This window comes from Phodopus roborovskii, unplaced genomic scaffold (genome assembly GCF_943737965.1).
Source record: "Phodopus roborovskii unplaced genomic scaffold, PHOROB, whole genome shotgun sequence".
Classification (NCBI taxonomy): Eukaryota; Metazoa; Chordata; class Mammalia; order Rodentia; family Cricetidae; genus Phodopus; species Phodopus roborovskii.
In genome coordinates this window covers 36,781,812-36,852,619 of record NW_026126480.1, presented here as the reverse complement: position 1 = coordinate 36,852,619, position 70,808 = coordinate 36,781,812, and the positions used below count along the sequence as shown (strand labels likewise).

General features: G+C 47.7%; 1 protein-coding gene across 2 annotated transcripts; it reads left to right on the top strand.

Moving 5' to 3' along the window:
- Positions 1–10,916: 10,916 nt before the first annotated feature.
- Positions 10,917–53,558, top strand: Rgs10 (regulator of G protein signaling 10). Of its 2 annotated transcripts, none has more exons than XM_051193120.1 (5): positions 10,917–11,071; positions 26,155–26,273; positions 27,911–27,997; positions 40,028–40,171; positions 53,122–53,558. In XM_051193120.1, exons 1-5 carry the CDS (start codon positions 11,023–11,025, stop codon positions 53,272–53,274), a joined length of 552 nt encoding a protein of 183 aa, XP_051049077.1. In that variant the 5' UTR covers positions 10,917–11,022; the 3' UTR covers positions 53,275–53,558. The 2 variants fall into 2 exon arrangements, with proteins under 2 accessions (XP_051049077.1, XP_051049078.1); XM_051193121.1 differs by lacking the exon at positions 10,917–11,071 and adding an exon at positions 18,570–18,655.
- The last annotated feature ends 17,250 nt before the right edge of the window (positions 53,559–70,808 follow it).

Here is a 70,808-nt window from a genome sequence, read left to right as displayed (position 1 = left end):
CACCTACACAACTCACTGAACAAAGAGAGATCAAGCTTGTGCCTCCATAGAGCCTTTACCCATATGTGCTAGCATCTTTGGTACCAAAGGAGACATTTATACACCAACCCAGCCACAAAACCTTTGATCTACAATGTGTCTTGTCTATAAGATATGCTGATACAATAGTGGCACAAAGCTTGTGGGAGTAACCAAGCAATATCTGACTTGGCTCAAGACCCACTCCGCAAGATGGAATCTGTAACCAATGCTTCTTCAGTGATCAAGAACTTGAGATCAGAGAGCTCAGCGACTTAGGGTAAAACCAAATACTACTGTTCTAAAAACAAACAAACAAACAAGCAGGGATAAAAGGATTCCTAATGACATTCTGTTATACGCATACATCTGGCCATCATCAGAGAAGCTTACTCCTGCAGCAGATGGGAACATATACAGAGACCCACAGTCAGACATTATACAGAGAATGAGGGACCTTGGAACTCTCTGCCCTGAAAGGGTTGTCTCCATCAAATCCCTTGCCATAGGGCTGGGAGAATCCTGTGAAAGAAGAGGTAGAAAGAATGTAAGAGCTAGAGGGGAAGGAAGACACCAAGAAAACAAGCCCTCTAACCAACGTGATGAAAATTCATATGCGCTCACAGAGACTGGGGCAGCATGCACAGGGCCTGCACCGGTCTACAGCAGGTCCTCTGTGTGTATACTATGGCTTCCATAATTTCTTGTGCCTTCTCCTGGGCTCTTTTCCTTCTGTTTATTTTGTCCAAATACAATGTATTAGTCTTGCGTTGTTTTATTTTTATTATCCCCTAAAAGCCTGTTTGTTTTCCAATGAGACACAGAAAGGAAGTAGATCCAGATGGGAGGGGAGGGGGGAGGGGGAGGAACTGGAAGGAGTAGAGGGAGGGGAAACCGTAATCAGGATATATTATATGAGAAAAAAAAAAAAACAAAAACAAAATACAAAAACTATTTTCAATTAAAAAAAAAAAAAAAAAAGACAGCTCAAAATAGTTTCAGGAAGTCCCTGAAACTGACCAGAATCCACTAGGGCCCTCTAAATGTGCATGTATTGCATTCCCCTGGAAAAGTCCATCACACACAATGTCCAAATGAGGAATGTGCTTGTATCTGAAAGCCATCATCTGTGGTTCTCATAAACCCATTTCCAGAACTTGGCAACACACCAATACATTGGCCCAGCTCCTCCCCAGTCCCCAACTGTTATCTCACACCTCATTCTATTCATTGTCACCAAAGAGCTTTTGGCCAATTCCAAAAACCAGTGAGAGCCATAAAATGCCTTACCCAAAACACTCATAGGCCTGACACACACCCAAGGAGAAGTTTTCCAGAGGCTCAAGCACCATGTTGCCCAGACGACCATGAGGGGCTGTGTGGCGGCAAAGGCACTCGAAGGTGGTTATATGAGGACAGTGTTTGAATCCACATTCCCACAGTGCCAAGCACCAAAGACCAGCCACTAGCATCACCAAAGTCGCTAGCAAACTCTTCCCTCTTGTGTGGACTAAGTAAGTGCAATCATCAGAATTTTAAAAATTAACTTTTATTTTTAGTAAAATGACATACGCATATTATAAGAGTATGAAAAAACAGACTCCATCCCTTCCTTTTCCATCTTGGGGACTTTCTCTTCAAGGCTTGCAGCCTTTGCTTTCTGGCCATTTCTTGTGATTTACTCAGTAGTTCCCAACAGAAAACAACAACTCACTCTCTTCCAGAATCTATCAGTAGCCAACATTTGCAGGGAGGGGAGGGGAGGAGGTTAGTTGACTAGTACTCCATTACATCTATACACCAGGATTTTTCCTTCCAGTCAACTGTTGATGGACATTTGGTCTTTCCAATTAGTGCTATTTCAAATTTAGCAGCTGTGGACATTTTGTATTCAGGTCTTAAATACACTTCCATTTGAATTTTTTGTTATATTTTTTTATTTTGTGAGTTGAGTGTGTGTATGTGTACCCATGCACATATGGCGCAATGTGTAGAGGTCTAAGGATAACTTTCAGGAGTTATCTCCTACTACCATATGGGTCCCAGGGACTGAACTCAGGTCATTAGGCTTGGCAGCAAGTACCTTTACATGCTGAGCCATCTTGCTGGCCATATGTTTCCATTTTTCTATAGAATGTTTGAATTAAACAACAGACATATGTTTAACAGCCTTAAAAAAAAAAACAAAACAACCCCCCCAAAAAAACATCTCATGTACCCCAGACTGGCTGCAAATTGACTGTAGCTGAGGATGACTTTAAACTTCTGATACGACAACCATGCACTTGGTTCACGTGGTGCTGGGGACTGGACCTGAAGCAAACACTGCCAAATGTGCTGCACCCCATCCCTTAGTGTTTCAAGCCAGATTATTGTTATATAGCTCGGCTGGTCTGGAACTCTTGCCCCTCCAGCCTCTGCCTGCCCATTGACCCAAGCCCAGAGCCTCTGTGCTTTAATATTTCCCCAAATAATTTCTGTCCTTTAGGTGGCTGGGAGAGGGAGACCTGCTCACTCAGCCTTCTCTGCTGTCCCTGATGCTAACCTTTGCCTGCTCTGTCTTTCTGCTTCCTGAGGTCTGAGCTTCCAGGAAGGAGCTCTCTGAGCTCTGTTCCTGGGGCACACTTCCTGCATTCAGGTCCCTCCTCCTGTTAATGGCAACTTTGCTCCTCTGCCCACTCTCAATGGCTGTGATCTCTCATGTACTCAGCTTTTAACTCTTCTGCCATTTCAAGTGGCCTTCAGGAGGAAGGAGAGCTTCACACCTTCCTTTGATTCACCAACCTAATGTTGACTGTTTCCTACATCAGACACCTTAGCAAGTGCTGGGACAGCAGTGAACAAAACAGAGCCCATGTTCAAGGGAGAATGTAATATGAGGAGTTAGAGGGAGGGGCCAGCAAAGAAGGGACCTGCTTTAACACAGGCAGCAGGGATGGAGAAAAAGAAGGCGTGGAGGGATTTGCTTGCTTGCTTGTTTAGAGACAGGGTCTCATGTAGCCCAGGCCGACCTCAAACTTAGCATGTAGCCAAGGATGACCTTGAACTTCTGATCCTCCTGCCTCCACCTTTCAGGCACCAGGATTACCGACATACATCAAAAAGCCTAGTTTATGCAGCACTAGGGATTGACCCCAAGACTTCACGCACCCTAGGCAAGGAAGGAGTCTACCCACTCACCTGTATTCTCAGTCCTGGCTCTGCCATCTTAAGCATGATTTGTGGGGACTAGGATGAGAAGGTGAGAGAGAGACAGAACCTGTGGAAGCTTTCCTGAGCGATACTTACACCCGGGAAGAGTGTTCTAGATACAGAGCAGGAGCTGGTCACAGGCAGGGTACAGGTGAACTCACCACGAGGTGCTCACAGGTCTCTGTGTGACCCAGGACTTCCTCTCAGGGTGACATAAAACAGTGTCAGACAGAGGGTTGGTGTGAAGACTTCCCTGGGTTGAGCAGTCCCTGTGCAGATCACAGTGAAGAGGAAGCATGCTGGGAGGAAGTGTCCCATTTGTGCAGAAGTGGTAGCTTACATGGAAGAGCAAGAAGTGTCCAATTCTGGACCTTAAAGGACTACTGGGAACAGACACAAGATGGGAATGACGCCTGGCACATACGTGCGAGTGGCTGCTGAGGTACTGTTACCTTCGACTGGCAGAGAGCAGGAGTGGGAAGGGAACATTTGTTCTAGAAACATCGCATTTGACATGTCTTACTAGACTGCCCAAGGAGGAGTTGAGGAAGTGTCAGGGGTGTGGGGGAGTGGAAGACGCAGGTGTGAGCACCCTGGATCTGGAAGGCACCCTTGATATGAACTCTGGGTAAGCACGGCGTGTCAGTGTAGGCTCCCCACAGATCACAGATGTCTCTATGGTGTGGGAGGCCATTGTGCGGGGAGGCTGCCCACATGTAGGTCTGGGAGGATAGGAAAGCTCTGTCTAATTTTTCTGTAAACCTAAACAAAATGAAGTTGAGTTTTTTTTTTTTGTATGTTTCTTTCTTTCTTTCTTTCTTTCTTTCTTTCTTTCTTTTTTAGAGAAAATGCTATTGAGAGTCATGAAACTTGATGGAAAAGGAAAGAGAATAAGTGGGCAGGAACTAGCTCCAAAGGCCAGGCCCGTGGTTCACCATCACCAGAGGGGGGATGGGTGACTGAGGTGCAGCAAGTGAGGTGAGGGCAAGGAACAATGGGGGCCATGGGAAGCAGGGCCCCATCAGGCCATGGAATGAGACAGTCAGAGGGCTGCCTGTCAACCTTCCTGGGTAGTAGAGATAGATAACAGATGAGTGAGGGCTAAGGGATTAGGAGGAGAGGGACCAGGCACAGAGAGAGAGAGGGTCAGTTCACTTGAGGTGTTTTGGAGCCTGTCCTGGAACTTGATCTGTAGACCAGGCTGGCCTCGAACTCACAGAGATCTGCCTGCCTCTGCCTCCTGAGTGCTGGGTTTAAAGGCATGCACCACCAATGCCCATCAAAGTGAGGAATTTTTAAAAATTATTTTGAAGACGTGTTTTCCTATATAGTGCAGGCTGGCCGTGAACTCATGATCCTTTTGCCTTTGTATCATCATTGGTAGGATTACAGACACATAATGCTACCACATTAGGGAGAGAAGTTTATTATTTATTTAATGAAAAATATTTAATTGGGGGAATAGGAAGTTGGTTCGGTGGTTAAGAGTACATATTACCCTTGAAAAGGATCTAAGTTCAGTTTCCAGAACCCACATTGAATAGCTCACAACTGGCTATAACTCTAGCTCTAGGGAATTCAACGCCCTCTTCTGGCCCCCTTGGCACCTGCACGCATGTGCACACTCCTACAGAAGGTGTGCACACTCCTACAGAAGGCACGCACACACACACATAGAGCTGAAATTTGTGCCCTGTGAGCCCCAGGTTCTGTCTTCCCCATAGCCCCGATCCCTGACAACCACCATTCTCTACAAATGCAGCTGCCTTCGCTCCCTCCTGTTGAGTGGACAGACCCAGCATTTATCTTTCTATGTCTGGCCTATGTCACTTAATACAATGTCCTTCACATTTGCCCAGTGTGTCGGGAACAGCAGTATCTCCTTTCCTTCTTGGAACTGTTTTGATTTTGAGAAAGGAGAAATACAAGCCTGGCTACAAGCTGATAGAATTAATTTTATTTTATTATTATTATTATTTTTTCTTCAGACAGTATCTCACTGTAGCCTGGCCTAATTTGGAACTCACTTTGTAGTCCAGGTTGGCCTCAAACTCTTGGCAACTCTCCTCTAGAGCCTCTCTACTGCTGGGATTATAGACATGAGCTGACATGACACCACACCCTGCTAATCTGCCTGATCCTCCCATGGGAAACTGAGTTTTAAGAAAGAAAGAAAAAAAAACCCAGTGCTGCAAAAATGACAACCCAGAAGAGGAGGATGGGGGCATGAGCAAAGTATAGTGATATATATGTACAAAACTATCATAAGGGAACCACTAAATTATGTAATTTCTATGTAATACATTACACTCACTAATAAGCAAACTATTATAAAAACAAAGCCTTACGTATTTGCATCATTAAATCCAAATGGAGTTTTAAGACAGCTCCTGACTTCTGATTTCTGGCTCTCTGGTTTAAAAGTGTGTTTCAGCACTAGGGAGGCAGAGGCAGATGGATCCCTGTTCAAGACCAGCCTGGTCTACAGAGTGAGTCCAGGATAGCCAGGGCTACACAGAGAAACCCTGTCTCAAAAAAAAAAAACCCAAAAAAACAAAACAACAACAAAAACGGTGTGTAAACTGCAGCCATTTTGCAAAACATGAATAATTATATCACAATATAATGTATATTTTTATAATTATAATATAATAATGAAAATATAAGTCACCCCAGAGCCTATTATCTAAGACAAATTCTAGTAACAGTTAGTGTGGTTAACTGCTAGCTTTGTATACATAAATATTGAACTCATCCATTCAAAAAGCTGAGAGCTGACTCTACCAACTGAGCTAGTCCCAGCCAGGCTTATCACACTTTAATTTATTAATCAAGATGCATAAATTAATGTAAACATTTATGTTAATAATTAAATCGATATTTTAATTAATCACTAAATTAATAATTTGATTGGATCCACTCATTTATTTATTTATTTTTTCACTCATTTATTTTTATGTTTATGGTCATTTATGTGCCATGGCATGCATGTGGAGACCTGACTTGACCACTGAGGTAGATCCCCATCAGGGCTTATCAAAGTTTTGTTCTATTTATTTATTTGTATTTAGTTATGCATGTGCGTGGTCATGCACGTGGAGGTCAGAGAACAACTTGCATGCATCAGTTCTTGCCTTCAGTATGTGGATCTTGGAATCCTATTTTTTTTTTTTTTTTTTTGTAAAAGTTTTGTTAAAAGTTTGCTCACACAATGCCTTTGGTCTTTCTTTGTGGTTGGTTTTTGTTTGTTTGTTTGTTCCTGTTTGTTTGTTTGTCTTGGCAGGGTCTCAGATTCACCATGTGGTCAGCAGTGACTGATTTTCTGATGTCCTGCTCCCACCCCCTGAGTGCTATTACCATCCCCAGGTTCTGCACTGCTGGCATGGAACCCAGGCTTCCTGTGCTAGGCAAGTGCCCTACCAACGTAGTCACAGTCCTGCTAGCACGTGGTCTTTTACAACTGTTAAATAGTCTATCACAGGAATGTGTTATAGCTTGGTCATCTTCTGAGTGGGCATTTTTAACTACCATAAATAACACCGAAAAGAACCATGTGATGATACATGTAGTAATTGCATTGATTATCCTTTTTATATTTTTTTTGGCAGAAATGACTGGTTGTCAAATTATTCACTGGCTCCATGGATGTAAACACTTCAAAGACTTCTATACATAATGCCAAATGTCTGACTCCCAGACCAACTGAGTATTTGTAAGGACTTGCTCCCCGCTCACATCTTGCAAGAATTACTATCAGTAATTATACCTTGTACACATCTCACTGTTACTACCACGTCAACTTCCTATAATTAAAAAAAATTCAGAGCTGAGGTCTAGCTCAGTGGCAAAGTGCTTGCCTAGCATGTGTAAGGCTCCAGGTTTTAGCCCCAGCACCACAAATAAGCAAGGCAAACACTCCCCAAAACATTTCAACTGTGTGTAGGTTGAAGTTTACTATTTATGGAAACGCCTTGCGGTGGGAGTAAGAGTAATTTGGATTCCAGTGATTTCTTTGTGCGCCTACATGTGCTAGGCACCACGCCAGGTGCTTTTTCTGTTTATTACTGCTGCACCACACCTTCAGAGTGTAGGTGTTATCCTGTCCCATGAGGCTGTGCTATGCTGAGGACAGAGGGCTGGCCAGTTTGCATGGTCAAGATAGGTACCAGGCCATTGACTTGGAGCCCAGCATTGACCTATCTGCAGATTTAGACCTACCTCAAAGGGCTTAAGATTAATATATATGTATATATATATATATATATATATACATATATACATATATATATGCATGCAGTATTTGTTATATATTACATGCGATATATGTATATATAATATGTACATGTATATGGGTGTCCATATATCCTATATATAATGTGATTATATATATATATATATATATATATATATATATATGTATGTGAGTGTGTCATAAGATGGAGACTAACATTCACAGCTTACCAGTTTTTGTTTTTTTTTTGAGACAGGGTTTCATGTAGTGTAGGCTGGCTTTAAATTCACTATGTAGTCAAGGATGATCTTAAATTTCTGATCCTCCTCCTCCTCCTGAGTGCTAGTGTTACAAGTGTACACCATCATGCCCTGTTCTATTTAGTGCTGGAGATCAAACCCACAACTTGGTGCTTGCCTAGCAACTGAACGACATCACCAACCACACATGTATGTATACCACATGCATGCCAGTTGGATCCTCTGGAACTGGTATTACAGATGGTTGTGAGTTATTACGTGAGTCCTGTGAATTGACTCCAGGTCCTCTGCAAGAGCAACAAGTACTCTAATCACTGAGCCATCTCTCCAGACCCCACATTTATTTATTTTAGTCTGTATAAGTGTATAAGAGTGTGCATACTGGGCTGGGTGTGATGGCATGTGCCTTTAATCACAGCACTAGGGAGGCAGAGGCAGGAGGATCTCTGTGAATTCAAGGCCAGCCTGGTCTACTTAGTGAGTTCCAGGACCGCCAGGGTTACATAGAGAGACCCTGCTTCAACAAAACAAAGCAACACAAAATGAGGGTACATGCCATGGTGTGGCTGTGGACATCAGAGGACACCTAGCAGGAGTCAGTTCCCTCTCCACCATGTGCTGAGCCGTCTCGCCCATCCTCACTAAAGCCACGCTGACCTATAAAACTCTGAAATACTGACCTACCAGAAGAGCTCCAGGGAGGCTGCTTCCAGTCTGATGCTGATGTGGTAGTTGGTCCTTTATCTACAGGGAAAGCCAGCAGGGGGGAGGAATGGGATCTAACCTATTTGCCTTCTTGGTCAATCAGCTGCCATCATTTCTTTTGAAGGCTTGATTGAGAGGAGCAGCAGAGGTGCCAGACTTGGAGGAGTGATCCCTTGTGGAGGGAGAGTAACTTCAGTTAGGATGCAGACTGTGCCGGAACCCACCTGTGTGAGCACTGTGAGCCTGCTCTGACAGCTTGAGGCTTTTATCTCCCCCGTCCCCCCCTTTTTTTTTTTTTGCTTGTTTTATCATTTTTGAGAAAGGGTGTCACTATGTAGCCTTGGCTGTCCTGGAATCTCCATGTAGATTAGACTGGCCTCAAACTCCCAGAGATCCACCAGCCTCTGTCTTTGTGTCAAGTGCTGGCATCGAAGGTGTGCACCACCACAGGCCTTTTACTTTTATTCTTGGTGTTCTGTGTACTACATGTGAATGCTGGATCTTGGATCTATGCACATGAGTATTTTGTCTGCATGTATGTATGCGTACCATTTTTGAACCTGGTGCTCAAAGAAGCCAGAGGAGGACATCAGATACCCTGCAACTGGAGTTACTGATGGATGTGAGCTGTCATGTGGGTGCTGCAAGTCAAACCCTGATCCTTAAGCCCCAGAGCCATCTCTCCAGACCCAGCAATTTCACGAGTCTCACAAAAATAACAGAAAACTAAATGTTTACTAACTTGTAAGCTGTCTTTTTGGCAAGCTCACAGGGAAGAGAGACAAGTTTCTGAGCTGTTAGCCTTTCCCATTATTCCCCATTGTCTAGGAAGCTTGGAGCTTTTAGCTCAGCAGGGTCTCAGAGCATATCCTGGTCCACACCAGGCTGGTTGAGGGCATGGTGGGGTAGACCCAGCTGCTAGTGTTGGGTTTGGCTGGCTGTGTCTAACTTCTACTCCATTGTGTTAGTCTCCTTGTTTCCTGTGTTAGCTTAGGCATATTTGTGGTTAGCCTCTGAGGAAGCTTTCAGTGGAGGCCCGTAGGGAAAATTCTGCTACTCTGCTCAGAAGGCAGTGATTTTTATTGGGATGGCTAAACTCTGCACCTATCAATCAATCAATCAATCTATCTATCTATCTATCTATCTATCTATCTATCTATCTAATCTAATCTAATCTATCATCTATTGAGAGACTCTCTATGTAGCTCTGGCTGTCTTGGAACTTGCTGTGTGGACCAGCTATCCTCTAATTCAAAGAGATCTTCCTGCTTTGCCTCCGGAGTCCTGGAGCTGCGGGGATTAAAGGAATGCACCGCCATGCCTGTCTCTTTAGGTTCAACTCTATGTGACCCAAGAGCCATTTCAGTGGCTGAGAAACCTGTCCCGGATTTGAGAAAGCCCCACTTGGAAGCCAGGCTCTCTGATGGCGCTGACCTGCAAGCCTTAGCTGAAGACCTCTGCAGCCTCTAAGGTACGAACATCCTCTTTGGGTAGCACAAAGGGCCATGTTTGGAAATGATGGAGCAGGAAAGGGTAGGAAGAGAATATCCACAGAGGAGGACCAGAGCTGAGGTGGCGCTGGGACTGCGGGGTGGACAAAAATAGGAGGAAAATAGAGCAAAATGGGAAGCTCAGAATAGAAGATATAAAGGAAAGTGCCAACTAGTGAAAATCCTGCAAAAGAACGTGTGTGTGTGTGTGTGTGTGTGTGTGTGTGTGTGTGTGTGTGTGTGTGTGTGTTGGGTGGTGGTGGTGCTGGGGAATGGTTTAGAAAAATAGCAATTAGCACAGCTAAAAATAAAGACCAATTTCGAGACAAAGCCAGATCTAAAGGAGAAATATAAAACTCGCCAGAAAGACAATTCCTTGCAAACCAAATGTTCAAGAAAATAGGGCTAATGACATCCCCCTCCTCCGCTGTTTTGTGGAAGAAATGGGAAACTAGATGAGCGTGGAGCACGGCGCTGGGCAGGTGACAGGCATCAGGATAGGAGCTATGAGCCTGGCGCTGGAACCATCGGGATTCCCGTTGTTGAGCGTAAAGGTCCTCCTGAGACTGCACCCAAGTGTCGTCCAAGTTAAAAATGTACTGGCGCGCTCCGATCCGCGCTGGAACGGCAGAGGCTCGGGCAGCTTTCTCTGAGGTCTGTCTGTTCCACAGCCTCGAAGCCGGGGCACAAGGCGTGGCGTGAACCGGAGTGGGCGCCCACAGCTTGGTCCCGGCTCTGGTGACACCTCTCGGGCACCCGCGGCGTGAGCAGGCCGTGCACCCACGGAGTCGGAGTCGGATAGACCCGGGGGCGATCTGGGAGGTTAGTCGGCTTGGCAGGGACATGGAACGCCGTGCGTCTCCCAGGCCGCGAGGGGAGGGACCGGGATGAGCGCGGGAGCTGAGGGTCACCCGAGGCCACCGCGCCCTGCCCTGCGCGGGTAGCTGGGGGCTGGACTTAGTGCCCACGGGCGCGGGTGGGCAGGCAGAGGGGAGCGCAGCGGAGAGGAGGCGGCGGGCGGGGCCTGGAGGGGCGGCGTCGCGCGGGCTCCTCCTCCTCCTCTTTACCCTCTTCGGGTTCAGCAGCGGTGCCGCCCGGCTGCTCCGTCCTCCGGGCGCCCGCGGCGATGTTCACCCGCGCCGTGAGCCGACTGAGCAGGAAGCGTCCGCCGTCTGGTAAGCGGCTTTGGGCGCTGGGGCGCGGGAAGGGCCGGGTCCAGGGGTCCCTTGGCGCGGCTCCCGGTGCCGCCCGGATAGCAGCCGCGCTCCTCCCGGCTCGCTCTGTCCCAGCCGCAGCGGGAGCGCAGAGCCGGGGAGCCGCCCCGGGAGGAAGTTGGGCTTGAAGCTGGAGCCACAGCAGCTTTTTTTTCTAGAGAAGGTCTGGGAGCCACGGGAGACACAGAACAGCCCCACACTCTGAGGTAGCGTGGGAGCCAGGCTCCCCTCCTGTGTGCAGCCTCCGCCGCGGGCCGAGCGGGGAAAGATGCTCCACCGGACCTCTCATCCCCGGAGCGGCTCGGCCCCGCGGCGCCAAAAAGTGGAGTCCCAAGGTGGCTGCATACCAGGGCGGGGGAGGTACTTGTGTGACACGGCGGAGGAGTCACTTTGTCTTCCCCCCTGGACCAGCCCGACCCACACAGTTTGGGGCAACTTGGCAAGACAAAGAACCCACAGTACAGAAAAGGTGATTCGAATTCTGTCATCCTTTTTGTTCATAATAATACCTAACACTCTTTGATGGCTTATGTTGTGGCCAGGAGCTGCATCGACAACCTCCTCTTGTCTTCACCTTTAAAAAAGCCGCGTCAGAGGGGTGGGGTCCTGAAGCCAGGGTGTTGGGTGACCTGCTCCACTCTTAGTTGGTGGATCTTTCAAACCCAGGTTTGTTTGCTTGGCTTGACTCTGACTCGGAGTTCGCCGGCTTGCTTTCCTGTCGCCCAGAAGAGTCACTACGTGTCAGCCGGTTTCCTCTTTCCACCTAAACATCAACTGTGGTTAAGCGACTGCAATCAGACAGATTGAATCCCATTGCCATCACTCACCAGCTGTGCAACTTCTTTGTGAGGCAACGGGATGTGCAAAGTGTAGCTTTAAGTGCTTAATTGGAGCCTGCCCTCCACCCATCAACTCATGCAAATCATTTTATTAAATATTTAAGACGACCCTACTAACGTCAGATTTCATGGGGTTGTTTGTAAAGAGTTTGCACCGTTGCCTAATATGAATTAAAGTGTTCCATTAATGTTGTCTGTGTGGTCAGATTCCCTTGTGAGGGTTGATGGCTGACACAGTGGTCAGATTCTTGGCACTGGGGTTAAACTCCTAATTCCAACCTTGATTCTGTCATTTGGCTACACTGAATAATGAATGTCCTTGGACCTTTCTATGCCACCGAGCTGCGCTGTTGCTGGCTTAGTGTGGCTTGCAAAAGCCAATTGCTAAATATTCTGGGTGTCTGAGAACTGGTTGCTAAGTCATAGGTGGGCTGCAATTAACTGTGGTGGGACATATACATCAGATCCAGGCTCCATGAACCTCTGTACAGTGGATTTCAGAGAGCTGTGGACTTAACTACATACTTAATTTTTTTAAACTTAAAATTTTAATTTTTAAAAATTTTAGATTATGTTTGTCGTGTGTGTATGTGTGTGTATGTATGTGTGCATATGTGCGCATGCACGTGCCACAGCTTGCATGTGTGTGTATGTGCATGCCACAGCTTACATGTGTGTGTGTATGTGCATGCTACAGCTTGCATATGTGTGTGTGTGTATGTGCATGCCACAGCTTGTGTGTGTGCATGCCACAGCTTGCATGTGGAGGACAGTTGTGGAAATAATTTCTCTCCTACGGTAATCAAACTCAGGTCATCAGGCTTGGATACAAGCACCTTTACCCACCGAGCCATTTTGCTGGCCGGTAACTATGGATTTTAATTCCGATAAATATGTGCTCATGTTACTAATAGCAGGGCCAGCAGTTAAACATGAGAAGCTCCAAATGCAATTCTGGATACATGATAAAGATGGAGGAGTTACTAGCTTCCTTTTCTTTCTCTTTCTTGTTACATAGAGCAGTTGTGAATAGCCCTGCATAGGTTTCTTGTTGCTTTGAATTATATTTGGCCTGAATATAATACAAATAGAACCACTGAATCATGACAGATACATGGATTTTATATGCTTTTGCATATGACCACATTGCATTACCAAACTGAAGGGCAGTTTTAGAAACGTTAGTAGCATGTAGCCATTCCAGGGCAATAGACTTTAACTCTGATGAAGTTTGCCCTCACTGCTGGTGATAAAAAGGCCAGGAGTTAAACAGCAGGGGTCGGTGTCAGATGTCAGGAATGCAAGGAGCCCAGTTTCCTTGAAATCTGTGGGTATACAAGGTCTCCCACCCTTGTGAAAGGACATGAGCCTCTGCCGGTTTGGTCACTTATATCACTGCCCAACAGCAAGAAAAAAAAGGAGCCAAATGAGAGATGGAGGGTGAGGGCTCCTTACAGAGAGAATGGGCAGCAGGCGAGGCACCCACAGGATGGCTAAGGATTTGGGGAAGGGTAGTTTTGATTATTTTTTTCTTGTGGTACTAAGGGCACACCCAAGGCTTTACAGATGTAGGCAAGTGGTCTGCCCCATAGTGATATCCCACATGAACTTTGCTTTTAAAGAGTTGGGTTTTCTCCCCCCCTCCAAATATCCAACCAAAGCTGGATATACCCACCACAAGCCTGGACTAGGAGCTGAGGGCAAGTATGTCTCCCAGTGTATTTTGTGTGTGGCCAAAAGAGCTAAATCTTATCAAAGATGAAATCCAAGAGCTGTAAGCTCCACCCATTTCTGAGGTTGATAGCTGGAGGCCCTTTGTCTCATTTCTCTCAAATGTATCTTGCCTGGGTGGGAGGGGGGAAGTGGAAGGTTGGTAAAAGTCAAACCCCGGTTCAATCTTGGGGACCCAAGGGGAGCAGGAAGAGTCAACTGCATTTTTAGTAAGTACCCCAGTGGTTTTCATGCCAAAGTGTGAGGCGTTCTCAGAGGGTCCTGTCCCCTACCCACAACCCACACTGCTAATAACTGACAAGATCCTACCTCAGAACCGAAGTAAAAGCCATCCGTGCCCTACAGCCAGACAGCTGTGCGGCCTGTCGAAGAAGGTCTCTTTACATTGTCCTATTAAGCCCTGGACATTTCACACTTATTGCTGGGCTTACGCTTGTATTTGAAGGTGACAATCTACACAGAAATTTACCATATTTGTTTTTAACTACTTGACAGCAGAGCGTCTTGGTGTTTGGGCAAACTTGCATCTGTAGAAACTTGTGGGCTGGGCCTTGGGGCTGGGAGAGAGCAAGGCTAGCCTGCAAGCATGGAAAGGACAAGATAAGACAGCTTTTGCCCAGATGACATCAGTTCAGCCTACTTGGGTCCCACCAAGAGCAGCCGGCAGACAGAATGGGCAGGCAGGAGGTGCAATGTGGCTTCAGTAGCAGCTGGGCACCCATAATGTGTTTGTCTTCCTTTCCTCAGAACAGGAGACTTAGAGGCCCACGAAGGGTCTGGACCAGCTATTTCCTAGAGCTTTCATGGGGAACCACACACTTCTCTCCCTGGGCTGAGCGATCCCCTCGGCTCCCTCATGCTGGGTTCTAAGAACTTGTTGTTTATACTGTACTAAATATATTCTAGTCACTTCTGCTTCCCCCAGATAGCTAGCTGTCCCCTGCAGCAGCAGCCTTGGGTTGATGGGGTGGGGTGGGGGTGGGGGCTCAGGCAGGCAATAACAGCAGCCCCTTGATAAGGGCTGTCAGGAGGTGCCCACTATGGTAAACTGTCCCCACAGATTTCCGGGGACAAATGTCTCTTTGGCTTTGGCTCCCATCTGTGGAAGGCCATGCCTAGTGCCCGGGGTTGCCTCCACCCGGTCTGTCCTTGTCAACCCATTCTCCTGCCCCTCACTCTCACTCTGCCTCCCCAAGCCTGACTGGTCCTCAGCCCGGACAGTAGCCTGTCTCAGGGGAGGGGACCACTGCAAGGCTCCTCATTTCCAAAGAAGCAGACAAGTCAACCTGCCTTGGACCCTAGTCCAGGGCATCTGCACGCATATCTCAGTCAGCTCGTTAAATATACCGTGAGCAAGTACGGAGGTGCTGGCCTCTCCCCGTCTCCTTCCTTCCCATCTGGGAATTCCTGGTTTTATTTTCTCATTTCATAGTGAATCCGTGATTAAAAGTCAGAGCTTCCCCGTGCTGCATCTTTCACTCCCGGCTTCTTCAGCCACTCCTTCTGAAATAGAACCTGACCTCCTCTTGCTTGCTTCTTTGTAGTAAGTTATTTCATTCACTGCTGTGCGCCTCATTCTGTTCTGGGCTGCCGTGCATTCCAGCGATTGGCATGTGTCTGAGCAGACCCTTTCAGTGCCTATGACCCCTCGGTCAGATTATAAACAATATGCAGGAGTCCAGACGAGGGTTGGCCGGAGGTGTGGACCGGAGCCCGGAGAGAGCACGGTAGTGACATTCAACATTGTTGTTTATTCAACGTTAGGACCACGCTCCATCCCCAGAGCCCTGAGGGTGGCGTGTGTTTGTAATCCCAGCACTGCAGAGGAGTCACGTGGATCCCAGGAACTCACAGGCCTTCCAGAGCCTCCGGTTCAAAAGGCAAGGTGGACAGAGCCTGAGCACAGGCCGAGTCTTCACCTGTGCTCATGCACATGCACCAGCACACAGGAACAGACACACATGTACACCAGCACAGGCAAGAACAGACACACATGTACACCAGCATACATGTATACCAGCACATACAGGAGCAGACACACATGTACACCAGCATACATGTACATCAGCACACAAAGGAACAGATGCACATGTTCACCAGCACACACAGGAACAGACACACATGTTCACTAGCATACACAGGAACAGACACACATGTACACCAGCACATATGTACACCAGAACACGTATACACCAGCACACACAGGAACAGACACACATGTACACCAGCATACATGTCTACAAGTCCACACAGAAAGAGACACATGTGTACACCAGCATACATGTACACCAGCACACACAGGAATAGGCATACATGTACACTAAGACACATATACACCAGTACACATGTATACCAACATACACAGGAACCAGCACACATGTACACCATGACACACAGGAACAGACATACATGTACACCAGTATAGGTGTCTACAAGTACACATAGGAACTGACACACATGTACACCAGTACATGTGTACACCAGCACACACAGGAAGAGACACATGTGTATACCAGCATACTTGTACACAAGCACACATGTATACCAGCACACATATACACCAGCACACATGTATACCAACAGACATGTATATCAGCATACACAGAAACCAACAGACAAGTATACCAGTACACATGTATACCACCACACACAGGAAAGGCATACATGTACACCAGCACACATAGGAACTGACACATGTGTACACCAGCATACATGTACACCAGCACACACAGGAACAGGCACACATGTATACCAGCACACACAGGAACAGGCACACATGTACACTAGCATACATGTCTACAAGTACACACAGGAAGAGACATGTGTACACCAGCACACATGTACACCAGCACACACAGGAACTGACACACACGTGCACCAGCATGCATATATACCAGCACACACAGGGAGAGACACATGTGTACACCAGCATACATGTACACCACCATACATGTACACCAGCATACATGTATACCAACACACATGTATACCAATAGACATGTATACCATCATACACAGGAACCAACACACATGTATACCAGCGCACACAGGAACAGACACAAATGTACACCAGTACACAAGTACACCAACACACATGTATACTAGCATACACAAGAACAGGCACACATACACCAGCATACACAGGAACAGACACACATGTACACCAGCACACATAGGAACTGACACAGGAATAGGAATACATGTATACCAAGACACATATATACCAGTACACATGTATGCCAACAGACATGTATACCAGCATGCATAGGAACCAACACACATGTATACCAATACATGTGTATACCAGCACACATGTACACCAGTACACATGTAATCAGGTCACATGTATACCAGCACACACAGGAACAGACATACATGTATAATAGCACACATGTACACCAGCACACTTGAATACCAGCACACATGTATACCAGAACACACAGGAACTGTCACACATTTATACCAGCATACATGTACATTAGCACACACGTACACTAGCACACATAGGAATAGGTACACATGCACACCAACACACATTTATAACAGCACATGCAGGAATAGGCACACATGTACACCAGCACATACAGGAACAAGCACACATGTACACCAGCATACATGTACATCAGCACACACAGGAACCGACACAGATGTACAGCAGACACATGTACAGCAGCACACACAGAAACAGACACACCTGTACACCAGCACACGTGTACACCAGCACAGACAGGATCAGATACACATGTACACCAGCACACACAGGAGCAGACACACATGTACACCAGCATACATGTACACCAGCACACACAGGAACAGACACACATGTACAGCAGAACACATGTACAGCAGCACACACAGGAACAGACACACATGTACACCAGCACACAGAGGAACAGACACACATGGACACCAGTACACGTATACACCAGCACACAGAGGAACAGACACACATGTACACCAGCACACAGAGGAACAGACACACATGGACACCAGTACACGTATACACCAGCACACACAGAAACAGACACACATGTACACCAGCACACATGGAAACAGACACACAAAGAGAAGGATGTGGGCTGGGGTGTAGCTCAGTTAAGAGCATGCTTGCTTATCCAGCAGGTCCAGAGCTCTGAATTCAGTCCCCACATGCCATGGTGGATTCTAGCACCAGTGAGGTAGAAGGATCAGAAAATCATGATCACCCTTGGCTACATAGCAAGCCAAGGCCAATCAGAGCTGTGTGAAGCCCACTCTCAACACACACACACACACACACACACACACACACACACCAAAAAATAACAACACCAACAATAAACCCAACCAATCACACATGCAAGCAAATGAATGTATGGGCTAATTCATGAATGGCTGTGCTTGGGAGGCTGAGAGCAGCCAGAGCTGCACAGGAAGGCCTTGCCTGAAAACCGCCCACCCCCTCATACACACAGCTTTAGAGCATGGCTGATTCTGGCAAGCAGTTTCACAGGGGTTGGGATTAACCCGGGGCCCTGTGTGTGGTGGGTAAGTGCTCTATCACCAAGCCACACCCCTAGCCTGCAAGTCCCTTATCCTGAAGTGAGGAAGTGACTGGGAAGAAAATGTGTGGGGGAGGAAAGGTGCGTTTATGCATAAGTGTCTTGCCCAGTTCTTGGAGACAGGGGACATCAGTGACAGGGCCTGGGGCCATGGTTGTTTTTTTCAGGGCCTCTTGTGGCCTAGAAAGTGGGGATTCTTGGGAGGGTACAAACAACAGCGTGGCATCCTTATTTCCTTCCCTCTCATCAGTGCTGGCAACCGTGGCCATCTGTTGTTTAGTCCACCCAAAAGAGGATGTTGGGGATTGTTTTCTCTTTGCACTCGAGGGTGGCAGGGAGCCTTGAGCCCTGTCTTTCTCCTACAAAGCGGCTTCAGCAAAAGCCAGCAGTGGTTTGGCCTGCGTGGAACTTCTAGGTGGATTGGAGCATGGACCGTAAGGACTACCCCAACCCCTTCAGAACATGCTCTGGGCTTGCCCAGGGATGGAGCAGGGCATAGGGAGGACCGTGTTATATAGAGACAGGCGTGCTGGACACTTGCCTTTCTGTGAGCTCGCCAATCAAAGTGTCACAATGCATGTTCAGAGCTGGGCCACCCTCTGCAGCCTGTTTTCCTGTTCTCATCATACGTGCTGGTTCTAAGCAAGCTTGTTTTAAAACAAAATATCATCATCATTATTGTTATTATTGTTATTATTATTTTGCTAACTGCATTTCTTTCTCTCCAGCTTGTATGCCTGTAAGTTAGATCTCACAGGCTAGATATCGGAGTGATAAATAGGTAAAGTCATATTTAGATACAGGATTTCCATGACCTAGTTTCTGCGGAGCCTTTAGCAGATCACCGGTTAAAACAAACAGATTCTCTGCTTCTATATTGGGATGGAACTTTAAAGAAATGTATTATGCTTGATGTGGTGTAGGTGATACGAACTTTTTGAATAAGTTTTGTGGGTGTGGTCTTCCCTTGATACTTCATGCGAAGGAATGCTTTTCTTCCTTTTCTGTACCCCCCTTTTTTTTTGGTTTTAATTTTATGGGCGAGGGTCTTTCGGAGTTCACACTGGTCTGGAGACTTTGTTATGTGGCCAAGGCTGGCTTGGTCCTCCTATGTTTCAACCTTCTAGATCCTGGGTTATGGAAGAGTGCCACTACGCTGGGCTGAAAGAAAGTACTTGAAGGAAGGTGGGGTGTTATGTCTAACTACTTAGGAATGTAGGGCTGACATCGCTGCCTTTTCCTGGTTGTGAATGTCTCCTTTGTCTCCTTCAATGTGCTGTGAGTTTGTGGGTCCTTAGAGTAGACCCTGTGAGGATGTTAAGCTGCCTCTGCTATTGAGGAGGCTGGATGTTGAGAGCTGATTAAAATATTATTTCGATGGAGAAATTGTCTACTCAGGGCAGACACAGCTTACATGGCTCTCCCTACAGAGTACAAGCAGAAAGCTATGCTATGCCTCAAGTGCTCAGGTCTGTTGAGTGCTGCAGATGCCTTTTGCGTATGGATTTCTAGGGAATTCCTGTCTGGAGAAAGTCTTGATTAGCCGTGACATCATAGCTACTATAAATAATGTATTACAAAATGGATCACAAGCAACACACTCCAGCCATCTGCATGGCAGAGCTGCAAACATCTTCGGAGACAGGCTTTTACCGAAGTCAGAAACCACATGGAACAATACTGATGGAAACGAAACTGTCTGCACATTCTGTCTGTGTGCTAGATGCTTCTTCCTCAGTCTTACAGGACTCCTACCCTCCCCCACTCACCCCAACCCGCCCCCACCCGCTCCCCCATGGAACTGACCTCAAGTTTCTCAAACTTTCCTCACACTGTGATTGTCTCTCTCTCCCTCCTCTTCTTCCTTCCTTCCTTTCTTTCCTCCCTCCCTTCCTCCCTCCCTCCCTTCCTCTCTCCACTTCTCCCTCCACGCCTGCCTCTAAGATCTTACCGCAGAGCTCTAGCTGAACTCCATATAGACCAGGCTGGCTTCGAACTCAGAGATGTGCTTGCCTCTGCCTCCCAAATGCTGGAACTAAAGGTGTGTGCCACCATGCCCTGCTGTTGTCAGCCTCTTTAAACCTGCTCTTTTTTGGCCTCTCACCATAAAGATGAACAGAAGTCAAACTTAAACACAGCAATGGAGCCTTATGGGAAAGAACAGGTGTCCTGAAGCCAGGCTGTCTGCCTTTGGACCAAGATTTCCATTTCCTATCGAGGTGACCCATACAGGTCTCACATCTCAGCTTCTTCACCCATAAAATGGGATTGCTATAAATGTCACAAGAGAGTGCTTTATAAGATGCCAAAATGATTCAACCCACATGAGCGCAACCTCACACCTGGCAAACAGTTTGTAAGTGGTATTGTCATCAGCTAAAGACAAATTTACTGAAAAATTAGAGCTAGGTATACAAAAACTTGAAGATCTAAAAAGACTAGGCGTGAGTAAAAAGAGAAACAAAACAGAAAACAGTTGAACAACACTAGAACCTTTCTTCATTGCAAAAATGTAAACAGAAAAAAATGAGACAAACTAACATGACTGCAATTTGCTTCTTCTAGCTTGAGAAATCGTAAAGCTGCTAGAAAAACTCGTTTAATGTGTCTTTCCCCACCTGGGCATTCTAAGCCTGGTTTCTTGCCTAATCATCTAAAATGGAAACTGGTCCATGAAAAAGAATGAAGAGGCTGGGAGCTGGCTCAGGCAGTCAAGTGCTTGCTCCGAATTCATGGAGGCCCTGAGTGTGAACCCCAGACCCAGGTAGAAGAAACCACTTTAGTTTGTGATTGTAATCTCAGTTCTGGGGGTGGGGGCAGAGATAGGAGGATCCCCGGGACTCATGGGCAGCTTAGCCTTGCAGAACCAGCCAGTTCTGGGTAAAAGTAAGAAAGTCAGACTCAAAAACCAAGGTGGAGAGTGGCTGAGGAAAAACACCAGGGACCTCTGTACTTTACACAGCACACACACACAGCACGCACACACGCATGCACCCACGCACCCACGCACACATCCATGTGTATGAATGAGAGAGCACTTGAATGTTTTTGGACTTCAGGACAAAGTTTGGGCAGCTGTGAAATCTTGGTGTTGCTTTATTTTTTCTGTTTTTATTAGTATTAATTATTAGTATTTTGAGAAGGTCTACCCATATAGCCATGGCTGATTTGGAGCTTCCTGTGTGCTTGCTCTTGAGAAAAGCTGTTCTTTCTTTTGTGTGTTACTGGGTGAGTGGCATGTTGAATGTGAGCTGAGATAGCGCAGGGTCTCTTACTCAGTCCATATTGAAAAGTACATAAATTCTTCTAAGCAGGGGATACTGAGTCACAGGAGGGCCCTGAATTCAGGGTGACTTCTTGGGCAATGCCAGACATACGGCAGGCTGGTGATCATCTTATGGGAGCCTGGAGATGATGGCTTGCTATGATCTGGGTACAGTTTGAATCTGTCTTGAAGTGCAGTTCCCATTGTGAGGCATTAGGAAGGTGGAAAAAACATTTTCCAGATATGCTGTTGAGATCTGAGGCCTCTGGGAGCTGAATCAATGGGCCAAAATGAACCTCTTGTTTTTATAAAGTAGCCTGCCCCAGGCATGTTGTTACAGAAATGAAAAAAAAAAAAAAAAAAAAAACAGACAAAACATAAATGCCATTAAGTGAATTGTGTTTGCAGATGTTGAAGATCTTTCTGTTGTAACAGCAACAACAAAAGTCTAATCTGACTTGAGAGTCAGGCTGGCTCTGATGGTATGGATCTGTAACCCCAGATCCTCAGGAGGCTGAGGCATGATGATTGCTAAGCTCAGTATCTATCTGGGCTACATAGTGAGTTCAAGGCCAGCCTGGGCAACCTTTTCTCAGAATGAAGAAGAGGAGAGGGAGGGGGAAGAAGGGAGAAAGAGGAGAGAGAGGTGGTGGGTGGGAACATAGTTTGGTGGAAGAGCACTTGCCTAGCACGTGCTCGAGGTCCTGGAGTCAATCTCCAGTGTTGAAAAACAAACAACAAAAACCCTTAAAGTCAATCTGAAGTCTTGGAAAAGATCCAAACCAATATCCAAGGAAAGTGAAAACACATGACAGGAGCTGGGAGAAGAACCCTGTGGGAAAGTTACAGTGGCAGAGATGGACAACAGGGAAGGCTTTCTTTTAGTTACAAGAACTAAAGTCCAAAAGAGGCTCAGCAGCTAAGAGTGCATATCTATCACTCTGGGAAAGTTTGAGTTTGGTTCTTAGCATGCTGGTCCTGCAGCTCACAATCACCTGGAACTCCAGCTCTGATGCCCTCTTCTGGCCTCTTTGCACAGTGCAGTCACATGCGCCCCCCCTCCCATATATATACATACACACACACACACACACACACACACACACACACACACACACACTGAAGTTAAAACACCAGTAACCAGGGCTTTTGAGAATACCTTTCTAACAGTATTATTGTTATTTCCTGATGCAAGGGAGAGCCCTGGAGTGTACCCATAAGAGACTACCATTTTCTGTGTTCCAAAGACCCCAAAGTCCTGTGGAGGTGGTCCTGATGGGGACAGATAGATCCCAATGGTTCCATGTGGTGACTCTTTAGACACATCACCCAGGAGAAGTCATTGTCTTAGACTTTTGCTTTTAGTCCAGGAGGCAGTCTAAATAGTGGATCTGGAGTTGAACATCTTTTTGTCTATGTGTGTGCTGGTGCACATACATTCTGTGTCTGAGTGCATGTGCGTATGCATGAGCACAGCATATATGTAGAAGCCAGAGATTGATGTCACATCAATCACTTCCACCTTGTTATCTGGGGACATGGTTTCTCCCTGAACCTGGGATTCTATGATTCAGCTTGACTGCCTTGTCAGCAAGTCCCAGCAACCCTCCTCCCTAGCACTGGGCTTACATAGGTACCTGCCGTATGTGAGTGTATGTGGGTGCTAGGGTTTGACCTCAGGAACCAAAGGGGCCATTTTGGTTTTTGTTCTCCTGAAAGCTGCCACAAAAAGCTAATCCACAAATTTGCTTAGCACCAGCAGTAAAGGGGTGGTTTGCATTTCCCCAGCAGCAGAGTCAGCTTTAAATGCCTGAGTGCAGCCCACCAAATGCATTTATTTGCCAGTGAGCAGGGTGATGAAGCCCCTAGTACGGTGTGGTTGATTATTTAAAAGAGTACCAAGAATTTTGGCGTCCTTTCAGACCACGCACGGCTGAAAACATGGACGAGAATTTGTGACTGGACAAGGTAGTCCCTAGAACAGGGCACTTGTGTCCTGCTGCATATTTACTTATGAGGATTTGCTGGATCACTGGAGTAAATGGTCAAACTGTTCTTCAGGCAGAGGACGGAAGGTAAGTTTGAGGGATGCTTGGCAGAATGGGCCCTGCTTCAGGAAGTCTCTTACAATGATGATTTAAAAATCTGACACATGGGGAGAAACTGTGTCCAGGGATTGACGTTCTGTGATGGACCCATTTCTTACCCATGAGCTGGAGAGAGTCACTTCAGAAGGTCTGCAGGGTCATTTGGAAAAGTTGGGAAGCTTGCTTTAACAAGAGGAGTGGCACTGTCACAAATAACTTCTCACACTATCACAAGCATCAGCAGCACACTGTCCAAGGTTTCTGACGCTGCTTTGTAAAGGTTCCTGAGATGAAGCCCCAGGGAATTAAGAGGTTAAGGTGTGGATCTGTATGTGGTGGTCCAGACAAGCAATTCCAGCCCTGGAGAGGCCAAGGTAGACGGTTCTAAGTTCTAGGTTAACATAGGCTATGAAGTGAGACTGTCTCTCAAAAAGCCAAACAAATTCAAGCTTAAGATGTCTTGCTTTGTCTCCTAAAAGAACACCAACTGTCAACTCTTAAGTCTAGTATTCTCTTTCTCCCTCTCTGTGATGTGTGTGTGTGTACAGATATGCATCTAAGTATATGTGCATATGCGTGGAAGCCAGTGGACAACTTTTGAGTGTTCCTTAGTAGCTGTCCACTTTGTTTTTGAGACAGGGTCTCTCAGTGGCCTGGGGCTTACCAGTTTAGCTAGGCTCACACGTGGGTTCTGGTCCACATGCTTGTACAGAAGGCAATTTACCAACCAAGCCAACCCCTTGGGCCCAAGTCTAGTATATTCAGATATAAATTTTCTTAAATGATATCTCAGCTATTTTCAGTGATTAATAAGTTATAAGATTTTTTTTTCCAATCATGCTTCAAAAGTGATTTACTTGGTTGGTCTCTTATATTTTCCCCTCGAGTCAAGTCTATTTTCTTTTCTTTAAATATAACCTTGTCTCTAGTGTTGTACATACAGTCCCCTCAGTAGGTCATTCTTTTCAGAAAAGGGAAAGACTGGCAGTGTGCTGCTCTCGGAAGGATTTCCTATTTTTTGTCCCCCAATGGAGACATGATAATCCTATGTATTTGTTAGATATGGTGTGATTTAAGCGCATGTTGTATCAGGATCAGGTCAGGGTAATTGCCTTATCTGCCACTTCAGGTTCTTCTCATTGTTTGTGTCAAGAACATGAAAGACTTCCTACTGTGGTGGAGAAAGTACACACTTTGTACTTCCATCTTGAGTCCTTAATAACTGTGGAGGAATCCCTCCAATGCACACATGCATTTACCATGGCCTCGTAGCTCAAGCCGGTCAAGCTGGGTTTTGACCTATGACTCGACCGAAGCGACATGCCAGTGGTTTTTCCATGGTTCTAGAACTGGGTCAGGTCTGTAGACAGGTTTTGTGCTTTGCTTCCTCCTTCAGCCTAGTGGCCCCAGGGTGATGGCCTGACCCTCTGCCACGTTTTCTTTGCTAAAGCCTAGATGCCAAGCCTGTTAGCGTAAGACATTCCATGCAGTCACTCTATGACCCAACCAGGTAAGGAGGCTGCCTCAGAGTCAGTGATATTTCATTTGTTCATTCATAGACAGCATCTTGTGTTTCTCAAGCTGGCTTTGAACTCACTGTGTAGCCAAGGATGACTGAATTTCCGATCTCTCTACCTCCCATGTGCTAGGATCCCAGGCAGGTGCTACCTAGCATGGCTGCTTTAGTGTAGGTGAGGAAGTAATCCCAGGGTCTGTGTATGCTAGGCAAGCACTCTCCCAATGGAGCCACATCCCCAGATATATATATATATTTTTAGAGATATGACATATTAAAAAAAAAAAACTAAACTAAACTAATGCAAAGACATCCACTATGAACCAGACAATAAAACTTTAAATAAAAACTGGCTAAGTGTGATGTGAACCCACACTGGGGTCCCGATGAAAGGGAAGATGGAGACTGCTGGTGCTTTATTTACAATGTTGGCATTTGCTTGTTGTGGATTTTCTTTGTTCTGGGACTCAGGCTAGGCGAAGCATTCTAACCCGCACACATCCCTAGCCCCATTGTAGATTCTCTAAGCATTAATTCTGAAATTAAAAAAAAAAACTCACAAAAGATATTTATTTCAATGCCTGCATATCTGGACAACTCTAGGTGTGATCGTCCTGGTCCTGGTCTTGCTTTACACTCTTCTATATGCGCCACATAAAAAAGATGCTGAAGATACTGCTGTATAGGAGCTTTCAGATCCGTGGAGTCACCATAACTGCAAAAGGGGGAAGGAAAGAGTTGATGCTGAGGAGGGTCCATGGGTGGTGGATTGCAGAGGACTCAAGGGCCAGTGGACAAACTGGGACATTATAGGATGTAATAGAAATGGCAAGTCCCTCTCTGAGCTCCATTTAGTTGTTTTTGTTTTGTTATGTCTGAACAACAGAAAGAATAGTGACTTCCACCTCAGTAGACTGAGTCTATTGTGACAAGCCCTAGTACATGTTGGTTTGGTGCCGATGGTGGTGATGACCTTGCAGTGTAGATTTACAATAATATTCTCGTATGCACCATCTGCACGGGACAATCTTTGGGTAGTGACACTGTCTGATCTGTGTTTTGTAGATATCCATGACAGCGAGGGGAGCTCAAGCAGCAGCCAGCAAGGCCTCAACAGCACAGCCAAGTGGGCGGCCTCCTTGGAGAATCTTTTGGAAGACCCAGAAGGCGTGATGAGATTCAGGGTTTGCCTTCTCATTGATCACTGGAACTTATACAATAGGAAAAACTTAGATACGTGTGTGGTGGGGAGTGGAGGCACCAGGACCAGGACCATATACAACACTGTCTGCTCCAGCTAGAGACTAGGAACTGCTCATCTCTCATGACCACCTTGGGCTTCCAAAGGGACATGCAGCCTGTCTCTGGTTTTTGTATAGTTGGGGGGGTGTGTGTGATGGGGTGATGGAGAAGGATGCTCTACTAGTATGGGATCTGGAGGAAGGATTTCTAGGACGGTCAGGGATGAGCTGGGTTTCTCTGGCATGAACATTAATTCTCTCCAGTCTCAGACACTCTTGAATGCATCACTACTGGTGAAAGAGGCTAGATGGTAACTGACAAAAATGAGGAAGGGGGAAGGAATCTCCCAAAGGAGGGCTGATGATGGACAGGAAGGGCTCATGATAGACAGGAAGGGCTGATGATACACAGGAAGGGCTGATGATGGACAGGAAGGGCTGATGATAGACAGGAAGGGCTGATGATACACAGGAAGGGCTGATGATGGACAGGAAGGGCTCATGATGGACAGGAAGGGCTGATGATAGACAGGAAGGGCTGATGATACACAGGAAGGGCTGATGATGGACAGGAAGGGCTGATGATAGACAGGAAGGGCTGATGATGGACAGGAAGGGCTGATGATGGACAGGAAGGGCTGATGATGGACAGGAAGGGCTGATGATGGACAGGAAGGGCTGATGATGGACAGGAAGGGCCGATGATGGACAGGAAGGGCCGATGATGGACAGGAAGGGCCGATGATGGACAGGAAGGGCTGATGGACAGGAAGGACTGACGGACAGGAAGGACTGACAGACAGGGAAGGTTGATGGTGGACAGGGAAGGGCCGATGATGGACAGGAAGGGCTGATGATGGACAGGAAGGACTGATGGACAGGAAGGACTGATGGACAGGGAAGGGCTGATAATATCAGGAAATAAGTTTCTGCCAGTATGAATGTGGCTGCCCATTGGAGGGTCACACATGAATTCCAATCCTGATCCTTGGGAACTTGCTTTTTAAGTGATGGACCCAGGTGCTGTTGGTTCCCACGGAGCTCCTAGGCTGCGGAGTAGAACTATAAGTATCGTTTAGATGCTGGGGAGATTTGAATGTAACCGCAGAGCTGACCGAGTGCTAACTGCTCTCCAGCAGTTCCAGAAAGCACACCTCCAACTTAAAATGGTCTCCATCATTGTGATTTGGACAGGCTTAATATGTTTTCTTTTCTTTTGTTTAAAAAAAAAAAGGCCTGGCTTTGGAGGAATGCACTTTGTTTAAACAGTGTCTGGAAGGGGTTGATATATCTTCCACTTTAATTTACTTTTTGGTAATTTATTGTCAGCTTAGAAATGCGAATAGATTCCCCGCTTCATTTTTATTCTGCCTTGCAGTGTCAAAACCATTAAGGTGAAATGCGTAAGAAATTCTTGCTTCAACATTAAACATGTTCTTTGTTTTTCCGGGTGGAGTTTTTTCAAGAGATGATTAAACCAGGTTCCTCTGTCCGTTTTTGCCTTGTCATCCTCTAAAGGAAACTTGTATTTTCTCAACGTCGAACACTGTATGATTCCCTTCCCCCTTTTTTATCTATAGGAATTTTTGAAGAAGGAATTCAGTGAAGAAAATGTCTTGTTTTGGCTAGCGTGTGAAGATTTCAAGAAACTGGAGGACAAGAAGCAGGTACCTCTCTGTCTTCTGCTTTTGTGATGAGTTTTTCCTCCCATTATGTGGTCACAGCCGCCTGTTGCCTAGGTTTGGGAACTGCCCAGACTATCCTGACTCATACTAGATCTGAGGGAAATTTCAACTTCTAACTGGTACCTTGTGCTGACCAAATATTAGTAATTTTTTTTTTAAAGAGCATGTTAGCCATAGTTCAAGCAGGCCAATATTCAAAGTAGATGTAAACATTTGTCATTTATAGCTTGTCATTGTGTTAACCATTTTCTTCACAAATCAGTCACGAGGGTGCTCCCCAAGGTGACACTGGTGCTGTCAGACATGAGCCAAGCGACTGATTAGTGGATGTGTGATTGTGAATGCACACCATTCACCGGGCGGCGATGGTGCACACCTTTAATCCCAGCATTTGGGAGGCAGAGGCAGGTGGATCTCCGTGAGTTTGAGGCCAGCCTGGACTTCAAAGAGAATTCTAAGACAGGCTCCAAACCTACAAAGCAACCCTGTCTAAAAAAAAAAAAAAAAAAAAAAAAAAAAAGGAAAGAAAGAAACAAAGAAAGAAAGGAAAATAAAAAGGAAAAGCTCACCCACCCTTCATCAGATAGTTTGCAACTCTGTGCTTTTGTGAGCCCCGAGTAGCTGACAGGCATTCTGTGTAAGAAGTTTCTGACTTCCCCGGAAGGTGTTTGTCTTGCTAGAGGTGGCCTTTAGTCCCCATGCAGTCACCAAAGGATGGATGTGAGACAGGTGGGCTGGGTGGCATTCTGAAATTTCCTCTTCATCTGTTGTGGTGGGGGTGGGGTGGGGTGGGGTGGGGGATATGTCTTGCTCTGCCTCCAGGACCTGCGCAGCTCACTGGGGGTCCTACGGGCTGTGCTTGCTGTCTGCTTTAGTCTTCAGCCCACTGCTAGCAGTGCTCCAGGCCTAGGCTTGACTACCTTGTACCTCTCTGTCCCTGGGTTCTGGGGGATGCCTCTTCCCATAGAGTCTTCTCCCATGATTGGGCATTTGGATTCTTCTTTTTTTTTCCTCCTAGTGCTGGGGATTTAATCTAGGGTGAAGTTCATGTCAGGCAAGCAATTTCTCACTGAGACATGTGCCTAGCCCTTGTACTGTCTTTCGAGACAGTGTCTTACTAAGTAGTCCAGGGTGGCCTTGAACTCACTCTTGACATGTCACTGCATCTGAATAGCTATGATTATAGGCCTGTGTCTGCAGTTCTAAAGTGAAACCATCTAATTTGTCAATATCGGAACTAATTTTAGTTTATAACCTCACTGTGAAGTGACACCATGACCAAGGCAACCTGTACAAGAAAAGCATTTAATTAGGAGAGTGGCTTGCAGTTTCAGAGGCTTAGTACATGATCATCATGGTGAGAACATGATGGCAGGCAGGCATGGAGCTGGATCAGTAGCTGAGAGTTTACATCCTGATCTGCAGGCAGAAGGCACTGGAGTATGCGTGGTCACCCGTGTACACACACATATACGGGGAGAGAAAGAAACAGACCAAGAGAGAGATATACACAGACACACACACAGACACACACACACACACACACACACACACACACACACACACACGGGGGGGGGGGGAGGGAGGAGGGGAGAGAATATGAGACAGATCCTGGCATGGGCTCTTGAAGCCCCCCAGGAACACACCTCCTCCAACAAGACCACACCCCCTAATCCTTCCTGAACAGTTCACCAGCTGGGAACCAGACATTTGAATAGATGAGCCTATGGAGGACAATCTCATCCAAACTGCCACACTTGTCCCCAAATAGAACATCTCTCCTGACAGATGTAGCTTGTGGGCTGCCAGGTTTGGAGGCTCTGTCTCTAAAAGCTGGAATCTCCAGGGCCAGCAGCCATGAACTGTTTGCAGACAGTAGCCTGGAAAAATCACCTCGTTACTCTCTTTCGAGGCTCATTGCCTAGGATGGAGTAGCCTGTGGCCTTCCTCTTTGGAAAGGCCAACAAGTGGTTCTGAGATGGGCTCCTCTGGCTTGTGTCTCCCAGGCTTGTCTAACCCTCCTAGGAATGACTGTGGCTTCTGTGTCTTTCTGCTGTTTTCTCCCCAGAGTATGCTGGTTATTGAAGGGACTTAGTGAGGAAGTGGGAAGTGGGAAGGGGCACCAGCATTGAAAAGGGAGGCTTCAGGGTTGAAGTCCCCTGGGAAGGAGCCCACACCGTTGTCCTCTGTCTCCAGCCCTGAAGACAGGCCTGGGAGAAGGCACTGCTGGTTGCTGGCCTTGTGCATCTGGTGTGACCAACATCGTGCCATAAGCATCTAGCTCAGAGTCAGGTGGCCAAGTGGATGTCCTTCATCTGCCTTGTTCTTTGAAGGTCAGGCATGGGGAAGACCACAAGAGAACACATCTATCCTTGTGGCCCAGACAGGAAGCCAAGGCCCTGGGAAGAGCTGGGCTTAAACCGTGCTCTGGAGCCACCCAGCCATCCTCCTGCACACCTGCCCTGTGTGTATCTGTTCTGGTGGCCTGCCCAGTCCTTGTAGAGTGGCCGCCAGGCATTGTGAAAAGCCCTGGAGACACCAACCTCATGGACAAACCAGCTAAGCTTCTTTCAAAGCTCTCCAAGTCTGATGCACGTAGACACAGGAAGTGTGAAACCCAAGGACACTCTGGCAGTGGAGTCACCAAGGTCTACTAGGAAGTGAGTTGTTGCCTGAAACCTGCAATGCTTGGGGAAAGGGAACCAGTGACTCTAGAAGCAGGGACAGCCTGTGGGAAGATCAGCTTGGTGGCAAGAGCAGGGGTGGGAGTTTGCTAGCGGGCTACTGGGCAGTGTTTGAAGCTAAGGGTAGGTGTGGCCAAATCTGGGAATGTGGTGCATGGCAAGAAGGGCACCTCCTGCCGTGGCCCTGGAAAGTCTCTATAGGACCTTAATGTTGTGTGTGGCAGATGTAATATTGGGTGGCACTGCTCTGTTATAGACTATGGAAATCTAGACTCAGCAGCTCTTTTCTTCACCCCCATGCCCAACACCTATCACAGGGCTCTGGAGGGCTTATGTCCCTAAGTCTGGAATGTACCCAGTGGTATATGAATGCTGTGTTGACCCCCTGCTCTGCTTGTCTCAAACTTCCCTTTGGAACATCACAAGTCAGACCTCCATCTCCTGCATTTCTCTTAGCACTCTTAACTTCCAAGATCTGACATAACATCTCATCAAGCCTTGAATGCTCAGTGGCTTTCCAAGCCCAAAGTCCTTCTACAGTCCCCCACAAAACTACATGGTCAGGTCTGTCCCAGCAATACCTCACGCCTGGTACCGTTTCTGTGCTAGTTAGGGTTGCTATAGCTGTGATGAGACAAAAGCAGTGTGGAGAGGAGAGGCTTACTTGACTCCACTTCCGTATCAAAGCTCATCCCTGGAGGAAGTCAGGGCAGGAACTCAAATGGGGCAGAGCCCTGGAGGCAGGGGCTGATGCAGAGGCCATGAAGGAATGCCACTTGCTGGCTTGCTCATCATAGCTTGCTCAGCTGACTGCCTTATAGCACGCAGGACCACCAACCCAGGGGTTGCACCATCCGCAATGAGCTCTGCCTTCCCATATAACCACTAATTAAGAAAATTAAGGCTCTATAGCCCAATCTTATGGGGGCCTTTTATCAATGGAGACTCCCTCCTCACAGATGACTATACCTTGTGTCAAGTTGACATAAAACCAGGCAGCACCATGCTGCTGGGGACAGTAGAGCCATTGGTGGCACTGGCATGTCTGGGTCTTGGTCTAGGCTTCATGCTGCTACTATTCACAGATGCAGAGGTGTGGTTTGAGAGGTCAGTGGTATTTTCCCTGTGAATTGCTTTCTATGAGTCATTTCAATGAGGTACATATATCTGCCAGTCTCAAGGTCGCTGGAAGTGGACACGTGGATTTCAAGGTCTTGGAAGAAGAGAAGATAGAAAAGTTAGGCTGCTGCACGTTGCATCAGCATGTAGGGCCAACCTCTGAATCCGGGCCCACAGGCTCTCCTGGGTCCTGCTGCTGGGGAGGTAAAGCTAGGCAATCAGCTCCGAGTTACTAGTTTCCAAGAGTGGAGGAGGTGGAGGCAGGCCCTGCAGATGGCACCTAACTGAATTTCACAATCAAACTTACCACATCTGCCCCAAAGGGAGTGTGGGAGGCTTTATCTCTCTCTGCAGTCAATTGAGGCAGCTGTGAGCTTGATGCAAATCAGGCCTTCAAACCTCTGCTAGTTTAAGGACAACTTTGTTGATTTATTTTTCTTTTCCTGTTTTCCTGTGTGTGTGTGTGTTATGTATGTGTGCATGAGGGGTTTTTTTTTAGGTGTGTGGGCACATACATATCTGTGGATGCTTATGTACATGTGAGAACATGGATGTGGAAGCCTGAGATTGAGGTGAAGAATTAACCCCCATCACTCTCCCATTTTAGTCATTGAGACAGGGTCTCTCAAACCCAGAGCTTGTTCTTATGGCTAGTCTCACTATCCAGCTCGCATTGACTCCACTTCCCCAGGCTGAGATTACAGGGAAAGCCACCACACGTAAGTTCTAGGGATCTGAATTCTGGCATTCACACTGGTGTAGCACAGGCTTCACCACCAAGCCTCTTCTCAGTGATTCTGAGCATGTTGTATAATTTAGTTCTCCATCTTTTGTAGTTCGTCTGTCTGTCCCTCATGCTCATGAGTCCAGGCATCTTTGTTTTTCTTCCTCTCCATAGAAACACTGTGTTTCTTCTTCTCTGTGGGCTGAAGGTGTGATGGACTCCCACCTTGTCCTGAAACCCTGACCATGACAATGGGCTTGAAAGATGAGCATATTATACATTCTGCCCTGCTGGGACTTTTCACTAGAAGCCCCAAAGAGTAGTACAGCCTGCATCTTGTCTTCCCTGATCTGTGTTCCACTGTGATCTGTCAGGCTATTGGGCAAAGCAGGGCCATGGCTTAGGAAAGTTCAACAATGCATGCATCAAGAGAATGCCAAGGCCTTTGGGAAACAGGGAAAGTGACACTTCTCACCTCCTGTCCTCGGGTTATCTTTGTTTCTTATAGCTCCCATGTATCTGAAGTCATCAACCTCCATCTCTTCATGGTTTAAAACCATTCCCATATTCCTTTCCACTATGAGTTAGCATGTGATGTGTTTCTAGCTTCCAGAGTGATTCAGCATTTATACCATATAAAACCACAGAGATGGCACTGGAGAGATGGCTCAGCAGCTCAGAGCCTAGTCTACTGTTCCAGAGGACCAGAGTTTGGTTCCCAGCACCCATGTCAGGTGGCTCACACAAATTCCTGTAACTCCAGTTACAGGGGATGTGATGTCTCTGGTCCCTGTGGGCACCCACAAATGTGTGCACACCCCCCATACATATACAGATAATTAAAAGTGATAAATCTTTAAAAGAACTCCAGCGAAAGCTCCAACAAGGCATCTTTGTTTGTTTGTTTGTTTGTTTTTGCTAATCCTGAGTTCGTTCATTCATTCAATCAGTCACTCATTCGTCAGTCAGCTCATGTACACTGGTACACTGAATCTGTTTACAATGTGGCAAGTATTGAAAAGTGCTTGGCATTGAGCAGACCACATTGAGAATGGGCAGGGAGGTAGGGTAGGGACTGGTTTCCAGTGTTTACAGCCCTGAGAGCTGTACCAGCATTTAAATATGACAGACCCTTGTATTTTAGTAGTATTTCAAAGCTTACAGTTATGGGAGTCTATGGCATCATCATCATCATCGGCATATTTTGTTTAATATTACAACTTGATCTCATAACTAGCTGTATTGGGGTGTGATTTTTTTTTAAAAATGTCTTAAAAGAGTTTAAAATGTTCCTTTAAAAATTTTGTTCTCCATGACTGAGTGGATTGCATAGGAAGGGCAGCACCCCGCAGAACTCAGGGGCCATCTAGTTTGGGTACTGTCTTTCTGACCACAGCCTGTGGTGTAAAATTTTAATCCATTTAATCCATTTTCACCATGGGAGTAGCAGGGTCCACACTGAACCTTAGGAGCTGGGCGAGATCTTGGTCTTTGTGCCTACTGCCAGCTGCCCCTGTTTCTCCCTTTGTGAACTGCAGGGGGGGGGTTGGGGGATGCAGGGTTAGGGAGCCCAGTCAGTGCTTTAATAACACATCAGCTGCCCCCTCTCCTCCCTTCCCCCATTTCTGCCACTGGAAACAGACCCTTGTGGTGGTGGTGTGTAATGATGGCTGGGACCAGAGAAGGATACCCGGTGCTGTCGCTCTCCACCTCATTCCCTTGAGACAGGGTCTCTCACTGAACCTGGAGCCCATCAGTCTCCAGCTGCTCTGGCTGAGCTGCAAGTCCATCGATCTTCCGGAGACAAGAGCTTGGTCTACTGTCCAGCTAACCTTGAGCTCTTGGCCTCAAGTGGTCCTTCTTCCTATGGGTGCCTGCAACCAAGTTTTTGTTTGTTTATTTGTTCCTTTGTGTCCTGTGATGGCCCCTTCACCCTGAGTTGAGCTCATCATTGTAATTTTTTCTTCTCTCTCTTTTCATCTCTTTGACTTTTGGTTTCTACTTTCATTTATTTATTTAATAAAAGATTCCAACTTTATCTTTAGATGCTCCTTTTGGACTTTCCCTACTTCTGTGTTTCTCTGTTTGTTTGTTTGTTTTTCTGCAGACAGGGGTCCTCCAGTCCCTTCCTAGGCTGCAAGCCTGATGCGTTCATAAACTGGACACATTTCCTTTCAGCTGGCCGGGAATGCTTTGCTGGGGGTCTGTATTTGGAACTCACCTTGACCCCTGTGCTCATCTTGTCAGCCCCTCCTTGCTCTCATTCCTCTGGAGCCTCCCACAACCAATTTATTTTATTTTTACTTTTGAAGCTGAGAACCCAAGCTCTCTACCACTGAGCTAAACCCCACATCCCATCTTTAAAATTATCTTTATTAGATTTGTGCACTTTATTTTATATGTTTTGCATCCACATATGCAATTGCACTGAGTGTGTGCTTGGTGCCTGGGAGGTCAGAATAGGGCACCAGATCTCCCCTGGAACTGGAGGAGCTGCTGGTCATGAGCCTCTGTGCAGAGGATGGGAACAGAACCTGGAAAAACAAACCGTACTCTTAGCTGCTGAGTTACCTCTCCAGCACCACAAGCCCCGTTTAAGGAAAGATTTATTCATTTTTATTTATGTACATGAGTGTGTACATAAATGTGTCTGCATGTGTATACCTGGTGCTCATGGAAGCCAAGAGACGTTGTCAAATCCATGGAATAGGAGTTAAAATTTGTTAGGAGCTTTCATGGGATATATATATATATATATATAATATTATATAATATATATGTGTGTGAATGTGTGAGTGTGTGTGTGTATTATATGAGTGCAGATGTACAGGTACTTCAACACATATGGAAAGCAGAGGACAAGTTTTTAGGGAGTCACATACACACCCCACTACCACTTAGCTGCTCAAGGTTGGGGTGGCTCCTGAGAACACAGCTTCCTTCTGTGGACTGCCTTCAACCGAGGTGCCCAGACTCCCCCTCTTTCTGCATGTGTCTCTTCCACACCTTCCCCAGGCTCCCGTGGGTGCCTAGGCTTGTCCCTCCTGCTGTGGTCCCTTTGTTCCTGCTCCAATTGCTGTCCTCTTCCTGAGCTAATTCTCCAAAAGTTTCTTGTATTATTTAAAACTTTTTAAAGTCACATTTATTTTGGTGCTGTGTGGATCATGGGGGCTCAAACCCAGGCCACCAGGCCACCAGGCCACCAGGTCACCAGGCTTGGTAACACCAGGCCCCTCTCTTTATTTATTTGATGTGTCTCTGCTCCATTCTCTTTATGAAACAAACACAAATGAAGTTCATACACAATGGTGGACTGTTTTTATGCTATCTTTCCTGGGTCCACCTCTCGGGGAGGAGCAGGATGGAGGGGAGTGGGCTCGTGGGAGAAGTATCCCGGAGTCAGCAGCAGACAGGGTGTGGGCCACATGAAGAGTTGTAATAAGGACTTAGAGAGCAGAGGAGCACCAGCTAGGAGGTGACTTTGTTTCTCTTGGTGTCTCTGGAACTTTCTACCCCTGTTGCCAGGGGTCCGTTTGACTCAAGCGGCAGTGACGTGGGAGATTGTTGGGCTGCATGGTCGAGCGTGCAGTTACAGCTTCCAGGGAAGGACTCAAGTTCAGGGAGAGGCTAGGAGGGCCAGGGCCCAGTAAAGGAGAAAGACAGAATCTGAGAGTCCGGGAGAACAGGGCTCTTCTGGTGAGAGAGCAGTGTGAAGGAAACAGGCAGGTGAGATACATAGGACTAGAGCCAGAGAGGCATCCAGAGACCCCTGGAGGGGCTTAGCAACCAGAAGCAGCCAGGAACCCCCATGCATCATGGCCCGAGACACAGGATTCAGCTAAGAAGGTGGAGGGAGTGGGTGGGGGAGCGACCTGCGGACTCTCCAGACTCTTGAGATGCATCTGCTGGAATCAGGAGCATGGAGGCTGTTTGCCACTGGGAAGTGAAGTAAAACCTTCTAAGGAGGCAGAGCATCAGCATGTGCCCCACGTGGGGGAGGGGGAGACCTCCCTGCACCCTCCAAAGTGCTGGGCAACCTATTACTTTACTGCTCTGAGTAGATGGGTGTCTGGGGCTGTGCTTATGCATACAGGGGTTAGAACAGGGTTAATACGACTCTGGAAAAACCTACCAGAATAGCTCAAGTGGCCAGTTCTTCTTTTTTGTTCGGTGTTCTCAGCCTGGACAGAAGGCCTTCCCGTGACTGGCCTGTGGTCAGCAGTCTCAGGGTTTCCCTTTTCGGTCACACTTCCCATCCTCGCTCATTCTGATGGGGTTCTCAGACGCTGGGGAAGGGCCGCTGATGGGAGAGGGTTGGCTGGCAGCCAGGGTTTGGACATCTGCAGCCTGGCATCTGCTTCCTCTTTCCTGGGCCACCTGCCCCCCCCCCCATATTGGCGTCTCAAGCTGCTCACTTGCATGTCTCATTTTCAGAACCACTCAAGACAGCCTGAATCCATGTGGGCCATGTGTGTGCACTCACGCATAGCAGAGTGTTTGCATGCATGTGGATGTCTTGGGGAGGGGAGGTGTGCAGACTTTTGCAGTCAGTTTGCTCATCTGGCCGACTGAAATTCTACTTTCATGAAGTAACTTTAAAACAGGAAGTGGGTTTCCAAAAATGTTCCCTTCTGACAGAATGGCGGTGGAGGGAGAAGCTCATGGCTGTGTGGAGCCAGGGGGTCTTTGAGAAGTGTGGAGTTCCACACTGCTACTCTGGGCCTCGTGATGGTCCCCAGACCGATCCTAGGAATAGTCATATTTATCTTAAGAGGCTCCTGTGTCTTTGCGTTTGACATTAATTAATTGCTCCTGCAGTCAAGAAAGAACAGACACAGGGCTCTGAGTGGTGACCCCGCCTTGGCACTGTTCCTGTACCAGCAGAGGTCTAGTCAGGCCTCGGCCTCATGGGGTCCTTTGCCTTCTGGTCTCTGGCAATGAAAGCCCATTTTCTTCTGTTGTCAAGCACCTACTAATTGAAAGCTTCCAGGGATTTTCATAAGACCAGAGGTTCTCAGAGCCCATTTTTCCCTCAGCCAAGCTCTGCAAGCATCCTGAGAGGCTGAGGGCCTCTCTGAGAGAAAAGTGTTTTCTTAGGGCCTCCTGACCTCCCTCATCTCCTCCACAAACCACAGCTGTGTGCTACACGCTAAAGGCATCTCTCCATTGCCTTGCTCTGTGGGGTCAGATGTGGCCCCAGCCGGGGGAGGCAGGTGCATATAAATCTCCTTCCTTTTTAAGAAAGGGAGCCCCAAGGGAAGGTCTGGTGTCGGCTGCCCTGCCTGAGGCACACTGTAAAGGTGGCTCCTTCCATTAGGGAAGGTCACAGTCCTGTGGGGGGGGGGCATGTCACAACCCTGCTGTAATTCTCAGTGCAATGAGAGCACAGGTGAGTGACTATCTTGCTGGCACTGTCTCCGGGATACCTCTATGCTCTCCAGGAACCTGCACTAGGGACTTCTGGGCATTCTGGGTGTTCTCTGCATTACTTACTTAGTGTTTGGTTACTTGAAGGGAAACACCCTCTTCTGGAAGACTGACAAACCATGCACCCTGGAGAGCTCAGTGAACTTCTTGGGACCTGAATGGGATTGAAGTTTGGAATTAGATAGTCCTGATCTCACCTATCCTGGTCCTCACCAGGAAACCAGCATTAACAGGGAAAAAGACCAAAAGGTTAAGGGAAGAGAACAGGCCTAGCATGTCCATAGTACAGCGGGGCGCTGGCTGCCATACATGCATGTGTTTGTGGTTTCAAGGGACTTCATTTGTCCTGGTGAAACACACATAATAAATAAAAACTCCGTTTGAGTGTATTCACAGTGCTCTACAGACAGACACTGCCACTTACTAGATCCCCAATCCTTTCAACACTCCAAAGACAATCCTCATGGCCACCACACCTTTGTTAAGGGTGGACAGAGTCTGGTCCAGGTATTTCCAGGTCAAGGGGTTGCAATAAAGATGCAGAAAGACTGTGAAGTAGCAAGGAAACTACTAAACAGCAAAGCCATAGTGCAGCTCAGAAAGAAATGCTCTGTCAAGAGTGACAGCAGAGACTGGGTGTGGTGGCACACACCTTTAATCTCAGTACCCAGGAAGCTGAAACACAGGATCTTTGTGAGTTCGAGGCCAGCCTGGTCTACAGCATGAGTTCCAGGACAACCAGAGCTACAGAGTGAGACTTTGTCTTGAGAGAGAGAGAGAGAGAGAGAGAGAGAGAGAGAGAGAGAGAGAGAGAGAGAGGGGTACCAGGCCACATGAATGAGAGTATTCAGGGCCCCAGGTTATTTACTGGGATTACTTTGATGGGGTCTAGAGAAAAAGGAGGGGCTGGTTACTAACTGTTATGCCATGGGTGGTTCTCTACTTTGATTGACATGTCTAAGATACAACCTTTACTGTGCTTTCCCTTCCCATACTGCATGTGATCCGAATCATAGGCACACTTGGTTGTACATAGGCATAAGATAGCAAATAGAGGATTCTCTCTAAAAATTTACTTAGATGACACAGTTTGCCTTATTGTTCATCCACCCAAAACTAGTTCAGGACAGAATGGCCCCCTACCAATGTACCTAGTTATGACTGGCGTATGAATGAATGGAAACATGACTAATGTCTGATGGTTGTTGGGAGAAGGGGTGGGATTTTGTGTTCCATGCAGGTGGGGGTCCTAGGTCACGAGGTGCATTCATTGTTAGGACAGCAGTAAGTGTGCACATGCACGTGTAGGTTATAGCCCTAGGCCGCCAATGTGTTATTGGAAGAGGAGTGAGTCCCAGGCGGCTCAGCTGCTCCTTGTGCTTGCCCACCTCATTCATTCCCATTTCTCCCTGCTACGAGCCCTGAGCAATTACTAATCTTTCTGTTCCTGGGGGTCTGCATGTTCTAGGTGTTTCCCCATGAACGAGATTATACACTGTGCAGCCTCTTGTGTCTGCTTCCTTCATGTAGCTTAACAGTTCCAAGGTTCCCTTAGGGTGGAACTTTGACCCGCGAGTGCTTCATTTCCCCTCAAGACTGAGTGACATTTCCACGAGCTCTGAGTTCGCAGGCTTCAAGGATGGTCCTGAGTCGTGGTGGAATGTCGCTTTTATTGTTTTTGAATGTTCGTATAGCACTCTTATTTCAGGACTCTTGGCTGCAGATGCACTAGTAGGTGTGGGGTAGGCCAGGCGGTAGGTGTGGGGTAGCTCAGGCGGTAGGTGTGGGGTAGGTCAGGCGGTAGGTGTGGGGTAGCTCAGGCGGTAGGTGTGGGGTAGGTCAGGTGGTAGGTGTGGGGTAGGTCAGGCGGTAGGTGAGGGGTAGGTCAGGCAGTAGGTGTGGGGTAGGCTGCTGTGGGCCCTCCCAGGGAGCTTGCTTCTGGAGGCAGCAATAGCTCCCAGTTGCAGCTCTTCCAGGGCCGGCTGGCGGGTGGAGCTGGCTTCAGGCCAGGAAAGGCTGTTCTGGTGGGTGACAGTCCAGCTCTTCTATCTCCTCCAGATGCAGGAAAAGGCCAAGGAGATCTACAGGACCTTCCTGTCCAATAAGGCCTCGTCTCAAGTCAACGTGGAGGGGCAGTCTCGGCTCAGTGAAAAGATCCTGGAAGAGCCACACCCCCTGATGTTCCAGAAGCTCCAGGACCAGGTAACATGACCTCCTTGCCCGTGACTTGATCTGAAAAGCTACGTTCACCCCAGGCCTGGGAGAATTCTTCAGGGAAATGCCACATTCCTTAGGAAATCCATCATCCAGCTGTGCAGGCTGAGGTTACTGGGCCCTGATTGGTGAAGGTTGGGGAACCCCAGGTTCTAAATTTGGAATGTGTTGACTCTTGTTCTATGCACCATGGGATAGGAGGCTGAGTCTGTCTTAGGACACATGTTCGAGAAATATGGCAACCACCGAAGGGAAGGACAGTGAGGAAAGTCTTAAAACAGCGGCAGGGAATCTAAGGCTGGTTTTTTTTTTTTTTTTTTTTGTACAAATGGTTAAATGACTCCCTGACTGCTAGTGGCCCAGAGCTGTAAGTAAATTTGTAATGTAGCTTCTTGGTCATAACGACAAAGGGAAGATGTTATAGTGTATTCCACTTAAAACCAGAAGAGGTAAGTTTGAAAATGGACACGTTAAAGAGGTAATCCTTAAGTTTTCTGGCAGAATGTCTTAGGAATATTCAGTACATGTCACTAGACAAAAGGAGTGTGACACGAAATTCAGACTTGGATTATAAATGTGTGTGCACATCTACACTCTGCTGTGAAATGTGATCTCCACACCAGGTCAAGGGTGTGCTTCTGCTGGGAAGGCAGATTGAAGCTAAGGGACCCATGCTGAAGAAGTAGCATGAAACATCTGTTGAAAGCAGAGACAGAAGATTCTGGAAACAGCCATGAGGATTCAGAGTAGCAGGGAACCTGGAGCTGTTTTTGGACACATACACAAATACCTTCCTCACTGCCTGTCCTGAAGAGGCCACTCACATAGAGGCCCTCCAACTTGAATAAACTAGTCTCATGAAGGGTGTGTTAAAAGCTGATGGTAGCCCCACTCTCGGGGATGTAGGTCATACATGGTGCGGGGCTACCTCCCTTCATTCCCAGGGAAGGCTGCTTTTGTAGACCTGAGGCTACACACTGTCGAGACTCTGTGTTGGCTGAGCTTTTGCTTTTGGGGAGGAGTTTTTTGATCACCTGGTACACCGAGCCTAGAGCAACGGTTCTCAACCTGTGGGTCATGGCCCCTTGGGGGGGGGTCACATATCAGATACCCTTCGAATTAGATATTTACATTATAATTGACAACACCAGCAAAATTACAGTTATGAAGTAGCAATGAAATAATTTTATGGTCGGGGTCACCACAACATGAGGAACTGGATTAAAGGGTCACAGCATCAGGAAAGTTGAGAACCACTGGGATAGAGGATGTCCCAGCGTCTACAAGGGACATCTTTGCTCATCTGATAGAAAACAAAACACCCAGGCAGAAACACTAGCAGAAGTACTTTGAGTACAGTTTCCATCTGACACAGTGGCGAGTATAGATTACACGTAATGTAGAGCCGAGTTTGAGTGTTGAAGGAACTCTGGGTCTCTGGAGAGACTTACTAAGGTCATCTGCAGGAGTGACTGAGCTGTGGGCATGTGTTTTGGAGAGAGATGCAGACAGGGAAAGGCCATTTTTGTGACTGCAGCCACATGGGCACATCTGTCTATTCTGGCCCTCGGGGTCTTCTGAAAGGCCTGTCGGGTGCTTTAAAACACATCCGGTGTTAAGAGCTTGGCCAGCTATTAGATTCTAGATCGTCTGCAGCCACAGTGCCCACTGCTGTTGAGCTGCCCTGAGAGCTGTTGTCTCACTTGGCATGAACTCTTATCCATTCTCCAGCGAGGGTTCTCATCCTCATTTTGTTGACAACAGAATCATGCATGGCTCATGGAGTTGTAGTGACCCGTTAGTTAAAGTCACTCTGATAGTAAAAGTTGCCAGAGGCTGATTTCCACCCTCCCACCTTCCAAAACCATGACTGCTCTGCGCCCCTCAAAGCTGTTGCTGTTTTCTAGTTCAAGGGCAGCCTCTCTTTGCCTGGCAAAGGCCCATGATGCCCTTGGGACAGAGGGAGTACAGAGATGTGTGAGCGCAGGCAGTCGCTTTATGCGGCTCCAGAGACCAAGGTGGGCATGAGATGAGAGAGGTTGATGGGATTCCACACAGTGGCCTGCACGCGGCACCAAAGATCCCCACAAGACATCCAAAACGGAGCCAAAGCTGCTGTGATCTGCACCCAGCCCGGGCAAGTGTCTGCTGGAGGGCGGAGGCTGGCTGGCACAGACAGGAGAAAGGTGGCAGAAAGGGCGATTTTTTTTTTTTCCCTTTCCCGAATGACAACATAGTGTTATTCTGCATTCCTCTGTCACACAAATGCCAGGGGTCACAGGTGTGTGCCACCCCACCTGTCTAAGTGACAACAGTTTTAAAAATGCCTTAAAAAACAAAAACAAAAAACCTACCTGATAGTAAAAGGCATTTGAGAACTAATATATTGAAGACACTCACCCACCCACCACCACCACCACCACCACCACCATGATTTCACCTGGAGATAGTCACTAAATGACATTTCATCTCTAGATGCCCATTTTTTGTGTTCTATAAATAGCACATGCTACCACACTCGTTACCAATGCGGTTCAGAGTTTGACAGTAAAGGAAGTGTTTTATATCCTGTTGTGAAGCACTGTTTGAGAGAGACAGAGACAGAGAGAGACAAAGTGTCCTCCTAAGGCACAGGTGGGTGGATGAGAAAAAGTTGTGGCCATCCCATGTCTTGGTATCCCTGGAGACTGGTTGCAGGAACCCTTCTGATGCACACACCATGTGCTGAAGGTCTTCCTATCAAGTGGTGTTAGATGGCGTGTAAGCTGCACACATCTTCCCACACGGTTTAAATGGGATCTGACATAGTACCGCATCTGTAGTCACATTATTTTTCTTAGGGAATCGTGACAGGAAAGGGAGGCTCGATACACACTCAGTTTTTGTTTTCCTGTGGATACACAGCACTGCCTGCTGTTTGCTGGTTTCCTGGAGGTGGGGAGTGCTGAAGGCATCTGGGTTTTGCTTCATGTTGGGCACCCTGTCAGGGGCCTAGACACCAAGGGGCTCAGCATTACCTGCAGTCCTGGCTCCCACAAAGATACTTTGAGGACCCTGGTTTCTGAAGTGAGGGACCCCAGGATTTTTTATTAAAAAATGTTTTCCTTTATTGACATATTTATTTTGGAGGCGTGTGTGTGTGTGTGTGTGTGTGTGTGTGTGTGTGTGTGTGTGCGCGCGCGCGCATTTGAGTATGTGTTGTATGTAGAGCCCAGAGGTCAACATTGAGTGTCTTCTTCAACTGATTCCCACCTTATTTTTGAAAGAGTCTTTCCCATTGGCCTGGAACTCATGGGTTGAACTAGACTGACTGGCCAGGGACCCTCCCTCCTGCCTTCACTTCTCTAATGCTGGGATTACGTTCATGTGTCACCATGCCCAGCTTTTAGGTGGGTGCTGGGGATCGGAACTCAGGTCCTTGTGCTTGTGCATCCAGAAGCACTTTGTTAACTGAGCCATCATTCCCAGTTCTGAGTTCAAGGTCTCCCTAAGCCTATTTATAGCTTCAGCTTCACCATGACCACCACGTGGCTTAAGGTGGGCCTACCTGAAAAGGCTGCTAACTTCTGCTTCCAGCCATTGTCACCAGAAAAGCTTTAGGTGGCCAGCCACTCATAATGTGGCCTGGTTCTGCTGCTCTCAGGGGAGATGGTGAGGCGGTGTGGCTTCTGTGGGATGTGGCCTGGTTCTGCTGCTCTCAGGGGAGATGGTGAGGTGGCGTGGCTTCTGTGGGATGTGGCTGGGGCTGAAAGCACAGCAAACAGCCTTGAGCAGATTTTAAGTGAAATACGGGTAGGGGCTGGACGGCAGAAAGCAATACATACAACAGGGAGCAGGCAGACAACGGTACTGAACATAAACCACAGCACGGTGATCTGGGGCCAGAACACATGGGCCCATGTTCCCACACACCGAAGCACAGCTTCTCCGAACCACAGGATGGCGACTTGATGGTGAGCTAACGGCGCTCGCAAGACATCAAAGCAGAAGCTGGCAGTGGTCAGTATATTGTGCAAAGAATGCAAGGTGCACATCAGCAAGCATTTTAGTGAAAGCATGAGAAGTGAGGGGCTTACCTCCCATTGGGAAAGTCCCCTTTGGAATGAGGGGCCGGGTGACGGTTGGCTCGTCTGTGTGCCCAGTGGTGACCGATCAGGAGAGGTGGAGGTTGTACCGCATGCATTACTTGGGTACTGTAGTCTAGAGCAGGGAGCTGAGCTTCCCAAGAAGCAATAAGGGAGGTGGCTCCTTTTCAGTCACTTGGCTTCTTCAGTGACTGTTCATCCTGTCCATCCCCGAGGACAAAGACAAGTGCTGAGAGGGGACCACAACAGCCGAGAGATGGGCTTAGAACATCTCGGAGGGGCTACTGGGGGTGGGGGGGCGTCTCTTGGTTCCTGGAGAGGCCAGAGCCCTGAAAGACGTCAAATGCTGGGAGAGCCCTGGGAGGCAGGATGTTCCTAGAGAATCCGGTTTAAAGGTTCTGCGGCAGGCGTGGCTGGGTGTGTCGGGAAGGTCATTGTCCCTACACAGTGTCTGAGTGATGGGGGTGGGAGCTTGTTGAATCCTGCAGCTGTGGTACCAGTTTAATGGAGGAGTTTTGAAATTTAGCTTTTATTTATTTATTTTTTAATCAGGTGGATCAGTTGCACTAAGAAAGTTAGATCTTGAAAGCTGGGCTGCTTGGCCCTGATTCCCACCCCTACCCCCCACCCCTGCCCTTTCCTATCTGGACTAGAGAGCTTAGATGACTCAGTACAGACCACCACTATCACTATTGACCTTGGCTTCCTAACCGTGGCTTGTAATTGGTTCTTGGCTTGGTGCTGGCCCCTCCTCCCCATCCCCATCTCAGGCCATCACTTCCTGGATACTGGGCTCAGTCATGGTCATTATCACTATGTGGTAGATTGGCTCCTGGCAACAGGAGAGGGACGTAGGGACTCAGAGATCCATCCTGCCTCAGACCCCCCCAAAAAAGTTCTGTTCCTTAGTGTGGCTTCTGTGTCCCCACATGCCATATGGGGACTCTCTGCTGTACGGGAGGAGAGGCTAAAATGTGTCTCCTCTTCCACAACGAGCCCTGTGCAGTTACCTACAACAGACCCTGCACATTGCCAGAATGCCCTTATCCTAGATAGTTCCAGTGACTATTCAAGGGTCAAATGCAGCAGAATGACCTCCACAAGGTACAAGGTATTGTGGTAAATAAGGATCAGGATAAACAAATAGGCCGAATAGATGTTTATTCAGGGAGAAATAACTTACAACCTAGACAGATGAACACCAGGAAATTCAACCCGATCCTCTCCTGTCCGAGTCACGCCAGAAAGAGAGAGTCTTTTCTGGCCCCCTCCGACCTCCTTTCATAGGTTACTTCCGCCCATGGCTCCATCCCACAATGGGTGTGGTCAGTGCCACAGAAGGACTATCTCATTACAATTCCCCTTTTAGTCTAAAGAAAAGATTTAGGCTTAATACAAAACTATATACAAAACAGTGAATAACAAGTGTGCTCCAAGAAAAGGAAAATCGAGAACAAAATGACCTACATATCTAGTTCTAGGGTGAGGGCATAATGAAGTTTACAATAGAGTTGTCCTAAGCTGGAAAACATAAGTCTAGTACCTAATATATCTAACTAGGAAGAGAGTTGTGATAGTTTAATCTTTAACCTCATCAAGACCTGAGAAGGAAATTAACAATACTACAGTAGACAGGAAATGCGGATGGACAACTTTCAAAAGGTGTAGCAAGGACAGAAACAGCAAGCCACCTGAACAGTCACCCTAGGTCTCACAGCGACGTTGGTACACCCAGATTTGGCTAAGGCCAAGAGAACTTGACAGACCACAACAACAGCAGGGAAATAGAATGGCTGTCTTACCCTGACTTGGCAAGGTCAAGCAGTCTTTTATATTTGTCTCCTGTAAGCACATAGGACTATATGTCCAAATCAGTGGTCAAGGTGGGGGCAGTTCTATGACCAACAGGCCATTAGCTGAGGCGAGATTGAACTCCAGCAGGAGCAACAACAGTGTCCAACATATTTTCGGGAAAGTGCACAGTGCTGTCAGGAGCAACAGTGTCTCTTTGTCAAGAAAAACCCTAAACCATTTTAAATGCCATATTCTGTAGGTCTTTGAAAGGTTTGAAGAATTGCTATCTATCTCAAATACATCTCTGTGTATCTTGAAAACCTAACTAACTTAACTCTAAGCTTTGACTATCATAGGTAATTATCTATAATCTGTACTACATTATATTTCTATATAAACACAATACCTAAACAAGAGGAGAAATACACATCTCACAAAATTGACATTAAATTGTATCAATAAATGAAAATCCATTCCAAAACAAAGTATTCATATCTATACCATAATTCCCTTTTTACCTTTAAAAAGAATATTGGTTGTGATCATTAACCATTTATAACCAAGTCCATTTAAATGAAAACAAACATTTATAAACAATATTTGGGAATTTGGGCGTCGTTCTTCAATAGAGGAAGGAACCAGGCCTGGACCATTTTCTCAGTGCTGTTTCTGAATCTCCCTAGAACTAATTGTGTTTCTCACCCTCTTACCCCACACCATTAGAAGTGTGTGTGTGGGGGTGGGGGGTAGAATGGTGATGGGAAGTGCTGCCTGGCCTGCGGGTTTCTCCTCATAGGACCTTGGTCTGAGCCCCCCTGTACCACCATTGTCCCTCTTTCTGGGCTGTGATTGGCAATCAGAGCTAGGGTGCATGCCATCACTGTCTTACCTGTACTGTCGACATTCAGTCCCATAGATCAAACCAGGCCCAGGAACAAGCAGTTTCCAGAGAGCAAAGGGGTTCCACGTCTGTGTGGTCAGGCGCCTTTGGCAGGGTGGGGCATGAAGGACTTTCAGATTGACCTTACAGCTTTAAGTGCTGTCTGCCAGCTACCCTCAGACCTCCTGGGTTTATCCCAGTCCTTCAGAAGAGGGAGAGGGACACCCATCTCACAGGTGGGTACATCAGTTCTGTAGGTTTGAGGAGAGACAGAGACAGAGGGGGGGAGGGAGAGGGAGAGAATGCTCTAGAATGACGAATTAGCGAAATCCCATTAGCAAACTTCATGTTACATTGAAAGTTTAAAATTTTTCCTCCTTATGTGGGTTGAAGTAACCTGGAAAAGAAGGGAGGGAGGTATTTCATTTAGCCCTTCTAATGTACTTGATTCTGAGGTGATCAAATATTTATCAGGTCAAAATACAGTGGATGGAGTCAGTTTATTAACCTGGAGCGGCTGCCGCTCTGAGCTGAGAGCTTCTGGTGGAGTACCCTTCCCTGGAGCAGTGTGCTGGGCAATGCAAGGGTGTGTTTGGTTTGGTTTGGTTTGGTTTCCCTTGCAGCTCCATCTGGGACTTGAGGAGGCATGGGTGGGTGTCTGGGTGATGCTGGGACCTTGCCGGGATGGCAAAGGGCAGGGTACAGGTACAGAACATGCCATCGCTCTTTCCTCCCAGTCCACAGGGAATCCCAAATAATGGGGCTAAACAGTTTATAGTGCAGACATGAAGATTGGGGACTGAAGACCCTTGCTAAGCCACATCTGTCTTGGGGGGGGGGGGGTGGGAATCCCAGGAGCAGCCAGGCTGCCTACTCACAGTTTCTGCTTTACCTGCTGGAGACCAATCACCCTTGGGCTGTGCTCAGAGGCCTCCTGGCCACTTCCCCTTCTTCCTCCCCTGTCTGAGTTGTCTCCATCTTTTCCTCTTCCCTGCAGATGTCTAGGATTCTGACCACATTGTTTAGGCCCGGGTCAGTTGTGCTGGTGGGGCCAGATTTGCCTGTGAGAGGCCTGGCTTTATTAGAACCAATTCAGATCCTGGGGACCAGCTCGTCTCTGCTGGAGTTCAAGTTCCCTAGCACCTTGACCCTCAACTGCCGTCTTCAGAACTGTGAGAGAGTTCATGTCTGTGCCTCTGTGTTGGCAGCTTCCTAATGTTGTCCTAACTGTCCGCCAATTCACATGTTTTCAAACAGCTAGACTAGGAGTCTGAAACCATCTGTGGCCAGGGTCTGGGCTCCTAAAGAAGGCTCTAGAAGACGAACTTGCCTTCCCCTTCCAGCTTCTGGTCAGTTGCTTGTCATCCTTGGAATCTGTAGGCTGTGCCTTGTGACTTCTGCCTCTGTCACGGTTGTCAGGTGGCTTCCTTCTTTCTTGGTCTCTCTGTATGTTGTACCCTCTTTTGAGAAAACCACCAGTGTTTGGACTGGGGTCCCCATACCCTGTAGGGTGATTTCAGCTCGTTAGTCATCACTAGATCTGTTTCCAAATAAAGTCACATTTTGAGGTTCTAGATGGATATATGTCTTCATTTTTTCTTTCCTTTCCTTTTCTTTTTTCTTTCTTTCTTTCTTTCTTTCTTTTTTTTTTTTTTTGCTTTTGTTTTGTTTTATTTTGTTTTGTTTTGTTTTGCTTGGTTTGGTTTTTTGAGATAGAGTTTCTCTGTGGCTTTGGAGCCTGTCCTGGAACTTGCTCTGTAGATCCTCCTGATCCTCCTGCCTCTGTCTCCTGAGTGGTGGGATTAAAGGCTCGTGCCACCACCACCTGGCCTCAATCATTTAATGCTTATGGGCAAGTTTCCACGTTCAACTCTTTGCAAATCTTATTTTTCTTGGCTTTTGTTTTGTTTTGTTTTTTGTTTTCTCATGTAGTGAAAGGCTGGCCTGGAGCCTACCTGTGTGGCCCAGGCTGGTCTTGAACTTCTGATCTGCCTACCTTGCCATTCCAAGAGCTACCTACCCATCTCGTAGACCACTTTTTTATTTTATTTATTTATTTACTTATTTATTTGAGGGGCGGGGAGTACAAGTGCCAGGGCACATGCATTGGAGTCAACACAGCCTACAGGAGTTGGCTCTTCCACCACGTGGGTCCAGGAAGCAAGCACAGGTCTTCAGGCTGTGTGGCAAGTATCTCATGCTTAATAACCGCATAGTGTTCTGTCACCCAAGTGTCACATGAGGGTGTGGCATATGGGATAAAGAGGTAAGCTGCCACAGTTACGACTGAATTCTGCCCTTCTACTCCAGTCCCATTCACTATGCTGAAGTCCTCACTTACAGTGCTCCGGAATGTGACTGTATGTGGAGACAGGGTAATTAAGTTAATTAAGGCCATATGGGTGGGCCCTGATCCAAAGTGACGAGTGTTTGTTTTTAAAGTGTTGTGTTTATGTGTGTGTTAATGTGTGTGACCACTCGTGAGTGGAGGACAACTTTGAGGAGCTGGGTTCTCTCCTCCCATGTTTATGTGGCTTCTGGAAACCAAACTCTGCTTACCAGGCCCTCACGGCAAGCACTCTCACCTGCTGTACCATCCTGCTGGCTCCTCATGGGTGTTCTTAGAAGGCACGCATGGGGATGGCCATGTGACACACAGAGAGAGGTCCTGGAAGAAATCAGTCGGCTGGCAGCTTAACCTCAGATCCTGGCCTCTGGAACTATGAGGAAAATTTGTTCGAGGTTCTGTTTTGCCATCCTGGCAAGCACTAGCCCCAAGTCCCTATTTTCCCCTTCCGTGAAACCACAGTTCCCAGGGCGCTGTGATAGTTTCATGGGAGAATGTTCCATCCAATCGATGCCTCGAGTGTGTGGCCACACACCCATCAGCAATGTTGGTCCTCACCTGACTGTCTGCTCAACACATGGGAAACATATGCTGGGCTCCGTCCGTCCGTCATGGCCCTTTGCCCTGTGATAGGCTGTGGTGTGTAGCTTGCGATGGATTTGTAGTCAACTTCTGCATGTTCTGTAGTACCTGGTCGCCTATCGCCCGTGAGGGGCTCTATCATGGAAACACCCTCATGTCTGTGCATTAGGAAGCTGGACTCTGGATCTCAAGCAGAGCCACAGGGCCACAAACAACTAGGAAGATGAAGTCTTCATGGGCCTACTGCTTCCTAGTCCCTAGTCCCTAGAGGTGATGAAAGCCAGACTTCCAGAAACCACAGCCTGAGGATTTTGGGGCTGGCTGGGCATGTCACACCTGCCCACCCCATGGAATGGCCTTGTGAGCTTGTTAAATAATTTGTGACAGGGCCAGCACGATGACTCAGTAGGTAAGAGCATTTGCTCACGAACCTAAGTTTGATACTTGGATTCTGTGGTAGAAGAAGAGAACCAGTACCCAAAAGTTGTCCTCTGACTTAGGTCCATGTGTGCTACACTCACATTCCTCCTCCCCCAAACCCACAGTGATAAAATTAATACTTTCATTTATTTTATTATTTTATATGTATGAGTATTTTGCCTGCATGTATGTCTAGGTACCACATGTGTGCCTGGTGTCCTGGTGCCCTGAGAAGTCAGAAGAGAGCATCAGATCCCCTGGGACTGGAGTTACAGATGATAACTCCATTGTGAGTTAGCACGTGTGTGCTGGGAATCCAATGCGGGTCCTCTGCAAGAGCAACAAGTGCTCTTAATTGCTGAGCCAGCTCTCCCAAGAGCTGGGGCAGCGGGATGCAGAGCCTCTGGGGCTCTTGGTACATCCCCAAATGAAGCGGCCTTCCTGACTCACTCTCACCTCCACACACCCTGGGTGCCTGCAACACGCACCCTCCTCTTCTCTCTGAAGCTTCAGAGTCACAGAGGCAAACAGGATACTCCCCTCCCACCCACAGAGACTTCAGATGGGAGGCCCTTCCCCTGCCACGGGTGCTGGCTGCCTTTGCTAGGGACCTGGGGGAAGTGACAGGGGTACAGGGCTGCATGCCAGGAGCTCCTCATGGAGCCGGCTGCCTTAGTCGCACCTGCAGAATCTGTTCTGGGTTCTGAGCCAGGCAGGCACCTGTAAGATCCCCTTGGATGTCCATGTACTGAAGGGCTGAAGGTTTCCCAGTGGCGCCTCGCATTGACACCTGCCTAGCATGTCTGAGGGAGGCCCAGGAAGGAGAATGGGTTTCGTACCCCCAGCCCTCTTCCCTCTGCTGATTTTCTTGATTTCTGGGCTGTTATATTTTCATAAAAAGTGATGTGTCCACACATTAGCCATTACATTCACTTTAAATTGAGCAAGTTGTGGTGGCACATGCCTTTCCAGCAGTTGGGAGGCAGAGACAGGCAGATCTCTGTGAGTTCGAGGCCAGCCTGGTCTACAAAGTGAGTTCCAGGATGGCCAGAGTGGTTACACAGAGAAACCCTGTCTTGAAAAACAAAAAACAAACAAACAAACAAAACTTACAATATTGATACAAAATAGGTAACTACTCCAGAGCTTGGGTAAGAATGGCCCCAGGGGAATGGCAGGCGTGGGTCGGACAGTCTATGGACAGCCCAAGTGCCTGACGTTTCCTGAGTGTGGTCTCTACACAATGGGTGGTTTAGTTCTCCCGTGGCCCTTTTGAGAACATGAAGGTGAAAGATAGAAGGTTCCTGTCCTTTCCCCCAAGCACCTCCTGCCTTCCAAGTAGATTTCCTGAGGCCTCAGCCCTGTATGTACTGGGAGAAGGCCAATTTAAAGGCGTCAGGATTTTGTCACTCACTTGACAACCCCACCTGACAGTGAGTGGCATTCTGGAACTTTCTATTCAGCCAAGCCTGAGCTAGTGCTGTACAGGAAGGCACCTTGGTGTGCCTAGTGGCTCTTTAATCTTAAGGTAAGAGGCATAGACAGACAGATAGACAGACAGAGGGAGAGAGGGGAGAAGAGAGAGAGAGGGAGAGAGGGGGCCAGACAGGGGAACAGAGAGAGAGAGAGAGGGAAAGAGGGAAGAGAGAGAGAGAGAGTAGCTTGAAAAGATGACTCTACACCAGCAGAAAAAAGTGCCCTTCCTTTCCTTGTCCTCCCCCGTGTTGTAGGGTGAGGGAAGGTAAGCAGGGGTGAATCCAGGGGCGTGGCCCAGAGATAGGGCTTCTGTGTGGAGACAGCCTCCACATAGTGCATGTGTAGTGCCAGCAGCTGCAGCTCTTCCTAGTCCCCAGGACTCAGGCTCTGTCGGGGTCCTTCTCAGTCCCAGTTACCGCTCTGCTTTCTGGAGGCCTTGGCCTGTCTGGCTGTGCAGGGGTCTGCCCTGCTGCTGACTTCGGTGTTTCCTGCAGCTGAGACGGTCCTGCGGTCTCTCCTGATGGAGACTGCATGCACACTCCCTCCCCTGCATGAGATATGTATGCTCCCTTTGTCTCTTGGCATGGTTAGAGGTTTGAGATATCCAACCCCAAACTTACTGGGTTTTAATATTTGGCTTTAAAAAGATGTTGTTGTTTTTGAGACAAGTTCTCATGTAGCTCAAGCTGGAGTCACACTCACTGTGTAGCCACTGTGTAGCTCGGCCAAGGTCGAGCTTGAACGCCAGAGTGCTGGGATTAAAGGCATGTGCCAGGTACCCAGCCAGTTGAGACTCTTAAAGGGCCATTTGAGGCGAAGGTATGACTCGGGCTCTGTGCATTTATACTTCCATGGGAAATAAAGATGTATTCGTGTGCGTGATTCTCTCATCTATAGAGTCCATTGAAACTGTTACACAATGAACGAAAACGTTCAGGATGTTTGCCTTGTCCAGCACAGCCCTATCCTAGTATTCTTCTTGTTATTATAACAAGTGTGTGTATGTGTGATGTGTGTATCAGTGCAGGCATGTGCAGGCCATGGCATGTGTGTGGAGGTTGGAGGACAACTTTTGAAAGTCAATTCTCTCTTTTTCTGCTGTGTGTCTTGGGGATGGAACATAGGTCATTAGCAAACACTCTTACCTGCGCCTTTTCATGGGTCCTATACTGGCGCGTGCGTGTGTGTGTGTGTGTGTGTGTGTGTGTGTGTGTGTATGTGTGTGTGTGTGTGTGTGTGTGTGTGCTCACGTGCGTGCATGAGGGTATTACTCTGACCCTTGGTAGGTCTATGAAATGGTGACTGCTGGTCTGAGTTGGTAGTAGCCCTCAGGCTCTCTCTCCTTCCTCTCTAGATCTTCAATCTCATGAAGTATGACAGCTACAGCCGCTTCTTGAAGTCTGATGTGTTTTTGAACCACACACGGACTGACGAAGAGGAAGAAGAACCTCCGGATGCTCAAACCACAGCTAAACGAGCTTCCAGAATTTACAACACCTGCACCTGAGAGCTAAGATCTTCCTTCTTCACCCCATGGAGCAGCGGATGGACTCTTGGAACTATTCAGGGTTGTCATTGCTTTGTTATGGTTGAGGACTGAAGTATGAAAGACCTCCCCGAAAGATGTGTATTTTATTAACAGTTTGACCGGTGACTCCTGCATGCTAGCTAATCCTCCATTAAAAACAAAAGTAGCTTTAAAGTTTCAGTTCACAAAACAAATGAGATTTCTCCAACACTGGATGCTCAGAGCATTTCAATCTTAATTAAATTTCCCGTGAGTTGCTTCTACTTTGTTAGCCTTCGCCTTTCTGTCCTGGGTTGTGCGCATCCACAGACTGTCAGTCTGACAAACACAGGAGTGGTGGGGATTGCTCGCTGATTGCTTTGGGGTTGGATCGCTCTGGAGAGAAGTCTCTGATGGTTGCTAAAGATTCGGGGAGTTGAATGACAGCCTTAGCAGAGGGCTGTTATTTCTCATATAGGGGGCCTGGTCCCTTAATCCATAACATTTCACGAAACACGCTTGAAGTTCATTTCCAAGGAAACACTGTCTTAGGCAAGGGGGAAACAAAAGAGAAATCAGGCAGGGGTGACAACTGCTCCCAGTGGGGTCCAGTGGGGTCCAGTGGGACCTCAGCACTAGATTTGTGCTGAAGTTGGGGTTGATGGGATGTTCCCCCTTTCCCCTCTACCACCTAGGGACAAATCAACCTTGCACCTTCTCCTGCCTTTCTCCATTTGTGAACTCTGGCTTGAAATTCCCATGAGGGGAAAGAAGAGCTGTCTCAAGCTCAAGTCCATGGCCAGCCTGGTCTGCACATAAAGCCTGCTGCAGCTGGGTGGAGAGGCTGGGGATGACCAGTAGGTTCCAGTTACCCCTGTTGTACAGTGGAGGCCACCAGGGCCTCTTATCAGGCTCAGTTCCCTTCAGCTGGCGTTCACCCCTCTTGCAGGGCTCAGCACTGTTGCTAGATTGTCTCTAGCATGTTTGCTAACTCTCATTTGTACCCACAAAACAATGAGCCTCGGCTGCTTATGGGGCTCCTGGACTCAGGCTCTATGATTTGCAAAATTCCCTGCCATGGAGGTGACTGTGCCGCTTACCACTTAATCCAGGACACTTGAGAGACAAGGTGAGGCACACTTTAAAGTTATGATTACCAGGGGTGTTTTAATCCCAGCTCTTGGGAAGCAGAGGCAGGTGGATCTCAGTGAGTTCAAGGCCATCCTGGTCTACATATAAAGTTCAGGCTACTCAGGGATACATAGTGAAAACTTGTCTCACAAAATAATCAAGACTGGGAGAGATGGCTCAGTGGCAAAGGACCTGGGTTCAGTTCCTAACATCTGCATGGTAACTCACAACTATTTCTAACTCCAGTTGAAAGGGATTTAATGCCCTCTTCTGGACTCTATGGGAACTGCAAGTGCATTGTGCACATAGATCCATGCAGGCAAAACACTCATACACATAAAATAAAAATAAAAAAGAAATATTTTAAACATACAAAATCCAAAAGAAATATAGTGTCCTGACATCTCTGGTAAACCGTTAACAGTTATTCCCTGATGATGACCCTCTGGTGACCTTGCCCTATCTCGACTCCCTAGTCTTCTGGCTGCTTCCAGTCTTTTTCCTCAGGACTTAGAGGAGGAATGAGGAATGGCCTTTATGGAGCTATTCCCTGCTGAAGACAAAGTATCTGCTGGCAACTACAAACCCAGGGCATTGCGTATCCTGCAGACACATGTCTCTTATGTGTGTCCTTTCTCTGCCTATCGCTGGAACCTGGGACTGAACCATGACACTGAGAATGGCCCCAAAGGTCCTGTTACCAGAGCCGTATTGTCACTACAAGCAGAGTAGATCAGTGCATTTTAAAGAGTAAAGGTTAACAGTGCAGGTCCTCCAACTCCATCTTTGCTTGGTTAGCCAGGACTATGCAAGGGATCAGGGGGATGCAGGGAATGCAGGGGATACTGGGGATCAAGAGCTTCTGGGGATCAGAGATGCTGAGAATGGAAGGATGCAAGGGACCAGAGGATGCAGGAGATCAGGGGTATGCAGAGGATCAGGGACTCAGGGAATGCAGGGGGCCAGGAGATGCAGGGGTTCAGGAGGTGCAGGAGATCAAGAGATGCAGGTTATCAGGGGGATACAGTGGATGCAGAGAATCAGGGGGTGCAGGGAATCGGGGATTCAGGGGATACAAGGGGTCAGGGATGCTGTGGATGCAGGGGACCAGCAGATGCAGAGGATCAGGAGATGCAGGGGATCAGGGATACTGTGGATGCAAGGGATGCTGGGGATCAGGGGATACGGAAGATGAAGAGGGCCCTCTATATCATCGAGGATGCAAGGGGCCAGTTCAGAACCTTTCAGAAAGCCCAGCATGGGCAGAGACAGAAGTAGCTGGAGGCCTCCTTCTGACTTCTCTTACATCACTGGGTTCAGAGCCAATAGGCTGTCATAAAAAGAAAAGTGTCCTCTCTCATTCCCTCCCTCCTTACTTCTTGACTACCAAACTTAGGAACATACAGAATCTGGCACCCAAACAATGAGTTTGCAATGAGATTGAAATGTAGGGAATTCATGCAGCCAAATAAATGCTTCCATATAGCCCCTCACTTTTTTCCCTGTGTCTGTCCAGTCCATCCACCTAACCGCCCACTCAGCCATCATCCATACACCCATTTACTCATCTGCCCATCATCCACCGACTCATTATCCATCCACCCACCCACCCTTCTTCATCTATCCATTCAACATCCATTCACAGATTAGTATCTAGGCCAATTCTGCAGTGTTCTGAGGATGTTAGATGCCAGGACTGGAGGGGGATAAACACTGTGACAATTCACAGGCCACTGAAATCTATAGATGTAGTTTTATTTATTTATTTTTTTTAAGGTCTAGTGAGGTCAGCAAGCCAGAAAACAGTTACTATTTAGCAATTTTGTTGCTTTCAGTTCCTAAGAGGAGGGATGTACAGTCATGTAGGGCTGTGTGGAGCTAGCTGTACAAGGGTGTTATCAGGAGGCAGAACTGTGGTTGGGGGGTTACAGAGTGAGCCTTTGTTGACATTTTCTGGGTAAGGCAAGCAAGGCCAGGATGTTTGGGATTGCCCAGTCTGAATATTTTTACTGGGCTCCTGGATATGACTGTCCCCAGATATCTCACACCTGTCGGTGGGGCAGTGAGGGTAGGTGGACAGACCCACCATGGAAGAGGCTGAAAAAGGTATAGCATAGTTGGCATGCTCTGACATGGTTGCTTTGTGCATGAAAGATACAATCCAGGTGCTTATGGCCTGGAAGTTGGCTAGCCCTGGGAGGAGCATCCTCTCCAGTGTCAGCAAGGTTCCAGACCTTGCAAGGTCACAGCAGCAGAATAAAAAGAAGTGCTTAGTACAACAGTCTCCAGGGACCTCAGCCTGCAGGCCATGGTGCATTTTCTGTCTCTGCCTGGGCATCTGTTTAAAATCTGGCTACGCTGATGCCGCAGGCAGATAATGGCATCAGCTCCTGGAGCCCACAGGCTCCCTTCTTCGCTGCTGCTCAGTCTCAGGCTACTCACAGGCCTGTTTCCAGCTCATTCTCAGTGTGAGTCCCATCTCCATTTCCCTCCTGCAGAGATCACAGCCCAGGGGACCTTTTCCTCTGACCTTATGATCACCCATTCCTCTTCCTAGCCACTCCACTGCCCTGCCTGACTTTCTGAGAGTAAGCCACAGTGGTTTTCTCCCTGGGGGTTCTGCACTGCCCCCCCTTCTTTCATTGTTAAAATTGTGTGTGTGTGTGTAAGTGCACACTAGGGCATGCATATGTAGGTCACACACAAGACAAATTTGCAGGAGTTGGCTCCCACCTCCCACCTCCCACTGCGTGGGTCCCAGGAATTGAGCTCAGGTGGTCAGGTGTGGCAGGGAGTGCCCTGCCTGTGGAGCTGTCTCCTGCTGTGCTGTCTCTGTGGCAGACTCCCCTCTAAAGGTGACAGGGACCACTGCTGCTTCTTTGTCTTATCCTTCCACACAAAGAGATCTGGGGTGAGAACAGGAGTCAAAAGGTAAACACAAATACATGCTTGTAAGAGGCAGAATCTGAGGGTGGAGCCACGCCTGCCTTCGGATCCAGTTCCCCTTTTGACCCATTGATTCATTGGACAGATCTTTGCAAGGCCATGCTGGTGTGAGTGCTGGCCTTGAAGCAAGCATGCTCATTTCTTACCCAACAAGTATTTAATGAGCACCTACTAGGTGTATCCTGGGCCAAATAGTGGATACAATGAGAATGCCGTGGGGAAAGTGCTGTATTAATCCTGTCTTCGGGGAAGGGGTTGGGCAGGTGATAATGCCACTGACCTCCAAGAGGGGCTGATGGGCATGACTAGCCATTTGTGCTCTGCTCTGAAACTCATAGGCTAGGTTGTATCTGGGGTATTAGTCTGAGATGGACAGTGGTGGGAGCTTTCCATTTCAGCCTCAGCTGAGAAGAGCTAGGCCTGCGGTGAGCTTCTTCCTATGGTCCTGCTGACTGGGACACGGGCGTGGGTTGTGTCATGTGTCATAGAGTTAGAAACTGATTAATTGATAGCCAGCTCCCAGGCCCCAACTCTGCCTTGGGGAGGATTCGTTGTTTATAAGCTTTGCAAACTATCAGGCGAACACAGTCTGGATTTACATCCGCTACTATTTACTTTCGTTTTGCCTGTGGATGTTTATTTGTTTAAGTGCTCCATAGTCTTGTACCATTAGCTTTTAGGGATTCCATTTTTAATTGTCTTCCATCCCAAGATTCTTTGGTACAAGGCAGTGAGCGCTATAAAGAGGCCAAGGGCTAGCAAGGGCATGAGGAACCCTTAATGCTGACATGAGCCCTAACCCTTGAGCAGGCACTGTGACCCTTCATAGGATTCCCACCCGCACTGTGAGTGGAAAGTCACATGGAAAACCGTGGGTTTCTCTTGTAGCAACCTGTGCGTGAGAACATAGCAGATGGTAACTGTGCCGGGGTAGAGGGGAGTGGGGGGGCTGGACTGGAAGGGTGGTCCCAAAGCTGCAGCCACCTGGAGAAAGGGGGCCATTGTCAAATTCTCACAAAGCCAAAGGATAGAGGCAGCTGGGTGATTACAGCATCTCTTTTTCCCCCACACTATAACATGTGACAGGTCTCTAAGTCATCTTGAGTTTTGGGTTATTTTTTGGGGGGCGTATATGTGTGTGTATTCATGTGTGCATGCATGTGTGGAAGTGTGCATATGTGTATGTGTGTGTGGAGGTGTGCATGTCTTTGTGTGGAGATGTGCATGTCTGCATGTGGAGGTGTGCATGTGTGTATGGGTGTGTGGAAGTGTACATGTATGTGTGGAGGTGTGCATGTCTGTGTGTGGAGGTGTGCATGCATGTGTGGAGGTGTGCATGTGTGTATGTGTGTGTGGAAGTGTGCATGCATGTGTGGAGGTGTGCATGCATGTGTGGAGGTGTGCATGCATGTGTGGAGGTGTGCATGCATGTGTGGAGGTGTGCATGCATGTGTGGAGGTGTGCATGCATGTGTGGAGTTGTGCATGTCTGTGTGTGGAGGTGTGCATGCATGTGTGGAGTTGTGCATGTCTGTGTGTGGAGATGTGCATGTCTGTGTGTGGAGGTGTGCATGCATGTGTGGAGTTGTGCATGTCTGTGTGTGGAGGTGTGCATGCATGTGTGGAGGTGTGCATGTGTGTATGTGTGTGTGGAAGTGTGCACGCATGTGTGGAGGTGTGTATGCATGTGTGGAGTTGTGCATGTCTGTGTGTGGAGGTGTGTATGCATGTGTGGAGTTGTGCATGTCTGTGTGTGGAGGTGTGCATGCATGTGTGGAGGTGTGCATGTGTGTATGTGTGTGTGGAAGTGTGCACACATGTGTGGAGGTGTGCATGCATGTGTGGAGGTGTGCATGTCTGTGTGTGGAGATGTGCTTGCATGTGTGGAAGTCAAAATTTAATTCTGCTACAATTGCTCCCCACCTTGTCTTTTTTGTCCCTGCCTCTCCTGCTCTAGGCTTACATGTACAGACACCATGTTTGTTGCTTATGAGGTGCAGAGGATCTGAACTCAGGCCTTCATGCTTGTTCAGCAAGTACACCGAAACTTCTTCCCAGCCCAAGTCTTCTAGATTCCTCTTTAAGATCCAGCTATGATACATCATGCTTCCATCTCCACTACCACAACCCTAATCAAGAGACCTCGTTCCTACCAGTGCTTATGTCGCTTCTGCTTGCCCCCATTCTACCTAGTATCTGTTAGAAGCACAAACTTGGCCAGATGTGCTCACCCTGCGTAAGTCCCCTCTGTTGCCTTCTTCTCTTCCTCCTCCCTTCTCACCCCGTCCTCCCTCTCCTCCTCCTCAGAATGAAAATTCAGGTCACAACTGTGGTCTTGGAGGTTTCAAGACCGGAGAGATCTGAGTGCAGCCATGCCTCAGCTCCTGTAATTCCCAAGGCTCACTCTTTCCAACCTCTTGGCCCTTGTGTCAGGTCTGTATTTTTGGCCACCTTTGTATAGTATTCTCCTCTGCCTCCTCCTGACCTTGGAGGCCCACTTTCCCCCATGCGTCAAACTCCAAGCTGACTGCTAGCTCCAGGGAGACCTCTTGAATCAGCCCTTCACTTGGGGCCTCTCCTGGCTTCTTTTGACTTTTGCCCATTCTGTCTTCCCAGAAGCAGGTACCAGGTCTGTTTCCTGTTGAATGCAGTGATCCACTCAGTGGTGCTTGGCCAGAGAAGCCACACAGAGACACTCCAAAAATACTCCATATGTTGAGTGTGGAAAGGGTTGGAATCTGAAATTTTCAAGTGGTCTTTTTCATAGCCCATGCCACTGGCATAACAGTAAAGATGGGAAGGCCAGAGGGTTTTGCCTCTCGCATTCTCCTCCCGCATCATAGGCAGCGCTACACCGCAGCAGGTGATATTCTCAGCATCCCATGGCCTTCAGGGTTGCTGAAACTATCGTGGGTGGGCTGGGGCTGTACTCAGTAGCACCAGAACAAGAACTAGGTTTTCTAGACATGGTAGTTCAAGACTTTTCCCTGCACTACAACAGGCCAGCTTCCAGCTTGAGCAAAGCTTGGGTTATGTTGTCTAGAAAGCATGTCTCCAGAGGTTGGGGAGGTGGTTCAGTTTGCTCACTGCTTGCCCCACAAGCATGAGACCCTGAATTTGATTCCCAGAACTCACATTAAAAAAAAAAAAGAAGAAGAAGCAGAAGCAGTGTATACTTGTAACCCTAATGCTGGAGAGATGGAGACAGGGAGGTTCCTGGGCTCACTAGCAAGCCTGTCCTAGCCTACTGGTAAATTCCAAGTCAGTAAAAGACACTATAAGAAAAATGGTGGGATGACTCCAAAGAATGTCATCAAAAGTTGTGCTGTGCCCTCCACATATGTGCACTCATGTCCACATATGAAAAAGAAAATGTGTCCTGTTTCTCTGGCTTCCACACACATGTACACACACACACTCAAGAAGAAATCTATAGGACACACAGTCTTGGTCTTGTCTTCATGTTGGTTTCAAAGACACTCAGAGGGGTCCTGGTCCATGCCCAGTGGCAGAGCCAATATTCCTTCAAAAAGTTCAATTTCATGTTTACAACCACTTTTTTTTTCTTTACTGATATATAGTGAATTCCTTTCCATGTTAATAAACATAATTATACACCATTCCCCAAAGTCTTGTCTGGAGATTAGATGGAAGATAAATGTTTCCCTTCTGCTAATTCTGGCTTGGTTTATATTACTGTTTTGCAGCGTAGGCAAACTGTTTTCTTCTTATTTAAGCATCTAAACTCTGTTTTTTAAACTGTTATGGCACACAGATCGCCTCAGAATAACAGATGTCAGCTTGATAGAGCTGTTTCCCAGGAAAATAACCGGCTGCTTTCTGGTCTCCAGAGAAAGGGTGACTGTGCAAATATGTGTCCTGTGGCCCACTTGTCACCCTCTTAAGATTGAAGGAACAAATACAGGGCCTCAGGCTGCCTTATAACTATCTGCACTTGCAGATGGGGATAGATGGCAGGGGCAAGACTCTGGTATCTCAGGAGGGTGGTCTCCTCTCTCTCTTGGAGGAAGGACATTTCTTAAATTTCCTTGGTGGGCAAGGTCGTGAAACAGAGACACCAACATGTGTGTGTACGCTTACTAAGTTTGCAAGTTTTCCCAGAATCTTAGTAAATAATCAGGTGTCACTACTACCATCATCACAACTGTCATCATGATCAACACCACTGCCACCACCATTGCTGGTGTCATCATCCCTTTGATAGTGAGGATTCTGGCTCATTTGTGTTGTGATGCTCCACTGCCTAAACTCTAACCCAGATCTATCACTTCCTAGCTGTGTTACACACCGTTTTAAGCTCATTTCACCTCTGGTTAAATGATGATACCATGGGTGCCTAGGCTCCTCCAACAAAACACCCTAGGCTGAGTAACTTACCGGCAACAAATTCACTTTCAGAGGCTGGATGTGCGAGGTCAAGGCCCTGGCACATGTTTTAACTGATTGTGGGGCCACCCTCACACAGGATGCCTTCTTACTGTATTCCCATATGCTCCCAGGGGCAAGCAGTGTCCCTCAGATCCCTTTTGTAAGGGCGCCATTTCCATTCTTAGATCAGAACCCTCAAGACTTAAGTTCCCTCCCCAAAGGCTACCCCTCACAATCAGGCCGCATTGGGGATGAGGTTCCAACACATGACTTTTGAAGGGACATAACAGTTCAGACTCTGGCACTGCATCAGACTCATAGGAGTACATGCATGTGTAAGACGCTGTGCCTGGTACACGGGGTTAATAAAGATTAGTGTACTGGAGAGTAATGGAGCTACAGAGGTTGCCTGGTTTATCTGAGGCCACTCAGGGAAGGACAGAGGTTCCTGGTCTGACTCCTAGGCTGGGTCTTTTCACCATCACTTGTGTGGTCCTAACACATGCTACTCTAGTGTTGTTTGAGCAGCCACAGGAAGTATCCCAGAGCCACAGCTGGGTCTGCATATCACTTAAATGATTAGTGTCCTAACCAAGCACACCTTTAGAACAGGATCTGCTAAGGCCCAGAGAAGGGCCAGCCAAGGGGCCATTAGAAAGTGTGCTAATGGCAGAGTTCCCAACAGCTGGGTCTTAGCTCAGTTTCCAACCTGAAACCAGATTCTTCATCATGAACAACGGCTAGGCCAAAAGCAAAGGAGTGGGAGGGGCTTGGCGGGCCATCAGGGAAGTAGCTAGGAAGGTCCAAGTGGGGAGTCTCTAGACATTCTGCATCAGAAGGAAGGAGAAGGGACCCTGGAGTCCCTGTGTCATCTGGCAGGGCCTGGAAGATGGCTCAGTTGGTAAAATGCTTGCCACAGGAGCGTGAAGGCCTGAGTTGGGTCCCCAGTAGCCACATGAAGAAAAAGCCTCGTATAGCAGTCACACCTGAACCCTCAGTGCTGTGAAGGAAGCATCAGAAGGGATCCCTAGGGTTTACTGACCAGTCAGGCAGTCTAGCCAATCAGTGTCCAGTGAGGAACCCCATCTCAGAAAGTAAGGTGGATTGTGACAGAAGATACCAGACGGACATTGGCGCGCGCGCGCGCGCACACACACACACACACACACACACACACACACACACAAACACACACACACACACAGAGTTGCAGGATGGTCCCTGCAGTTCACACTATCACCTCAGGGGGGTGATAGTGAGCCATGGAGGGAGATAGCCCCTTGGCTCCTAGCAGAGGAAATGTTTGCTGAAGACCCTCTCAGGTCCAGGGCACCATCCTGGATGGATTCTTTTAGACCTGAGGGTGCCTTGAGAGACTCATGACAATTCTCCTTCGGTCTCCCAAGGGCTGAGGTTATAAGTATATATCATCAAACCCAATAGAAGCATCATTCCAATGCAAGCTTATTGCTTAAAAGAACTGCAAGATTTTTATTTTATTTTATTTTACAATAAACTGCCTGACCCTAAAGCTACATTAACAAAGATCAAGAAATGACTGGCTGGGTACACAGAAGCTTAAAGGCTTAAAATGTTTGAAATATTAAATTTCTCTCTTACCCTTACTTGACTTGAAAATTGAATGCTTAAATCCTCATCTTGAGCCTAAGAGATGACATAGCAAATAAAGTTGCTTGCCACCATGCCTGATGACCTGAGTTGGATCCTCAGGTCCCACACGGTGGAAGGAGAGAGGCTATATTCTGACCTAAACACACACACACCATGGTGCCATGGCCTGGGCATACTGCCCCCTCCCCCAAACATACACACAGCTGCACACATAATAAAGTAATACAAGATTTAAGTCCTTACTTTTTGCCTCAGAGCTTCCTTCTAAGCTATAGTTGTTATTTCTTAAACTTAGAGACAAGAGGCTAAGATTTAGTTCTTTCTACCCCTGCTGGCTGGGGTAGTTTTATTGAATATACGAAACATTTATAAAACCTTCCAAACCTCAGAGCTAGGTTGACCTCCCCAGTTCATTTCCTGTTTCACAGCCTGCTCTTCATTGTTACAGCATTTTAATTATACAGACTAATGGATTTTAATTATACAGACTAATAGATTCCATTGTACCAATTTCATACATAAACGTAACATACTTTTGTGCTGAGCTTCCCTTTTAATCACAGCTACACGAAAAGTCAACTTCTCAAAGCTGTGACTCTGCCTAAAGGAATGTAGGGCTAGCGCCAGTGACAGTGGACTCGCCAGCGTGAGTGAGAGCAAGGGTAGGCAGGCAAAGACAGCAGGCTTCCTTTCTCCATGTGCTTTATACAGGCCGTCAGCAGATGTGGCCCCGGTAAAGGTGGGCCTTTCCACCCCTAAAGATTCAGATTAAAAGTGCCATCCCATTTTTACTTACAAGTGATGCAATTAAGAAAAAGATGCCTCACTGGTCTATCCAGCTGTGATCCAGCTGACAACAGAGACTAGCCATCACAGGTCCACGGCCTCTTTCTGGGTCAGGAGCCCCATGCTCAGGTCTGCTCTCTTCCTGCAAATATACTGTAACCAGAAATCTTTTGTGGGGAGGAGAAAAGGCCATTAGAATGTCAAGAAAACATCTATGCCTGCCCCCCGCCCCGCCGTGGTATGGGGATGGCCAGCAGTTTTGGGATATCTCCCTCAGTTGCTCTCCACCTTGCTTTTTAAGACACATGTACCACTGGGCCCAACTTGTATTTTAGTTCTGTCGATCAAACAAGGGTCTGCATGGAGAGCTTCTTACCAACTGAACTGCCTTCCCAGACCCAAATCCATAATCATCTCACCTCTCACGGCCCCGTTATGTGTGAGGACCATTCCTCTAGGTCACCTCTGACAGAATTCACTGCAAGGAAGAAAACAGGAAAAGACCTGTGACAGAGCCCTCTCTTCATCAGCCAGCATGGAGCTTAGCAGCTGTACTGTCTGTCCTTGGCTAACTTGCTCTCTGGAATGTGTTCTAGCTGAGACATCATAGGACAGCCACTGAGCCCCAGCTGAGCTGCCAGAGTTGAACAAGTCCAGTATTGCCCTTGAGTTCTTCCTGCAGCTTTGTAGAGGACAGTAATGGCATCCATCAGGCTGAAGGTACAGCTCAGAGGTATCATGGTCTCTTCTCATGCACGGGGCTGTAGGTTCAATCCCCGGTATGGAGTGTCTACCAGAGTTGACTTGAGTTGTCGTACATCTAACAGTGTTACTGCAGTTTTCCAGGGATATGGATAAGGATATAATTTTTCCACAGCCCCAACCCCTCCCATACTTAATGAGGCCATTTTTGCCAGTTCTCATTAGGTAGAAGGAGTTTGGGGCTCTTTTTCAACTAAAATACCAGTATTTCTTTGATGAATTATTAAAATTCTAAATTGGAATGTTAGAGCTTTTCTAGTTTTATTATCCCTTAATAATTAATAATAATGATCTATTTGCATGAAGTCACACACATATGCACTGAGACTAAAAGTGTCTGGTGAGGCCTACAGAGCAGCCCCCTCTTCTAGCTGGTGTGGATCGGAGGCAACGCTCCCATGTGGTACGTGACTTGCAGAGTTGCGCTCTGGTCCAGTGTGTCTCCTGCCGCCTCCATGCCCTTAGCTGCAGCACTTTCCCAAAGCCTGTGTCAAAGCAGCTTCAGCTTCGTGTGATCAGGGTTAAATACCTTACAGTGACAATTTCCATCTGCTCACAGTGTGGGCACTTGCTATGTGTAAGGCACAGTGGGAATACTTGTTTTTCATCTTCTAGGTCCTCCACAGCCCCCACTGGGAGTAGGGGTGAAGGTGGGAAAGAAGCAAGGGCAGGGGCAGGGGCAGGGGCTGGGGCAGGGGCAGGGGCAGGGGCTGGGAGGCAAGTATCTTTCGAGGAGTTTACCTAGGAGGAAGTCAAGCATTGTCTGCTCAACCTCCAGATTAGCAGAGTCTCAGCTGCTCAGAGCATCCATGCAGGGCTGGGCCACCACCAGCTTGACATCATCCCAAGACTCTTGATCCCATACCCTCTTTTGGGCTTGGTGTCACTGGCACACCCGTGTGCATGTGTGTGTGCATAGACATAAATAAGAATGGTAAAGCAAATCTTGTTTTGAAAGGCAGCAGGAGATGTCAGGGTGTCTGCTTGGGTGGGGGTTGTGGTGGGCTGCCAATTACTTCCCAGAACTTGGTATTTGGCTTTTCATCAAGGATGGGGTGGGGGGCAGAATGCATCAGACTATCAGACTATACTTGCTCAATGTCAGATGCAAGACTGGCCCTGGATTTTATGATGGTTACCCTGTTTGTGGGTACACACTGCCGTGGAGTACAGACTGGAGCTCAACCTTGTTCAACTAATTTGTCCCTTGAGTAGTGGGCTTCTTTGTAGCTCCCTGAGAACCCCTCCCCATAGGTCACAAATACTTCCACTTGTATCTCCTTCAAGACCCGTTGCAGGTCCAGAGACCAACACACAGGGAGCCCTGGCTCGCCGAGTGGACAGGAAAGGTTTTTTTTCTGGCCCAGCACCTGTTGCTCTTCCCGTCATGCCCAGCTACAGTGCGGTGAGCATGGGCCTCAGGACAGTCTAGCACTTGGTCTGGCTTCACTCTCCTCAGAGAAACTCTCAAGTAACTTTGGAACTTGGGCTGAGTCGTCAGTCTTGGCTGTTTCTGTGCTTTCATTTGCTTGTTACAGTTTTCAAAGCTCCACTGAATCATCTGTGAAAATGAGTGATGGTACATCTGCCAAAACATAGCGTGGGTGGTGGCATCCTGCTATCTATTCTGCACACACAAAGAAACGATGCTGCTAATTACATCTGTCCTGTCCTCATGTCCCCGTCTGCCTGCCTCAGCATGGTCGCTGCTGATGGTGTTCCAAGCTCAGGCGTGAGGGAGGAGGGAGAGGCAGCCACGGCTTTATTCTCTCCACGGCATGAACCCCAAGAGGAGGAAGGGTACTGTTGTGAAGTTCTGCTTTCAACTTTGGTTGTGGTGGAGGGAGGGAGGAAGGGTAAGGAGGACTGGGGTACTTTCTGGGAGCAAGCAGTGAGGCAGGAGGCAGGCAGCCTGAATTGCAGCCAAGAAATGAAACCTTCTGTGCTTTAACTTGTGGCCAGTTCAAAGAATGGCTTTGGGGAAATCGCAGGTGCAATTCTGGAGTGTTTGGGGTCTAGACGAAAAAGGAAAATCAAATAAACTAACTTGGAAGCTCATCTGAGCGAGATTGGCTCAGAGATTGCCCGTTCTAACAAGAATAGGCCCAGGGAAGTCAGAGTGATGGGACAGGATGAAGAGAGGAGCGGAGTGTGGGGACACGAAATACAGTTTTTGAGCAGCCTTGTGGGGAACTCAGTAAGAGCCCACCCTGTATCCCCAGACTTCTGTGTGGGAGCAGAGTAGGGAAATAGCCATTCTTTGGCTGTTGTTTGGGTGACCTTATGAAATGAAATGGAAGGGAAAGATGTTCTACTGTGCTGGTTTTGTTCAAGTTCAGGCTGTAGAAACCATAGCTCCTTAAGAGATCAAACCTATCTGCTGGGCCCTTTCCTCCCACCGTGTAGGAACAAGACTGCAAGATGCCATTAATTGTGCAACGCTTACTGTAAGTGTTGCAAGCTCTGGAGGTTTTGGGTGGGCTAGCTCATCATTCTTCTAGGACAGAAGCTGAGGAGCAGACATCATGTGACACATACCCCCCCACACACACACCTCAACAGAGATCTGCAGTGAGCGTGGGACCTGGACACGCTATTCTGAACCCTCTCCACTGTATCTCAGTGCCTATGTAAACTTCAATCTTGGGTACGCTTTGTTCAAGGCTTTCCTGTATCACCAGCTCCATGAGTTTGTTTCCAAAGCTGGCTGCTGCTGCCAGTCTGCGGCCATCCATGTTTTCCTGTTGCTGCTTGGCTATCATCTCAATCAGGCTGTGCACTGTCCAGTGGCCATCCTTCCTGCTGCCTGTGTTGTGTCCTGTAGAAGAGGTGTGATCTATAACATGTCAAAGCCTCTATAGGGAGGGATGTGTGCCACAGAACAAAAAGGCAGGGTTTGCCCAGAGGACTTTTATGTTTTAGTGTAGCCCAGGCTGGCCTCAAGCTCACTTGGTAGCAACCCTGTCTTTGTTCCCAGCCCAGCAGAAGTCTGGACATTTCTGTAGACAAGAAGAGCCTCCCAAGTGCCCTATCCTTATGTCTCTGGATAATTCATCCCCCATTAGATATTCAAGCTCTGCAATGTGCACCAAATACAGCAGCCTTAGGTGAGACACAAGCAGAAAGCCCGACTTCTCCCCTCAGATCCCACAGGCCAGAAGGAAGGCACTCTGGGGAGGGGAGGGGACGGTACTGGTTGCTGTCAGAAGCACATGCTAACACCACACAGTGTGTCTTAGAAGAAAATCTACCCAGTGGCCAAATGGAGTCAGCAGAACTGTGGGAAATGGAAGTCCCAGATAGCTTCACTACAGTTTCTGTGAGTTGGCCTCTGGGTCCCCAGACCGCCTTCCTGAGCATCGCTAAGGGTTGGGGCTTGGCACATGGTTGGTGATGGACGTCTCTTCAGAGAGAAGAATTCCAAGGTGAAGGGGGCTGCTGAAGGGAAACTTAGCCAAGGAGGAAGCCAAGAGCCCCAGAGAGACAGAGACAGGGACACAGTCAGCAACGGGGAAGAAGAGGGTGAGAGCGAGCTGAGGGAGAATACGTTAAGGGCAAGTTCCTTGAGCTGTCCTTCTGCCCATGTTTCTTCCCTAAGGATGCAGGTGATGTCTCCTGGGGGCAGTTTGGAGGATGAATGGCTCTCCACATCAGGAACAAGAAAGAGACTCCTGCCTATCCTGTCTGCACCACTCACTATGAGACACACTCCCTGGTGCATCCCAGGAGGAAGCAGATGATAGAGGGCAGCATTTTCTCTCTCAGGAAGATGGGTTATGGCTCTCTCTGAGTATCTTCCCCATCTAGATGAACAGCAAGGGTTTTCTTTGGGATCAGGACCATGTGAGTGGCCCCAGGGAGAACCTTGGGGCTCCCTTGGTGAGCTGAAGGGCCCCGCTTCTGCACCAGTGCCGCCTCTGATTAGGGGTGCTCACCACACATGCACAAGGCTTCACATTTCTCACATTAGAAAAACCATCTGCTGTGATTGCAGCTGGGCAGATGTGGACCCAGGTTAAGAAACCTGTCCAAAGCTACACAGACGGTAAATGAGGGAGGCGGTCAGGGCTTAATTGTTTGTGGAGTAAATGTTGAAATGTTCGAGATGAAGAGATTGGGTATTAGGGAATGATCTTGGTCTGCTTTGTGTTGTTATAACAACATGCCCAAAGTTGGGCAAACTGTAAAGAAAAGTTTGTTGTGGAGAATGATTTTTGGAGGTAAGAAAAGTCCAAGCCACATCTGGTGAGGGACTCATGCTATTTGTAAAATGGTTGATGACACAGTTCATAAAATGGTCGAGGATGTGACAAGAGCTGAAGCAAGAGATAGTGAGAGGTGGGAGCCCAGCTTCCTTTACAGTAGCTGTTCTGGAGGTAGCCAGCCCGGCCCATGAGACATCCCCACTCTTTTATTTATTATTTTAACACCGTGTGTGTGTGTGTGTGTGTGTGTGTGTGTGTGTGTGTGTAATGGGGAGGGGATATGCACATGCCACAAAATATATGGATGTAATAGGACAACCTGGGGTGTCCATCCTTGCCTTCTACCTTGTTTGAGACAGGGTCTCTTAACTGTTCGCCACTGCATGTGCCTGGCTGCTTACCCAGGGACTTCAGGGATCTGCCTGTCTCTACCTCCTGTCTCCTCATAAGTGCACTGGGAATACAGGTAAGTACCATTGCGTCTGACGTGTGTGTGTGTGTGTGTGTGTGTGTGTGTGTGTGTGTGTGTGTGTTCTGGGAGTCTGAATTCAGTTCACTAGGACTGTGTACAAGCCTTTTACCCACTGAGCCATCACCCCAGCCCCTAACTTACATCAGGGTGCGGAATTAGTTCCTTCCAAGCGTGGTGCCCAGGGATCTGATGTCCTTTCACAAGGTGCCACCTCTTAGAGGTTCCACCATGCTTCCATACCATTGCACTGGGGACGAAGCCTCTAGCACATGAACCCTGAAGCGACAGACAACATCTGAAACACCAGGAGCATTAGCAGCTTGCCCCAGTTCACAGAGCCAGTGGACTGCAGAGCCTGGTGAAGCACCAGCTGTCTTGGCTCAAAACCCTGTGCTGAACACCGCATCAGTCCCTGATCATCCTTTTCTCAGGCAAGAGTGGGCTAAGCAAGCTCCTCGTGTCTGCTCTGGCTGACAGGGCACTGACGGGGGTTTTCAAATGTAATTTAACTGGCAATCTACAAATCCCAAAGGGAAATAAGTAAGGGAAACATGATGATTTAGATAATAAAACATTGAGCTTATAAAGTATAGTCTTTTCTTGTTTAAAGGAATATTGTTTTTAGCTTCCTATGGCTACACTAACATTTACAAGTTAATTGGCTTAAAACAACACATTCATTCTCCCATGGTTATGGAAATTAGATGCCTAAAATTAAGGTGTTGGAAGAGCTATAGAGTTGGACAGGGAGGTGGAGAGGTAATCTGAGAACTGCAGTACTTTTTGATTTATAATGTACTACAGAGATCAAACACTTAAAAATAATGACAAAAATGAGCTTGCTTTTAGGAGTCCCTGCAGCTGGTGCCTACAGCCCCACACACCCATCATTCTGGCTTTTAGAGAGCAGAAGGGAAACGGAGCAGGTATGAGAAAGCACCCACATGCCAGTGTTGAGACCCTGCTCACTGCTCTGCTGGCTGATCCAGCCTTGGGAGAGCACAGACACAATGTGGTGCTGGCAACATCAGGGGCACCATTTTGTGTATCAGTGTGTGTGGAGCATCCGGGACTGTGCTCATGACACACCCTTGTCTAGGCTTGAATGAGAAATGTCCCTCACTTATGTAGGTGAAGATTTGGCCCCCAGTTGTCTCAGGGAGGATATAGGAGCTTGATGAGGTGTAACCTTGCTGGGGGAGGTGTGCTTCT

Coding starts and splice junctions, on each gene's coding strand:
- Rgs10 (XM_051193120.1), top strand. CDS start 11,023: ATGTTCACCCGCGCCGTGAGCCGACTGAGCAGGAAGCGTCCGCCGTCT. Junction 27,998..40,027: donor AACTGGAGGACAAGAAGCAG/GTACCTCTCTGT, acceptor TATCTCCTCCAG/ATGCAGGAAAAGGCCAAGGA. Junction 40,172..53,121: donor TCCAGAAGCTCCAGGACCAG/GTAACATGACCT, acceptor CTTCCTCTCTAG/ATCTTCAATCTCATGAAGTA.